Source organism: Euphorbia lathyris, chromosome 3, assembly GCF_963576675.1.
Source record: "Euphorbia lathyris chromosome 3, ddEupLath1.1, whole genome shotgun sequence".
In the NCBI taxonomy this organism is placed as follows: Eukaryota; Viridiplantae; Streptophyta; class Magnoliopsida; order Malpighiales; family Euphorbiaceae; genus Euphorbia; species Euphorbia lathyris.
The window spans coordinates 60394129-60466217 of record NC_088912.1 but is presented as its reverse complement, the minus strand read 5'-3'; the positions used below and the strand labels follow the sequence as shown (position 1 = coordinate 60466217).

Sequence of the window (72089 nt, the reverse complement as noted above, 5' to 3'; positions counted from 1 at the left end):
GGAATAATAAAATTTTATCTATTTTATCTATTTCCCTTTTCCAAGATCTGTTAATTGTTATTTCATATAAAGAGGGATAGATAGTAATACCTTTACTGATGAACTATCTACCGCTGCAAACGAAATGCCCACAACTTGTTATTATCAACTCGTGAACCACGAACGTTTGATTCAACACAAAACAAAAGATAATCAGTGATCAACCTTCAATGAATAGCAATCGCAATGATTGCCTCTAACAGAAATCGATACGAGATCAAAGAGGGAGTAATAAATAAAAGTAAATTAGCCGAGACGAAAGACGGAACGATTCCTCCTCTCCCTTTTTGTGTTTGTTGAATTTTAGGGGTTAGGGAGTCTATTTATAGACTTTTCTTAACCCTAATCTCAGTTGTGTTAGGTAATTAAATAATTGGAATCTTATTCGGAATAGGATTCCTAATTAGATAATTAAATAAACACTTTACTATTATCTAAATAATAACTAATTATATCTAGATAATTATTATTAATCAAATTAATAATTAATTAATGTTAGGGATAATTAGTTAGAGTTTCAATCACATAAAACTTCTAATTAATATTATCAGATAATCTTTTAATTTAATTGATAACCATAATCAAATTATAATTATTAATCAAATTAATTTATCCCTAAATTAATATAAATTTCGGCCCATATGTGTATGTCCCACTAATTACATTTTCGTCCTCCGATTTCAAGTCCCATATGCGACCCATTAGGTTCTTTATTGCCACTAGCCGTATATATCATTTGAAATTATTCATTACGATTAATTCCAACATATATATAACGGAATACCGTCGAGAGCTGTTACTAGCAGAACCTATGATATTCCCCCAGAGCAATTAAGAAGTCAGGTTGATAACTGACATTAACCTTTCTGTATTAGGTACAGTATAATACGATCCTTCATCAACTATATCATGTCGGTCAATTCCTTATAACCATGGAATGTGTCAAGGTTACATATAACAAATAGTCTAGTTTTACTTGTACAGGTTGAATTCACTCTGAAAGATAAGTTAAGTGAAATGTTTATTTCTACTCTTAACTGTATCACCTTGCAAGGATTTCAGTCAATTCACCACAAGCGGCCCTTTGGATATATCTCCCATTTATCGGGAGTGACGAATGCTCAATCTGACATTAACCATTCTGTAATTACTTCGCATTATACCCAACCCTGCTCTCACACACCCTAGGCTCTCACCTATTGGATCGTGCTCGCACAGAATCAAAGTATCAGACTCCGCAATCCAAAATTACTAATTAATAAATGTTTGAGTCTGAGGATTAGTTATACCTACTAATACCGATGAGATGAACAGTTGACACATTAGATAAATCACTCCATTCTGTTATCTCAAGTCGGGTCCCAATCCTAATGAACTCCTTCATCAGATCCATGTAACTGTCTAGATACCAGAATATCTAAAGCTTGTGAGATCAGCTTTCTGTCTCGACAGAAAACACTGTTACATGCAAGTCTCAATAGCAATATGCCAATCCCTATAACATATTACTTGACTTGGGTTTACTTTAAGTCTATCAGTCTATTATAAAGTATAGTCTCACATCATGCTTGTATGAACACTTTATAACTACTTGAATAAACTTAGGATTACTTCTTTTGCGAAAGATTTGTGCCTTTATATATAGTTACATATTAATGCTATATATATGATTAAACAAATGACCAAATAAACAATTTATTCATTAATATTAATATCCAAAACAATTGTATTTAGGACACTAAATTCCAACAGTAACCGTTTTAGTCTCTTTGTAGATCTTGTAAGAATTGATTTCTTACTGTTGTTTTCTTGTTGTACTGGTTGTGTTTTAATCTAATGAAGTTATAAGCATTTTTATAAAAAAAAACATCACTATGGGGGTAAAACCCTTGTTCAATCCTGTAATGTAAACATTGATATAAAAACGGAAAAGGTTAAGCTATGATTTTAAGGATTCTTTGTGCATCAGAAGTCTGAGAAAAAGTAATCACCTATGTGAGAGTAAAGTAGGGCCACTTCGAAAGAGAGCAATAAGGCTTAGTTCTCTAAAACTCTTGTAATACCGTGAGATGTTCACAACCAGAATGAACATAACCATTAGAACCAAAATCGTATTATATTTGTATTTGTGTCTAGTATACGATCATTTACACAAACAACATGGTAGTTCAAGGATATCATGTCTATTATTCATCTTGTAAAGTAAATATAGTTTCACAAGGGAAGGCTCAAAGGTTGATGCCTACCTATCTTATGCAAATGTCAACATAGAGTGTTGTCACCACATCAAAAATTTTTTCCTTTTAATCTCATTTACATGTGGAACTATTGGAAGAAATTGACTTTTATATTGTGATTATTTGTCAAATTGAGACTTCAAAGTATAATAGATAAATGAAGTTTTGAATAACAAGTAACATGTCTTTGTATCCTAATCCACAATATTTGTACAACTGTATATTTTCAACTCAAAACAGATAATAATGAATGAAAATTGAAGTTCAAAGTAAGTCACTTTAAATGGTATTACATCCCTTTCTTATAAGAGGAGCAAATGTTTTATAAGTGAATTCACTTTATAAGGCATTAACTAATAACAAACAAGAAGGGTCTCTATCACACAAATGGTGCAAATCAATCCCAATGAGTTAGGGGGTGCACCCACACGTCTTGGGTGACACAAGTTCGAGACTGAATTAGGCCCCTCAGGCCAGTCTCCTTTTGGTCTAGTCTGCTTTATTTATTTATTTCTCAACAATTAGAATTCTTGTGGAACTCTGAAATGGGTGGTTACATTGGGAGTTTAAATTGTCATTAACAAGATTTAATTCTGTGATTAATTAAATTACATCAAAGGTACCTAGATTATATTTTGTCTCAAAAATATACCTTAAGTATGGATGACCGGACATTTAAATGTGTTTATCCGGTAAGTGACTGGTCAACGACTGTTTGACCATTTCTACACAGATTATTGGGACCCATTATGCATTTACTAATCTAAAAAGACTATAGTACCCTCTATTTGTCTCCTTTGAATCTATCCCTCTCTCTCCCTTTTGTTTATCTCTTTCTGTCTCTCTCCTTAATTTGTTTTTCGCTCTCCTTAATTTGTTTCTCTCTCTTCCTCATCTATGGCTATTGTAGGAAAGTTTTGAAACTGTAGATGTGAAAATATAATAATAACACAAAAGTTCCAAAATTGCCAAACAATTTGCTCTCAATCTACTCTCAAGTATCCAAAGCCCAGCAGAAAAAATGTTAGTCTGAAACCGATTCAACCTCATATCACCTCCATTTCTTCCACTTTCTTCCACTAAATCGATCCAATCTACTCTCTCTTTCAACTATACCCAAAGTTCTCGTAATCTCAATCCAAATCGCCATGTATCTGCTTCAAAAATCGCTAAACCATCAACCTTATATGCCGCCCTCTCTTCACGGACCGTACTCTTCGTGCCTCCGGGTGTGAACTGAGGTATAGTTCAGGTACCTTTGATGTAATTTACTCGAAGAATTAATTGTTAAACATTTTTCATAGCCACATAGATTATCTTTCTTCCTCTTTACAAATGACATAAAAATTTATACCTCCTAGATTTTTTTTTTGCGGAATTTTTCCTTTTTGCTCGCTCAACTTTTTGTTATTCTATTCTTATAAATTCTAGTGATAACTTCTCTACACATGGTGGAGTTCCAAATGTTGTTGTTGTATCCTAAAAGATGATTACCAACTACATGCAAATTCTATCTTAAGGAGATTGTTTCATAATAGGCCTCAATAGTCTCTTCTATTGTTCTTCTTTGTTAATCCGAAAGTTGAAAGTATTCTGGAATTTTGGAATTTCAAATTATAAATAATATTGGTATTGTTGTTGATTTTTGTTTCGTTCTTTTTTTGGATTGATTATTATTAAACAACCTATACAACTATTATATATATATATATATATATATATATAGCTGAAATATGAGTAAATTACATCAATGGTATCTGAACTTTATCATAATTTCTACTTTGCTAAATAGATTTCATTTTGTCCCAAAAATATACCTCAAGTAACAGTGACTAGACAATTTAATAAATTTAACCGGCCAGTGACCGGTCAACGTGAATTTGACTATTTTGAATTAAAAGTTGGTTGGGATCTATCGATAAGTTAATCCGCACAATGCGCGGATGTACAACTAACCTAGTGGTTGAGAGCTTACATATGCCTTGGAAGGTCATGGGTTCGAATCACATCCGGATCTGGTGGGGATTTTTCTTTCTTCTTTAATGTAAGCGCATTGCGCAAATTTTTTTTTTTAAAAAAGGGTATTGCTAAATACCGCCCCTAATTTCCGGTTCACCGCACTGTTTTGACCATTATACCCTTGCCACTTTTTTTCCCCTAAAACCTTCAAAACTCTCTCTAGTTTTCTCTCCCGAGCACAAATCCCGGATTTGAAAAAAATGGATCAAAACATTCCCGAAGACAATGAGTTCGAACACGAGGTAATATTACGAGAATTAAAAACGTTATTTAGCATTTTTTTATTTTTTTATTTGGTTTTTGCCTGGGCGGGTGGCGATTACCACCCGTTCCTTAGGCCGAACGGATGAACTACCCGTTCGGCCTAAGGAACGGATGGTAATCGCCACCCGCTCCACCCATGGAACGGGTGGTACGCGCCACCCGCTCCACCCATGGAACGGGTGGTACGCGCCACCCGTTCCACCTTTGGAACGGGCAGTACGCGCTGCCCGTTTCCACCTATGGTGAAACGGGTAGCCTGCCCGTTCAGGCCAATATGGGCAGAAATTGCCCCGAATTAATTTTGAACGGGAGAAATAGCCCCGAAGTATTTTTTTTTGTAATTTTAATGTTAATTTTTCGTATATTCAGGTACCGATAGAAGATTGGAACCCCGATAACATTGATTATAGTTCGCGTTTCATAACGGATACCGTTTTCCCCTCCAGTTAGGATGTTATTGATTGGGCAAAAAAAATAGCTATTCAGAATGGGTTTGAGCTTGTAATATCTTTGCACAAAAATGGGGGAAAACAAAAGTTGTTGCGCTGTTCACGGGGTGAACGATATAGAGGTGTTGTGAAAAATGATGAAGATCCTGCAATTAGGAAAAGTAAAACTAAAGCGTGCCGCTGTAAATTTCAGATTAAAGCCTATCAACATGCAGACCTTTCGGGATGGGGGATAAAGGCTAAGGCTGGGTTAACTGGAATGCATAACCATACAATGCGTATGTATCCAGAGGGAAGTCGGCAAATGAGCGGACTCAGTATCGCATCTAAACAAATTGTGTGTGATATGTCTTCAGCTCAAGCAAAGCCTTGTGCTATTTTAGCAGCAGTTAAAGAAAAATACCCAGAGGACAACTCAGTAATTAAACACATATATAATTACAGGGACAAAATGAGGAGGGACGCGTTTGAAGGTAGAGACCTGGCTAGTCAATTCTACCATATTGCTGTGGAGAACAAATATGTCCATTACACACAGACTGATTCAGGTGTGATAACGCATGTGTTCATGGCACATCCAGAGTCAGTTGATATGTTTAGGACTTACCACTGGTACATCGGCATTGATTCAACGTACAAAACAAACAAGTACAAAATGCCGTTTGTTGAGATTGTTGGGATGACGCCATGCAATAATAATTTCAAGATAGCGTATGCTATTGTTAAAGACGAGACCGAAAGGAGCTATCGTTGGATTTTGCAAAGGCTGAAGATTTTGCTTGGGGATGATCTGAACCCGACCGTTGTTGTTAGTGACAGAGAGCTTGGGTTATTAAAGCCGATACAAGAAGTTTTTCCACAAGCAGCGCACTTGCTATGCACTTGGCATATAAATAAGGATGTGGAAGATCGTGTGTATAGAATCATTGGAGATAAAGGCCTTGCCTCTAAATTCAAGAATGGCAAATGGAGAACAATATTAGAATCATTAACCATTGAGGAGTACGAGACCAATCTTATGATGATGAAGGAAAAGATGAGCAGGTTCAAAGGAGTTATCTCGTATGTTGAGGAGACATGGTTGGTGCATAAGGAGAAGTTTGTTGTTGCTTGGACAAAGGAGTTTCTACATTTTGGTAACACAACTACTTGTCGAGTGGAGAGCGAACATGCTAGTCTAAAGCAATGGCTCAATACGGCAACTGGGTCCCTTGACACGGTATGGCAGAAGGTTCACAAGTAGATTGAATCACAAGCAACCAATATAAGTTATTTGCAATTTTTTCTACTGCGATTTTGGAATTTGCATTTAGGGTTGTATCATTTCACTAACTAATAATAATTTTGTCTTCGTATCAGGTACATGCTTGAACAGTCCCGGCTTCGTCAAGCAGTCACTTTCACCGGACGCCCATTAAGCCAACTTGTATTCAAAGTCTCTCATTATTGTCTGCAGTTGTTGAATCAAGAGTTAGAGCGTATGAGAGGGTTGAGCCATGAAGTGTACGTGCATTGCGGTTGTGTATTGAGAACATCGCATCAGATACCATGTGCATGTGAGCTGAAACGAGCTTGTGATCTGGAACAAATGATCAGTTCTGAGAGTGTTCACGTGTTTTGGAGAACACTTTTAATCAATCATGGTCACACTGATGAAAATGACGGGCGTAATGATCTGAACGAGGAGCAGCGATATTTTAAGTCCTTAGTGGACCAAGTCTCTAAAGCCGACCCATCCGTAATGCGTAATATTTCAATGTTTATCCATGATCAACTACACCCTGATCAAGCTCAATACACCGAACCCGATGTCAAAATTAACGTGCGGGGGCGACCTAAGGTGAGCAAATCCACAAAACGTATGCCGAGTTCTTGGGAATATAATGAAACTCATCGTGGACGGGCTCGTTCTACTAGTTCATCTAGGAGTCGTGGTAGAAGTGGCAGAATTAGCTCGTCATCCTCGGTACATAATGCTGCCTCATCAGGTAAATTATATCTGATAAACCTAACTTTTTTTATAACTGTTTTGCAATATAGAGTTGTTTTACACTAATATACATGAATGCAGATGGAAAAACGTATCATGGTTCTGAATTCGTACATTCCGATAAAATAGTTGGCATAATTAAACCATACGTCGAATCATACTACGACGTTGTAGGTGATGGAAATTATGGTTTTCGTATGGTAGCAACTTACATTTTTGGTGACGAAGAAGCGTGGCAGACATTTAGGCATCACATTCGAAATGAAGTAATTGCTAACCGTTGTTTGTATCAAAGAGTGTTTGTTGATACTGTTGATGCAGCTCTTCGTAGAGTAAGTTGGGACGGTGCAGGTTGTACGCCGGATTATTGGATGATCGTTTGGGATGACTTGTGGCCGGTTGCTACCATGTACAATTCTACTATCATGTTATTTGGCTTCTCAGGTGGGGACACATTAGCGTTGTGTGGTACTATCTTACCATTGTATGCCGCATCGACTGCTACAAGACCATCACGTGAGATTTGTATAGCTCATTTAGGGAATCACTGCCAGCACTACATACGTTTAAATTTATCGCCTAACTTTCCGGTGCCCCCTATAGTACACTGGTGGTTTGTGCACCGAGGCCAAAGCGTTGTAGGATGGGAGCGCTTCTATCAGGATAGGGTGACACAGTGGACCAGATTGGCCCAACTTAGGGGATATTAGTGGTTGATATTCTGTAATGTTACAGGTGAATTCTGATGAATTATGTGTGGTTCTGTAATGTTACAGGTGAATTCTGATCAATTATGTGTGGTTCTGTAATGTTACAGGTGAATTCTGATCAATTATGTGTGGTTCTGTAATGTTACAGGTGAATTCTGATCAATTATGTGTGGTTCTGTAATGTTACATGTGAATTCTGATCAATTATGTGTGGTTCTGTAATGTTACAGGTGAATTCTGATCAATTATGTGTGGTTCTGTAATGTTACAGGTGAATTCTGATCAATTATGTGTGGTTCTGTAATGTTACAGGTGAATTCTGATCAATTATGTGTGGTTCTGTAATGTTATATGTATCAGCGTCTATATTCCAACGTCTATATTCCAACATGTGGTATTCCAACGGCTATATTCCAACGTCTATATTCCAACGTCTATATTCCAACGGCTATATTCTCCATCTATAAAATTAAACATTCTTGCTACTTCAGTTATCCACATTTACTCTTTAAATTCCAATCAACGAAAACTCTCAAACATAAATGGCTTCATCTGATTTTACCAACGAGTTCCCTAATTTTCCTCCCGAGAAAAGCATAGTATCAACTTTGAATAAGTCTGATTGCACGACGAAGATGCTTGATTACCAATACTACGCAATCCGTGTATATGGAGAGACATTTGTGAGTCCAACAATGTTCCATCCTGAAACTCCATTTATGTTTTGCTTCAAGCTTCCGTCTGCTGGTGAGTTTCCAATATACTCACTACACATGCTGTGGTTCTTATGTTATATGTATTACATGCCTTTTGAATTTGCTCTAGAGGAATGGTTGAACAATTTGAATGAAGGAAATATTCCTAGTTATATCCATCCAGAATATAGAGTCCTCGGGGTCTCAGTAATGGCATCAGGGCCATACGGCATCCACATGACCTACAGATGTATAAAATTACATTAACACATACAAGTAATACAAATTTGTTTTAATTGAACAGTATTTATAATTATATAGCAAGTATACCTCATCTGCTGTCAACACATCAAACCGGGCACGAAATGCTCTCAGCCACTCATCGCTCTTCTCCATCGATATAGATGGCCACAACGAAGCCCTAGGAAGATCCGGGTCAACTGTAACTGCCTCTCGATGTGGCCTGAAGCAAGAAAAATACTCGTAAATCCAGGACTGGAGCAATGTCATACAACCCGTCATCTGCCTGCAATCTCCTCTGGTAGCAATACCAAGATGACGGTATAGATATGCTAGTGCAGCTGATCCCCAAGAAAGTCCAACGGCTCCAGCCGCCGAGTCCTGCACCTCTAACAGACAAGAAGATCGGATGCGGTCACCACTCTTGTCTACGAACAAGGTGGAACCGAGCATTAGCCACGTCCAAGCTATAGCCTAGGTCTCAGGAATCCGATCACCTCCACAGTGCTCCATGACGGAAGCAGCTCGTATACCACTAGAAGCATAATGACGGGCATCTAACTGAACCCGAGTCATCCCAAACAAATCCATCACGCACTCCTTAAGCTCATCAACAGTCGCATCAGCAGTCACCATGGCACCATCTACGGGGATGCGCAATATCTCCCACACATCATGCATCAAAATGGTCATCTCGCCAAATGGCATGTGAAATGATGACGTGTCTGGCTGCCACCGCTCTATAAATGCCGTGATCAGAGCAGCATCTATGTGACTGTGCATAATACCAGGTAAATGGAACAAGCCAGATGACTCGATACGCGACTGAATCGTCCTGGAAGAACCACTGTACCATAATCTCAGCTTCGTGCAATACCCTGATCTGGTATGACACCTAAGGACGCCCCTATCCTGAACGGCCCATATAGCACATGCAATATGTCCCAAAAAGCTCGGGATCACAGCACCATCAAATGGACCCCCGGGGACGGGGTCTTCACAACCCAGTCATCCTCTACACTCCTTGATCGCTTGCTGCTACCTGAAATTACAGCAAACGGTTTACATTAAATTTTTGGTATATTTTTCAATAATCACGATTAACACAAATACAAATAAACACATTTTTTAATTTCTCTTACCAGAAGAAGATGCTGCGGTAGAAGAAAATCGTCCGTCTCGACCCCTCGTCACGACGCCACGATCTATGGGGATAGTATCAGCACTAGGACGATGCATAGAAGCATCCCCGTCCATGTCTATATCAGCCGCCTCATCCTGTCTCTCAGCACGCTCCGTCTGTGCAGCATGTGCCCTCCGGGCGTCCGCCATGAACCGCTGCTGCTCCGCCCGGTCCCTCCAAGCAGATGCAGTAACAGGACGTGAAGACGTGCGTCTAGGGTCAGCTCCCTCCTGATCCTGTAATATTATTTATTTAGTATATTCAATTTAAAATAATTTTTTTTTATATATGTTCGGGTCTGCCTACGCCCGGTCCGTACAATTTTTAAAAAAAATTCAAAATTTGCCCCTTTTTGGCCTGGGCGGGTGGTTTACACCACCTGCCCTAAGGGCCAAACGGGTGCGGCGCACCAGTCGGCCTTAGGGCCGACCAGTGCGCCGCAAACGTTTGGCCCTTAGGCCAAACGGGTGGCGCATGCGCTCCACCATAAGGTGGAGCGCATGCGTTGTACGCGTTCCACTTTAGGTGGAACGCGTACGACGAGCGATCCACCGCATGGTGGATCGCATGCGCCGCGCGTTCCACCTTACGGTGGAGCGCGTGCGCCGTGCGATCCACCATACGGTGGATCACTCGACCCGCACCATCTCCACCTACGGTGGAACGCATAGTTCATGCGTTCCACCGTAGGTGGAGATTGTGCGGGTCGCCCGCCTACGTCAAATTTTGGGATTTTAATCCCGAATTTCAGCCCGATTACTCACGATTTTGAAATTTTTTTTTATGGAAATACTTACTGTAATACCCATGTATCCTTTGCCGATGCCTCCTCTTTGTGCCATCTCGTTTTTGGTCGGTTTTTTTTAGAATGGAAAATAAGTTGAGAGGATTTGGAATATTCAAAACTTATGTTTGAAATAATGAGAAGGGCAAAAGGGTCAATACAGGGCGGTGAACCGGAATTTTAGTGCGGTATATAGTCGCCCACAAAAAAAAAAATTACTGAAACATATCTCCATAATTAAAACTTGACTAGGGCCTATCAGTCACTCACAGAAAAGTAAGCTAATAAATTCATCAAAGGGTATTTTTTGGCCATTATATTTTCTTTAAAAAAAATAATGAGCATATTATTTCAATTTGGACTTAAATAGCCTTATATTTCAAAAAAAAAAAACATTAATAATTTAGCCCCTAACTAGTTAATCTATTAATTATATCTTCCACTCTTATTCATCTCAACTAGATTCGCACGAAAAAAGCAGACAACCCAAGCCATCGAACCAAATTTATTAAAAAGAAAGACGTAAAATAAATAAAAGAAGAGAAACAAAAAGTAAGAAAAAAAAGATAGCACAACCAAAACTAAGAAGTGATGACATACTCAGTACTCTTAGCATCCTTGAAAACAAATGAATTACGGAGATTCAGATAGGAGTTCTATCACCAATGATGACTGAGAGAGCGTGCATACTTCGATAAGCATTTTGTAGTTGTATTACCCTCTAACCAATCCTTCCTAAGCTCCCTCCAAAACCAACCGGAACCATCCTTACTATGTAGGGTTTCGGTGGTCGTTGGAACTAGCCTTTCTATAGATGGTTTCGGTCTCGTGTTTCCAACAAATTAAGGTTCGAAGAGATTAATTAACTTATCGAAGTGCACCGAGAAGTTGTTTGCGGAGAGAAGTGCTCCGTTTACAAGGTGATGATGGGAAAGTACATCATATATATCAAAAAAAAATTGAAAGTTTTAAATTAATAGTTAAGGGGAAGATTGTTGAGAAAATTAACTATTAATTTAAAACAATTAAACGAAAAAGGAATTGTTGTGATATTCCAATTAATGAGGGATTATTTTTGTAATTTGTATTATTGAGGGATGGTTTTTGTAATTTGTAATTAAAAAAAAAGATGGTCAAACAAGTTGTGCCATGATTTATGGGCACAAATCATGGCACATATGAAACCTTGACTTTCTCAACTAATTAGTTGAAAAAGTCTTCAAGAATATGGCTATATAAGGCCATAGATTTAGGGTGCCAATGATATAGAATTGTGGGAAAAAATAAAAGAGAGATTGGAGAGTTGAGGAAGATGTAGTGAGAGGAGGCACAATTGTGCCTTATGAATTTTGAGGGTTTATTTTAGAGGGTAGTCTAATTATTTTGGGGAGAGATAAAAATAGTAAAGATAATTATTTTGGGTATTTTTGGGAAACACTCGATTGCTACTATTTTTGTTTTATCTCATTGTAACTCTAGAAAGTTTCTAGAGAACACCCTCTTCTAAACCTCAAAAATTCAATAAAATTGTATTATCGCTTCCGCTAAATTGTCGCAATCTAGAAAAATTCCCAACAGTGGTATCAGAGCTATGGTTCAATGTAGCGTCACCCACCAAATCAATTGGGCGTGAGAAAATGGAGAAAATGAGCAAGCAGTTGAGGGAAGGACTGCTGACATGGGGAAGCTCAAATGTTTCATGTAAGAAGTTTGGGCGCGTGCAATGGAATTGCAGAAACAAGAGAAAAGAAAGTGTTAATGTGACAGACCATGTTGACGAAGAAGAATTTGCTTAATTTGGAGAGAAGTGCTCCAATAGTTGAAGGTTGATGAGAAGTGCATCAACAAATCGATTCGGTGAGAAGTGCACCGAGAAGTTGTTTGCGAAGAGAAGTGCTCCGGTGATGATGGGAAAGTACATCATTGATTCGGTGAGAAGTGCACCGAGAAGTTGTTTGCGGAGAGAAGTGCTCCGTTTACAAGGTGATGATGGGAAAGTACATCATATATATCAAAAAAAAAATTGAAAGTTTTAAATTAATAGTTAAGGGGAAGATTGTTGAGAAAATTAACTATTAATTTAAAACAATTAAACGAAAAAGGAATTGTTGTGATATTCCAATTAATGAGGGATTATTTTTGTAATTTGTATTATTGAGGGATGGTTTTTGTAATTTGTAATTAAAAAATAAAGATGGTCAAACAAGTTGTGCCATGATTTATGGGCACAAATCATGGCACATATGAAACCTTGACTTTCTCAACTAATTAGTTGAAAAAGTCTTCAAGAATATGGCTATATAAGGCCATAGATTTAGGGTGCCAATGATATAGAATTGTGGGAAAAAATAAAAGAGAGATTGGAGAGTTGAGGAAGATGTAGTGAGAGGAGGCACAATTGTGCCTTATGAATTTTGAGGGTTTATTTTAGAGGGTAGTCTAATTATTTTGGGGAGAGATAAAAATAGTAAAGATAATTATTTTGGGTATTTTTGGGAAACACCCGATTGCTACTATTTTTGTTTTATCTCATTGTAACTCTAGAAAGTTTCTAGAGAACACCCTCTTCTAAACCTCAAAAATTCAATAAAATTGTATTATCGCTTCCGCTAAATTGTCGCAATCTAGAAAAATTCCCAACAGTGGTATCAGAGCTATGGTTCAATGTAGCGTCACCCACCAAATCAATTGGGCGTGAGAAAATGGAGAAAATGAGCAAGCAGTTGAGGGAAGGACTGCTGACATGGGGAAGCTCAAATGTTTCATGTAAGAAGTTTGGGCGCGTGCAATGGAATTGCAGAAACAAGAGAAAAGAAAGTGTTAATGTGACAGACCATGTTGACGAAGAAGAATTTGCTTAATTTGGAGAGAAGTGCTCCAATAGTTGAAGGTTGATGAGAAGTGCATCAACAAATCGATTCGGTGAGAAGTGCACCGAGAAGTTGTTTGCGGAGAGAAGTGCTCCGGTGATGATGGGAAAGTACATCATTGATTCGGTGAGAAGTGCACCGAGAAGTTGTTTGCGGAGAGAAGTGCTCCGTTTACAAGGTGATGATGGGAAAGTACATCATATATATCAAAAAAAAAAATTGAAAGTTTTAAATTAATAGTTAAGGGGAAGATTGTTGAGAAAATTAACTATTAATTTAAAATAATTAAACGAAAAAGGAATTGTTGTGATATTCCAATTAATGAGGGATTATTTTTGTAATTTGTATTATTGAGGGATGGTTTTTGTAATTTGTAATTAAAAAAAAAAGATGGTCAAACAAGTTGTGCCATGATTTATGGGCACAAATCATGGCACATATGAAACCTTGACTTTCTTAACTAATTAGTTGAAAAAGTCTTCAAGAATATGGCTATATAAGGCCATAGATTTAGGGTGCCAATGATATAGAATTGTGGGAAAAAATAAAAGAGAGATTGGAGAGTTGAGGAAGATGTAGTGAGAGGAGGCACAATTGTGCCTTATGAATTTTGAGGGTTTATTTTAGAGGGTAGTCTAATTATTTTGGGGAGAGATAAAAATAGTAAAGATAATTATTTTGGGTATTTTTGGGAAACACCCGATTGCTACTATTTTTGTTTTATCTCATTGTAACTTTAGAAAGTTTCTAGAGAACACCCTCTTCTAAACCTCAAAAATTCAATAAAATTGTATTATGGCTTCCGTTAAATTGTCGCAATCTAGAAAAATTCCCAACAGTGGTATCAGAGCTATGGTTCAATGTAGCGTCACCCACCAAATCAATTGGGCGTGAGAAAATGGAGAAAATGAGCAAGCAGTTGAGGGAAGGACTGCTGACATGGGGAAGCCCAAATGTTTCATGTAAGAAGTTTGGGCGCGTGCAATGGAATTGCAGAAACAAGAGAAAAGAAAGTGTCAATGTGACAGACCATGTTGACGAAGAAGAATTTGCTTAATTTGGAGAGAAGTGCTCCAATAGTTGAAGGTTGATGAGAAGTGCATCAACAAATCGATTCGGTGAGAAGTGCACCGAGAAGTTGTTTGCGGAGAGAAGTGCTCCGGTGATGATGGGAAAGTACATCATTGATTCGGTGAGAAGTGCACCGAGAAGTTGTTTGCGGAGAGAAGTGCTCCGTTTACAAGGTGATGATGGGAAAGTACATCATATATATCAAAAAAAAAAAATTGAAAGTTTTAAATTAATAGTTAAGTGGAAGATTGTTGTGAAAATTAACTATTAATTTAAAACAATTAAACGAAAAAGGAATTGTTGTGATATTCCAATTAATGAGGGATTATTTTTGTAATTTGTATTATTGAGGGATGGTTTTTGTAATTTGTAATTAAAAATAAAGATGGTCAAACAAGTTGTGCCATGATTTATGGGCACAAATCATGGCACATATGAAACCTTGACTTTCTCAACTAATTAGTTGAAAAAGTCTTCAAGAATATGGCTATATAAGGCCATAGATTTAGGGTGCCAATATAGAATTGTGGGAAAAAATAAAAGAGAGATTGGAGAGTTGAGAGGAAGATGTAGTGAGAGGAGGCACAATTGTGCCTTATGAATTTTGAGGGTTTATTTTAGAGGGTAGTCTAATTATTTTGGGGAGAGATAAAAATAGTAAAGATAATTATTTTGGGTATTTTTGGGAAACACCCGATTGCTACTATTTTTGTTTTATCTCATTGCAACTCTAGAAAGTTTATAGAGAACACCCTCTCAATCATATATCTTATATGAATGAGGTTGTCAGGACTCGAACACTCGACCGTTTGATCACGGTGGCTCTGATACCATGTCATGGAACCGATTGAACTAAAAGCTCGAACTTATAGTTATAGTTAAGGCCCAATCATATATCTTATATTAATCTTTGACAAAAACACGTAAAATTGGTTTGCCCTCTGACGAATACTGCATTCGCCGCTACTCCCAACGAACTGTGAAAGAAGAAGATTTACCACATATAAAGAATGGCATTCCAACCAAAGGGAACCAATTAAGCTCGGTAGCCTTTTTCATTGCATAAATGACACCTTTAAGCTCTGGTTCAAAAGCCCCCTTATTGGCTAACGAAATTGCAAAAGCAGGCTCTTGGGAAGCCTCGGCTAGACCTGGAAATACCACAAGCACCAGCAATATTCTGATTACCCCATCAGTGTTAAGTTTAGTCCAATTGCGAGGGGAGGGCGAATTCTTATTGAACGAGTTAATAGAGAACGGGAATATCGCCTAAACGGACATGGATATAAATCATAAACTTTCTCCATTCTTGTATTTATTTAGAGTTGTATATGGTTTGGCATTGTCTGGAAAAATTATTTGGAAATCAGAGCTGTTTGCTAATGTACATGATGAACTGCTTTTTGGTTCAAATTCAATAGCTCAAAAGTTATAAACCAATCGAAAAAATGTACAACAAAATGGGAAGGACTACCTAGGCTGCGTGTATTAACAGAAGAAAAACATGAACATTTTTCAAACCGTACAATCATTTGAACCAAACAGCATAGCCTTAATTCTCCTCCTCCAGAAGAGTCTTAACCTCCTTGAGACAAGTCCAAACATTTAGGAGATCTTCTTCCAATTTTTCAGATAAGCAGCAGCATGAATTCCTACTTCTTTCTTCCATTACTTTTGCTATCTTCTCATATGCTGCTACCCTCTCCATCCGCAGCACTTCCAGCCTCCTCAACTCTAGCTCTAATTCTTCCTCCCCTGTCTTCGTTTCCATCTCCTTCAAATCTACATCAAACACATTTTGCTGATATTCAATAATCATGCTCCCTACTTGTGACTTTCCATTCTCTTCCATCTCCAACAGACTTTCCTTTTCTTCAATCACACTCTCAAGTGCAACTTTCATCTCTTCCATACACCTCGACCCTTTTTCTATCTCCTTTTTAATGGATCCTATCTTGTTCTCCATCTTTCCGGACTTTTTACTGTAATCCTCAATCTCCACCCTTATCTGACCAAGCTTCTCTAGAGTTCCTTTTATTTCCGTTTGCAGCTTGGTCTTTTCTTCTTCAGACTTCAGCAAATCAGTTGCTTTAATGCCTCTATGCCAATTCCTCTCACCAGTATCTACCTTTTCAATGTTCTCAATGGCAAACAGTACCTTTTCATTCTCCTGTCGCCGCTTCTCTTCCTCAAGTTTAGACTTCAACCTTGTATGCTTCTTTCTCAACACAAGTTCAGCCTCTTCAAGTCTTCCCATCGCACCCTCAGTTTCACCCTTGCAGACTTCAAGGCATACCAGTTCCTCTTTCTTTTGGTCTACGTAAGTAGATGAAGCTTGCAGCCTGGTCCTTGCTCGAGCTTCTCGTTGTTCAAAGTAACTAAGGGACTGACAGAAGCATGATAGAGAATACTTGAGTGCTGACAACCTCTTTTCTGTGAGAGCTTTTCTTTCCTGCATTTCTGAAGAAAGGGCTTCCAAAGATCTAATTTCTTGCTGCTTGACCTTAACCCTCTCTTTGATTGATTCAAATTCCCTCCAAAACTCATGAAACTCCATGAAAGCTCCCTCTAGTGAGCCTAGAAGAACAATGTTTTTAGCAGAATCTGAAACCTTCTGCTCTGCTTTCTCTAGTTTCAGCTTAGCCAAATTTAGATCTCCCGAAACCTTCACTGGAATAAGATTTAATGACCCTATTTCTGTATCATAAAAGGTAACATTCTCCTCTTCTTCTTCTTCCGCTGTATCCTTGTGCCCCTCGAGCTCATTATTAGGTTCTTCAGTACATTTGCCTCCAACTTCAACAAGCTTCTCAGCGCAATCAAGTTCTCTAGATTCAGAGGAAAACAATCTTTTGAATTCATCTCTCTCATGCATGGCCTTTTCATACAAGCCCATCAATTTATCATTTTCTTCATGCATTTCTGAAAGTTGCTGCTCTAGTTTCTTTACAATTGTCCCCATCACATTGTCTTTTTGTTTGGTAAACTCCAGCAAAACACCATTACCTTCAACTTCCATATCATTTTGTCCTACACCATCAGCATTTTTCAGACCTTTGTACTGACTTTCAGAAGCTGCCCGTTCATATATTTCAATGAGACTATTCTTCTCCTCAATTAAGGCTTTAAGCTTTGTCTGAAGCTCATTGTTTGCTTCATTACAAGCTTCTAACTTCAAATGCAGCTCATCATTCTCTTTGGATAGAATGATTGCTTTATTATGAGCTTCTGCCTCTCTTTGACTTGCAGCGCCAATGGCATCAACCATTGTTTTGAGCTCCATTTGGCAATGAAAATTGATACTGGATGCATCAGTTGACAAAGAAGGAAGCTCAAGTTTCTCTTTTTCTTCTTTTGCGTCTCTGAGAGATCTCTCCTTTTCCAATTTTGTTAATAGATCATTAGCGCTCCTACAAAATAATTTAGTAAAGTCAAACCCAGAATCTTGTTTTTTTAATGAACCAACATCTAGAGAATAGCATAGAATGTATATTTCTTATCTGTTGGCATTGTAATTTTTCTTATCTGTAACATATAACATACCTTTCCAATTTTTCGTTCTCTTGAAGGCAGAAGTTCAATTGCTTTTGAAGTGTGTCTATCTCTGACTGATTTTGAATAGCCTGTATAATAAGATAATTGATCCACATCAGCTCTATAAAATGAAAATAAATTTTAGGGTGAATCATGTAAAATTTCATTCACAAAGAAGTACAATATACCTGCATGCGCAGGAATTCATTCTCCTCATTAATTAATGATTGCCAAGGCATTGCTGCATCCTGAATTGAAAAACATTTGTCTTTAGAAACTCAATCCAGTCTTCCTTAGTACTACGCAAAATGAAAAAACAGTCTAATACTTTGCAAAATTACGATTTAAAATAAGACATGGTAGAAGCATGGATAAGCAGGCCCACACTGGCACTGATTGGGCTCCAGTTGCAGGAGTACCAGAGTTAGGTACGGTATGAGAAGCAGAGATCAAGAAAGCATAATCAAACATGCAAGGTTGGGAATGACAAATGACCAAATACCCTTCTTCACAATGACTAACAAATATGATTGCGGAAACTGAACTAAAATAATGTTAAGTCATATTTCACTTTACACGTGGAATGAAATAACACTTGTAAAAAAAATATCGTACTTAACAGTCACAATGCAACAGGTTCCTAATTATTTTCTGGGTGACAAACTTAAAAGAGGTTAACGTATATTGAGGTTACAAAGTACTGAGTGTTTGTTAGAAGGGATATAGGATGTGGGATAGGGATAAAAAACATGAGATAAATTATCCCGTGTTTGTTTGGGAGATAGAAGAGTGAGACGGATGAGGGATAAGCTTCTTATCCCTCAAATCCTATACCCAGGAGGGGGTGGTATAAGGAGGTGGGATAAGCTCCTGCGATTTTAATAGGATGGAAAAGTCCATCTTATCCCTCAAATTAATGTTATGTAGTTTAAATAAGGTTAAATAGTAAAATATATTATTTTATCCCAATCTCTATCCCACATACCAAACATTGAATATTAATTCTCAACTAGCATATTTTTATCCTTATCCCAACCATTTATACCTATCCCTATCCCAACATTTATTCCTATCCCTATCCCAATAGAATACCAAACGTCCTGTTAAGACATAGCCACTTCAGAAAATAATAATTCTGAAGTAATTATAGTACGAGCAATGCCAATATAGACTAAAGAAGCGGATCCAAACAATGAAGTTTATTGTTCACATACTTAACACCAGGAGCTCCTCACTCATTTTTTGTCCCAGCTAGTAATTTCAGTTGCTGAGTTTGCCGATAGAAAATTAACATGCTAATCAATCATCAAGAAAGATTGCGCATAGAAAATTGTACAAATTAACCAAAAATGTTACCTTATTAGAGTCCAAAGCATCACCATGGACTTCTGTCTTCACATCTGGTTCGTGCATAAGTTTCCAATCAAGAGCTTCTAGCAACTACATGTATAGTAGGATAAAGACTTAGATTCAATGAATAAATTAGTAGTAAAAATATGTTAGATGAAATACACTAACATAGATTCGCTTTACTACCTTATTTTGTAACACCGTGATTTGTTCATTCATCATCTCCCGTTCACCTTCTTCAAAAAAGGACTTTAATCTGTGGATTTACAGCACAACGGCAAGTTAGTTTAACAGCACCATGCAGTAACTTTGACAGAATATTTTTACACAAGTCTAAATCAACAAATGAAAGAAATTACATGACATATTTGGTTTGCAAAAGTGAACTCGACATAAACGACTAGGCTGATCTTAAATTCTAAGATAAGCTATCAAAATAAGCCTAAGGTTTTTGGGGAAGTACCGATTTAGGCTCAACGTTCAAAATAGCACCAATATAGGCTTAACGTTTACAATATAACATCAATTTAGGCATCACGTACAACATAGTACCAATATAGGCTTAACGTTTACAAAATAATACGAATTTAAGCTTAACGTTTTACAAAATATATACAATTTAAGCTAAACGTCACAATTAAATTAACCATATTATATTCTTTTCCTATTAACTTTATATGTTATCTTTTTATTTAGTTATATTTTCTTATTTATTATAATACAATTAATTAGTTTTCTTACCCATTAAAACTTTATATTTGCTTTTCATCAACAATTCCATGACTCCTAAATTTCATGGCTCATGTAATATATACAAACTAAAAGTAGTTGAATGTTTTAATGGACAAGAAAACTAATTAATTGTATTATAATAAATAAGAAAATATAACTAAATAAAAAGATAACATATAAAGTTAATAGGAAAAGAATAAAATATGGTTAATTTAATTGTGACGTTTAGCTTAAATTGTATATATATTATAAATGTTAAGCCTATATTGGTGCTATTTTGTACGTGATGCCTAAATTGATGCTATATTGTAAACGTTAAGCCTAAATTGATATTATATTGTAAACGTAAGCCTATATTGGTGCTATTTTGAACGTTGAGCCTAAATTGGTACTTCCCAAAAACCTTAGGCCTATTTTGATACCTTATCCCTAAATTCTATCCTTGTATCAGATGAATCCACATGTCTAATATGGAAAATAGTGTGGGCAAGGACATCAAAATTACATTATGTACTGAATTTTTATGTTTTGCATCCATCTCAGTTTTTAATTAATGGAAAATGGAAAATAATTCATCAATTGTGCCACTGAATATGACAATTTATATAGGGTAAATAATTTTTTAGTCCCACCTTTCTACGTAACAGACTGTTTAGTCTTCCTAATTTTGAAAAACATATTATAAGATCCCTATCTTTTGTCAATATTAACCCGTTGGTCATTCTATTTTTTTTAGATTTTTAACCGTTATATTTTGTATGAACAGACAAAAAATAAGAGAGTAACATGTTCATTTTGTATCGTACTATGGCTGTCTTGAAAGTTAAGATATGTTCTGTTAAAAATCTAAAAAAAAAATAGGCAAAAGGACCAAAAGGTTAATATTGACAAAATAGTCACCCTATAATGTGTTTTTCAAAATAGGGATTAAACAGTGTGTTAGGTAAAAAGGTGAGGACTAATAAATTATTCACCCATTTATATATAATGAACAAACAACATTGTATTGGTTTCTCCATACAGCAAATGAAACTATAAAAAAGATGATAAAGGTTCGCATGCAGACAAAAAGAAATGTTAGAGGAAAGAAGAGCATGCCTTCTAATTTCGTCATGTAGCCGTAAATTTTCCATAGCAAATCTTGTTACTTCTTGGTTCCGATCCACCTGAGTTTGCAAAACTTCAATTTCTTTCAGATGTTCCTCCTTTTCTCTCAACAAGTGTGACTCTGCTGAAATCTTTCCAGAAGCAACCGCTTCTAGTCTTTTGATTCCGGCTTCTCGAAAACGCAATCTCATTTTCAGGCCTTGAATCTCGTCAGCTCTTTGCTTGGCCTAGTACAAAATGACAAACATTATTCTTTTTTTCAGAAAAACATGTTTCCAATTAATTATGTAATAGTATTGGATGAACAGTTATGTAAAAAAAACCTGATGAACCTAGAACTTAAAAAAGTATAATAAAAAAATGAAATGCAAGTTTTGGCATCAACCAACTTTCACCAACATAAAGAGTTGAAAAGTCAAAGAGAGCATGCAGCAATAAAATCTTGCTTTGCAAATACCAGTAGCTTAGCTGCCTCATTTTCATCTGCCAGTGCCTTCAATGTGATATCCATGTCTTTTTGCCTCTTGAAAGCCCCAACAAGGGCAGCTTCATAGTCTTTCTTCTGATCAATAAAAGAAAAGAATAGCTAAGTGTTAGATCATAGTACTCACAAGATGTGCCAAGCTTACAAATGACAAGCGGATACCTGAGACGTTCTTTTTTCAGTAACCAGAGGACTAAATGATCCTAGGAAAGGTCCTGGAGATCCCAGAATGCTTAAGACTGATGTATTATTATCCAGATCTTCAGGTCCTCCATTGACTAAACCCCGCAGACGAGACACTTCTTTCTGAAAATAATATGAATTCCAATAAACAGCTAGAGGTGATCAAGGTGCAATTGAACCAAAAAAAAAAAAAAACTGATTCTAGGAGAAAAAAATTGGCATATGGTAAAAGCAACGGAAAGGTACAAATCCACTGGCTTAAAAGATTTAGCAACAGCATTTGAAGGTCCATTACATCCTAAGTGACTCAAAATGAGCAAAATACCTTGAGCTGTTGAATTTGCATTCTCATCGCGATAACATCCCCTGAAGCATCTTCATTAACAATTGCCTAAAAATATCAGAACAGCAGAATCCTATAATCAATGAAAACAGAATCTAAAGCATCCAATACCAAAAATGTTATGCATCCCCATCAAAAAAAATCACAAACTATTTGCTAAAGCAGCAAGAAGAAATTAGAATGGCAAAGAATAGATAATGTACATTGTTCTTAATGAATTTCGCACGTTGTGCAAACTTTAATGTGCTTAATGTCTCCAACGAAGAGCTGCAATAAAATGGTTTTCATCCAAGTTAGTAGTAATGTTATAAAAGTATATCACTATTCGAACACTATGATAAAAGAAAAAGTAAACATTTATTTTTTTTTAGTTACCAATACCTAAGAATTGTTAGTTCACATTCTATATAAATATTGAAGCTTAAAATATTCTAGAGTATGGGAAAAATATTTTCACTAAATTTAGGGTTTAACTTAAAATTAAACCTTACTCATATTCTAGCATTTTATATCCAAGGGCATTTTACAATAACATATTATATATATGCAGGGGCGGAGCTAGGGGGGTAGGGGAGGGTCTCCCGACCCTCCGGAACACCCTACACCCTTTACGAACAGTGGTTCAGTCCCGAGCAGCCCCCAAAATAGTTAAAATTAGTACTTATAATGTAGAATGTGATTATATGACATAAAACTAAGTTTGCACAGTTGGTTGTAGTGATAATTAAAGGAATCTCTAATTTGATGAATAATTTCTCCAATTGACCAAACTTGTCAACGGTAGGGATAAAATTGCTCTTGGCTGCCAACGTTAAGGCTACAATTGAACCATTTTATACGTTAGGGGTAAAATTGTTCTTAGATGTAAACATTAGAGTATTTTTCACCTTATCCTTATTTTATATTGAATCTCAGTTGTTTTGTACCTTAATGTTTCAAATTATGATCAAATTTACTCTTATATTATCAAAAATTTGAAAATTTTGATTTGATTACTATGAATCAAAGCCTTAAGTTGTTATTAAGAAAAAAAAAATTCATACAATGGAGCCCCTCCGGACTTTGAGCTCTGGCTCCGCCACTATATATATATATATATACACACACTAAGGTGTACAACTATAACCATTAATTAGTTTAGGTAGTAGTTAGCATTTATTCCTAGTTAGTGTCTCTATGTATAAATACATATTACTTCCTCATAATCGGATAGAGTTTTCTTTCAATCTGGTGTATCTGATTACACATCCATTCATGTTTTCTTTGTCATCCATTTGCATTTTACAATAACATATTAAGCTCATATTTTTCATTTATTCCATGTTTTCTTTTCATAGCTATTCGGTAAACCTTATAGGATGGAGGTAAGTAGGACATTTACAGCCGGTCCCAAGCCCGGATGAAGGAGGAGTGTTGCGGTAGGTTTGTGGCAGCCAGCTTAAAACTTGGCCATATCTTATGGACATGAACCAAAATACGGATATCGTGGGAGCGTTCCCTACTCAGGGACACGCTGCACTTCATAGGCTCGGGTGTAGTGAAAAATGTGCAAGGGTCCCCACATGATGGACGGGTAAAGAAACTAGTCCACAGTAACGGTAATGGTAGCGGTAGTAGGTTACGCTTTGGGACATAGAACATAGGCTCTTTGAAAGGAAGATTAGTTGAAATTGTAGATGTTATGAAGAGGAGGAGAATAAATATAATGTGCCAAAACCCAAGTGGGTTGGAGCCAAGGCCAGAGAGATAACTCCTTGGGGTTATAAGCTTTGGTACTCACGAAGGGATAAGGGTAGAAATGGAGTAGGTATTCTCATTGATCGGGAATATATTGATGATGTAGTAGCGGTGTCTAGAAAGAGTATTAAGCTCACCATGCCTCTATAAGACATGCTTTTTAGGAGGACTTGGAGGAAGTGGTGTAACAGGTTTCTAGGGATGATAAGATGATACTGGGTGGTGACCTCAATGGGCATTGTGGGTTCTAGGCGAGATGGGTTTGAGAGTGTCCATGGAGGTTTTGGAATGAAGCAGGAAATGATATTCTGGAATTCGCATTAGCATATGACTTTAGTATCATGAACACTTGGTTTGTGAAAAGAACCTCCCACTTAGTGACTTATCAGAATGGGGGTAATGCGAGCCAAATTGACTTGGAGAAAGAGTTATATTGTTGTAAGGTGATCCCTAGTGAGAGTACTGCAACTCAACATAGAGTAGTGGTGTTTGATTTTCGAAGTAGGAGATGTACAAGAAACGAATACCACAAGTGGAGACGAAGATTAAGTGGTGGAAACTGCAAGGGTCAACCAACAAAAATTTGTGGATAAGATTGCCACAAAAGATATTTGGTCTTGTAACATGGATTTAGATATAGACTAAAGGAAGTAGTGAAGGAAGTTCTAGGGGAATCTAAAGGTAACATGCCACCGGGTAAGGACACATCTTGGTGGACTGAAGAAGTGCGACAAGCAATAAAATATTGGAGAAATGTAGGAGTGATGAGAATTACGAAAAGTATAAAGATGCTAAAAGGAAAGCAAAGAAGGTCATACGAGATGCCAGAGCAAAGGTGAATCGGGATCTGTATTCGAGATTGGATACGAAGGAAGAGGAAAGAAAAATATATAGAATTGCCCGTATGAGAGGTAGGAAGACTAGAGACCTTGAAAAAGTTAAATGCGGGAAGGATGTGAACCAAAGAGTATCAAGAAACGATACAGGTCCTATTTTGATAACTTATTTAATGGAGATTGCAGACAAGATGTTGGAGATACAAGTATCCCCCACCATATGGTAAATCATGACTCTATGCGGAGAATTCAAAAGGACATTAGAAAAGATGGGATTGAAGAAAGCAGGATGGCATCCCTATTGAGATTTGGAGATATTTGGGAGAGAGAAGAATTGACTGGTTGACGACTTTCTTCAATAAGATTTGGAGAAGCAATAAGATGCCATCGGAATGGAGGAAAAGTACCCTAATCCCTTTGTATAAAAACAAAGGCGATGTCCAAGATTGTGTCAACTATCGAGGAATCAAACTAATGAGTCACACTATGAAACTTTGGGAGCGAGTGATCCAACAAAGGCTAAGGAGAAGTGTGAAGATCTCGGAAAACCAATTTCGTTTTATACCGGGAAGATCAACTATAGAGGCCATTCATCTAATGAGACGATTAATGGAGCAATATCGGAATAAGAAGAAAGATTTGCATATGGTTTTCATTGACTTGGAGAAGGCATATGATAAGGTACCAAGAGAAGTACTTTGGTGGGCTTTAACAAGGAAAGACATTTCGCAGAAATATATTGACAACATAAAGGACATGTATAAGGGAGCGTGCACGAGCGTACGTACCAATGTTGGGAAGACTGAGGAGTTCCCTATTACGATTGGAGTGCATCAAGCTTCCGCACTTAGCCAATTCCTTTTTGTCATTATTATGGACGAATTAACGAGTTCACTTCAAGACGGTATACCATGGTGTATGTTGTTTGCACATGATATTGTGTTGGTTGATGAAACGGAAGAATGCTTGAGAGTAAGTTGGAATTATGGAGACAAACTTTGGAATCTAGAGGCTTTAAGTTGAGCAGAAGTAAGACGAAATATTTGGAGTGCAAGTTTAGCGGCGACAGAAGTAGGGAGGTAGGGACAATCACCCTAGACGGGAGGGTTGTCTAAGGCTCGGATTGCTTCCATTATTTAGGTTTATTATTCAAACAGATGGAGAATTGGATGGAGATGTTGCTCATAGGATTAAATCTGGTTTGTTGAAGTGGAAGAGTGCTACGGGTTTCTTTTGCGATCCCGGCATGCCTAATAGATTAAAAGGAAAATTCTATCGCATGTCAATTAGACGTGCATTGTTATATAGTACAGAATGTTGTGCAGTGAAACAATGTCACATTCATAAGATGTCGGTGGCGGAGATGGGTATGTTGTTTAACCCTTTTTTTAATTCCTGTCCGAGCGTGCCAGAAGTTTTGTAGAAAAACCCCAAAATGTTGTAAAAATCTAACTTTTATCAAAGACGATCGCGTGAAAGCTTAAAGTACATGAAAAAGCTTAAAGTTCGCAGCTAAATCTAGAAGACTGATATTTGCTGTATTGAAATTACACCAAGAATTTGTAAATCGAATTGACTAATCTTAAATTGAACAATTGAAATGACAGAAGAAATCAAGAACTTACAATAAAAGATGAAAAAAATAATAAAAATAACTAAGTTGTAGCCATTGAAGAATTCTGGATTCTGTTTGGTTTTTGTGTGATTGTTTGTGTCCCTTTCTTCCAAAAAATCTCCTTTTAAATCTACTCCCAAAGGCATATATAACCGCTCTATTCCCCTTTACTCCTGAGATTAAGCCGTTTCCGACTGTTGAATACTTCATGATTGCGCGTGTTTTTCTATATTTAGTAAGAAAGTTCAAACTTTTCATAAGAAAGATCTATGATTCGCTAAGGTTGCTCCATAACTGATGAATAAGAAAGTTCTCAACTACTCCCTTTCTCCATAACCGCCCAGCAAGGAAGTTCCCCAACTGTTTTCTCTCCCAATAACCCACATTCCACTCCACTAACTTATGCCCATGTCTTCCACGAAAAATGTTGTTGTAACTTGTATATTAGCTTGGCTCCCAATTCAGCTAGAATAAAAAAAAAAGGGCGGCCCGGTCGCATTACGCGTCCCCGCTGAGCGAGGGTCCAGGGAGGGATCCCACCACAAGGGTGTATTGGGGGCAAGCCTTCCCTTGCCAATTGGCAAGAGGCCGCTCCTAAGACTCGAACCCGTGACCTCTGGTCACACGGCAACAACGTTTTACCGTTGCGCCAAGGCTCGCCCTCTCCAATTCAGCTAGAATAATTGGTAAATTACCAAATCGGCCCAAAACTTTTAATGTTTCGCATATTTTGACGAGAAATATACAATTGGTGAGATAATATCAAATTCCAACCAAATTAAATAGTAAAATTAGCCCAAATTAAATTAAGGGTTACGGATGTGTGGCTATACGAGAAAGGATCGAGTGAGGAATGAAATAATTAGGACGAAAGTAGGGGTTATATTTCTCGAGAATAAAATGAGGTAAAATCGACTAAGGTGGTTTGGCTATGTAAGACGAAGAGCGTTTGATCCGCCAGTTAGAAGAATTGAAGAGTGGTAAAGGGATGCAATGGTGAGGGGCAGAGGAAGGCCTAAGCAAACTTAGAAGATGGTGATTGAGAGTGATATGAGTTTATTGGGGATTGAGGAAAATATGACAGTGGATAGAACGGAGTGGAGGGAGAGAATTTATGTCGCTGAAACGACTTGATTTCACGGTTTTGTATGACGACTCATGTTAGCCGACCCCGAATCGTTTTGGAACTAAGACTTTGTTGTTTGAGTTGAATTTACATACCTAAAAATCTTAGAATTAATAAAAATAAAAATTAGAGCGACAACTAACCAGAGAGATGGGCTAATATTAGCAATAATAATAGTTTTTGAGTTCCCTCCAAGTGAATCCTGAAAAGGAAAGAATCAAAATTTTGTTAGTGTAATAGTCCACAATGTAATCTTGTGCTTCAAACACCTTTAGTATCATAATTCAATTAGAACACTATCTCATGCAATCTACCTAGTGAAGTTTCTGCAATTTTTTCAATACGACATCTTTACAATTTTCATTGTCATTTATCATAACTTTTTCTCTACGTCCCAATTTAAAAAAAAAAAAAAAAAAAAGAAGTTCCTTTCAACCATGGATTTACTTGACAAGCTAGAACCTAGCTAATATGTGTAGCAACAGAATCAAATGAACTTGGAATATTTGCCCAAACAAAAATCATTCTTCAAGCTTCACTCCAAAAGGAAAACAGAATCTCAAGAGTCCAGAAACAAAGTGCCCAAACATTCTCAAAGAAAAAAATATTTAACTACTTAAATAATTTAAAATATATACCTGAAGTAGAAATGTAAGCTTGGAATCTCTGTAAGGAACATGTTGAGACTTTCCATTGGATATACTCACAAGGTTCATGATCACAAGTCTGCAAAAATCAAAATTAGCTCAATGTTTTTAATTTTGTTATCCCAAAAATCACATGGAAATCTGCTACTACAAAAATCATTCAGAAACAATCCTCTCAAAAACAGTTTATGGAGCAAAAAAGAAAAGAAAAAAGATAAAATCAGACCCCAATGTTGAAAGAGACTTATTGATATTGGTAGCTTCCTTAAGACGTTCACCTTCAGCCCCAGAACTCTTCTGCCTGTGATCATGCTAAATTAGTTGTGATAACTATCAATTGTAATTTTCCTCCTTTAGAATTATCACTCATTTGTTCCACATCATCATACCTCTCGGATCCTGCTAAATCAACAAGATTAAGCCGAGCAAACCGGTGATGTGTTACTCCTTGGGATTCCCACTGAGAAAAGCACCAATGACAGAGCCATAAGAAATCAGCCATAGCACGATGTATTCTAAGAAATTCATTAGAAAAAGCTTGTTAGGTAAATTAGCCAATGGGAGGTAGATCTATTAATTACTAACCTTACTTTCAATGATGCATGTAAATACACTATGAGAGCGACTACTTGCCCGGTTCATGTTAGTAGATGCAACTTTTCTATTTGCAGCACCCTAAAACAAAAGAAATGATATAGGTGAAGTATTAATCTTATAAATGTAAGGAGATACATATCCATGCAAATACTTGTTGAAAATAAATACAATAAAAAATCTTTTTTTTCTTTTTTTTTCCAAAAAGAAGCCTTTTCATTTCTTTTTCAATCACTTCAAATAATAACTTTCATGCTGATAAATTCTTGTCCAATAGCATGCATAAACTACTATATAAACTAGGCAGTACCAACAGAACAAAAACTTTTAGTTAAAATCATAGATCATATCCAATACAAGATACATTTTCCTACCTGAATAAGTTGTTGAATCACATCTCTTGCACTTGCAACTTCTATCTCCTTGAGATTCTCTACATAGATACCTTTCTTTGCATCTTCCCTTATCTGTATATATCACCACATATTAAGTTGATAACAGTGAGTAAACCAAGGAAAAGGGGCCTTATTGGGCAATTTCCACATACACCTAAAGTATGAAGAGTATAGAGTAGGAAAAACAAAGGTCCACACAGGATCAATTGATAGGTTCTATTTTTGTTCGAGGAAAGGGTCTGTAGGTGTATTAAGTAATAATTGTAACTTAACTTGTAAGGCTGATGAAACAAGCAGATTATTTACACCTTTCACATTTTCGACACCAGCAATGTGCTTAGTAGGGTTGGGGGTTGCCCTAGGTTATGTATTGTCTACGTGTTGTGCACTTATTTTATTATAGAGTTGTCATCATCATCCCATCCTCTTTATCCCTATTGGATTGAATTGAAGTGAAATACCAAATCTCTGCTAGTTATCTATCATACTTGTGGGACATTGTTGCTGTTTTTTAATACTCTAAATTGCTTGTGAGGGCTCAGCTGATTATCACAAGTACATGTGACTGACAATACTTCTTCATAACAAATAAGTGCAAGAGTAAATTTTTTGAATATTTTCTAACAGCAAAAATATAGAACATGAATTTCTGTAATCTTCTGATCATAAGTGTTCAACTGAATATCATAAAAGCTGCAAGGGTACAATAATTTAGCTGCATAACTAAAAGCACAATTGATCCGTACCTGTAGGTTATTAGATGATGGGTCCAAAAGATCAAGAATCTGCTCATTATATATCTCCAAAAATGAGCATTTACAAGCAAATTTTAACTTTTCATCCTTGCGAGCTTCTTTTTCCTGTCATACAATTAAAATGACAAACCAATTTGCAGTTAGACTGCACACGACACGACTACTAAATTATTTTCAGTATAGCTATAATTTGATATTGTAGCACTTAAAAGTTAAAACGAGAAAGGAAGCCATTAAAACAACTTCAGTCATCACTAAACTCTTAGTACAGATGTAAATTCAAGTTAAAGTCAATTATTTTTCATACAGTTAAACCTAACTAACTAAAGAGAATCTACTAGTTACCATATTGTGAAACAGCTTCAGTCAAAACTACCTCATAACAGCCACAAAAGCAAGAAAGTACCCATGAGCAATTTGCACCCAATATTACATTAACCTTCAGCATGCAAGATTCATAGCAAGCATCGTCTTCAAATTTAAGTTTGTAAAATAAAATTGATCCTTAAATTATTTAAATTTGAACAAAGTTAGTGCTGAAAAAAAAAACCCTTCACATGCGTAATGAAACAAAAAGATATTCAACAGCATGTAAAGCAGAGACACAAACCTTCTGGATTCTTGAGAACAAACACTCAAATACTCTAGGTGTCATTCCGCAGTTAACACTGTGCCTCCGAGTGCCTCCTTCAATGTCTCCAAGCATGGTATGAGTCTTCCCACTTCCAGTCTGGTTATGTTATTATAGATGGTGAGGAAAGAAAAAAAGCTCAACTTTTCCATTTATCCATTGTAGTTCAACGATTAAAATATCACATCTTTGAATATGGTTTCACATAATACTATCACTTCAAATACTAGTTTATTCTGCTCATTATAATTACACAATATATTCTTATATAATACAACAATGAAGTAAAGAAGGTAAATTTGAAAAGTTGGTCGAAAGCTCACTTGGCCATATGCGAACATGCAGCTATTGTAGCCTCCCATGCAATTATCCACCATCGGCAACCCAGCTACTTTGAATAATTGTTCCTGATAACAACCAAAATTTACATAATAATAACTAAAACAAACGATGATAAAGAAGATAATATTGGCATCATAAATCCAAAGTTGAAATTTGTTTACCTGACTAACACTCTCATCCGCTACAAGGTCAAAGGTGAATCGTGACTCAGGGTGCCCTGTCCAAGTGATTGCCTGGCAGCTTTCTTGCTTAACGCACTTGCTATAGCCTTGAAGGGAGATTTCCGAACTACTAAGTGGGCGCAATCTAATGATAACCTACCAAAAATTGCGAATATATATTAAACAGCATTCACAGCACTTGATTGAAATCCCTAAATCTAAGACAAATATACACTTTCTGCCGATAAGTAGGCAAGTCATTTGTGTGCTTGTGATTTCAATTAGTAAGAAACAAGTTTTCTTTCAGCAGTTAAGAGTTAAATTTATCCAGAATATGTTCAAAGATGTATTGAATTACAATCATATCTTACTGAATTTTCCACTTCCAAACAAGAAACAAAGTTAATTTCCACAAGGAGCAACGTCATTACCTGCACGTTATGATCATTCCAAAACGAGGGATCTTCACAAAACTCAAAGCTCTGAGTACGCGGCGGCGGTGCAATAGATCCAGTGTTGCCATCAGCAGTATCCTCCCACTCATCAGTAGTCTGAACAGCCGAAGCAGCAAGAGAATGGACAGAAGGAAACTTCTCCCGAGTCGCCGATTTTAACAGATCTGGAGTACTGGGAACGGAGTCCGATGTGGAGCGGTCATGGAAACCAAACCTGCTCTTGATAGCGCTGGCGGCCTCGGATATGAATGGCATTTGGTTCCGGAATAGGAATAAAAATTGCAGCAGCTACAAGGGTTTAAAGCGATTGTTAGATACGTATAAATGAAAGATTGGGAGAGAATTGAAGGGGGAAAGAGAGATGTTTTTAGGTAGAAAAGAGTGATGAAGGGAAGAGGAAGAAGAAGAAGAGTTTTGAAATGAGAGAAGCGGAGGGATTAATAATGATGAAGTGAGATTTTCAATGGACGGTCAGGATGGAGTAATTTCAAATTTGAAGACCGTTTCGAATTTATAACTTTATTAAGTTTGAAAAGTTTGTACAGTGTATATGTGATGCGATGGGGCCTCAGCCTGACCCAGTTTAGTTTGTGAGAACCCAACTTCAATTTCTTTATTCCAATCATTAGAGCTCTAGTGCAATTAAATTGGTTGTTACTTTCTACCAATTGATCGTAACCAAGCATTAAAGAGCTTATTAATAAATATAGGGTCCGTTTGTTTTACCTGCTGTTTGCTGTTTCCTGTTACGGTTTGCTGTTTGAAAAAGCTGATGTTCCAAAAAGAAAGAATTCTCTGCTTTTATAAAAAACTATTTTTCGGTTACAAAAGGCAAACAGGAGGTGTCTAACCAAACACCTTAAACTCTCCTTTTCAAAGTGAAAAGGCAAACAGGAGGTCAAAAAGCAGCTACCAAACACCCTCATAGCTTGTTACTAATTTTGGTTACAAACTTTTAGAGCCCACCTATAAAGCATAAAAAAGATCTTTTAGTGTGTAAATTACAAATCCAACTTTATTCTTTTATTTTTATATTTTTTTTACCTTCAAAATGTTTGAAGTAACAAATGCTCTCTAATGGATTGTAACTTTTGGGTGTAAATTATCTCATGTGGCACCCCAAGTTACAACCTCCCATTAGAGATGCTCTTAGAACAAAAAACATTTGAGGCCAAAACCTAGACAATATCTTCAACAACAACACTATCAGTATCCGCAATGGGATGCCTCACTTTGATAAAGTGATTCAAAAAAAATTGAATCTTTAAATTGAAGGGGACTGTATTAAGTGAGGAGCGAGAGTTTGTGTATCAAAAAAGTGATTCGGGGAAGTTAAAAAGTGAGAGTGAAGTGAGATGAGGGAGGTGAGGTGGACATGCGGCTGAGATCGCACCTCAGCGCGCGCGTGTGATACACGCGCGCGGGAGGCGCGTCACAACCGCAAGGTTTGACTGATCCATTATTTTTTTTTTTTTCTTAAAATCAAAGTGAGGTAACCTGTGTATTTTAAATTATAAAAATAAAATGTTTGAATTCAAATAGTGAGCAACGGATATAATTTGAAAAAAAATAAATAAATATATTTATATATATAATAGTAACTTTTGTATAACAGCTATATTTTAAAAAAAATATATAAATACCCAACTCATTTACACATAAAAAACACACCTAAATACTACATTTTGCATATTTAGAGGTGTGGATAAACGTCCACGTAGCAAAAAATCCTCGCAGAAAAATCTGTATTCCAATTCGCAACACCCTAATCATTTCCAAATGTCAAACCGAAATACGTCGAATATGCAAATATCTCCCATGAGGGGTTCTCCATAACCCGTATTTCCTCATAATTACGGTCATTTTATGTCAAACCCTCACAACTTCTATCATCCTGATATCCATTACGCCAATATGATCCAATTTAACGAAAGTCAACCAATAAACCTTCACCTCTAAAGTTCAGGTTATAATGATCTGTATCTTTCATTCAATAATTCAAGAAGTTCATTTTCTGGATCACAGTCGTCAAATCTTGACTCGCCAAGGGGTGCTGTCGATCTTGAAGATGAAGACACCGACGAAGAAGAAGCATGAGAAGATATTGACGAATCACTTATTGATGAACCTATTGCCGAGCCAAAACAGAAGCAGAAACAATACAAATGGACGCATGAATTAGAAGACTTTTTATGTAAATGTTTTTTCATCAATTTCTACAGATAATATTGTTGGTTCAGCTCAGAAGGAAAGCCAATTCTGGAATCGAGTAAGCAATGTGTTCAACGAAGGGGGGCCCAAAAATTTCGAACCAATCACGGGCGGTAAGGGTAAGAATAAATTTTTATGAATAAGTAGAGAAACCAATAGATTTGTTGGGTCATTTATGAAAGTGCATAATTTGCAATTGTATTTTTTATAATTAACATGAATACTTCTCTTTTAGCATATGATATAAATAAACACATAAAAAACACACTAACTCTAAAAAACACATTATTTCAAAGCAACACTTAAACTAAAAAACACATTATTTCAAAACAACACATAATTAAAAATTCATTAATCTCTCATATCGATCCCAACAGACTGCTCGGTCTCAAAAATCTCTACGGCTTTATGGATTGTGTCTATATAATTAGATGGAAGACTTGCCCATGGTCTTTCAGTACATCCACATCCTTCAATGCAGTTGTTTTTCTGCGCACTTGCTCGTTGGAGAGAAATAGATGCATCGCGAAGAGAATGCCAATTTGCACATAAAGAAGTTGGATAAGCATTATGAAGCTCGTGAAATGCAGTAGACGGTATCACTTTTAGAAAAAATATTACAGAAATCCACTATCCCATATGTTAGCGGCAGAATCATTACAGAATCCACTATCCCATGTGCTAGCGACAGAATCATTACAGAATCCACTATCCCATGTGCTAGCGATAGAATCATTACAAAATCCACTATCCCATGTGCTAGCGACAGAATCATTACAGAATCCACTATCCCATGTGCTAGCGACAGAATCATTACAGAATCCACTATCTCATGTGCTAGCCACAAAATCATTACAGAATCCACTATCCCATATGCTAGTGTCAGATTCATTACATCTATAAATTGCAACAAGTCATATGAATTTTCTCCATACAAAATACTCATATATTTCTTAACAAACACCTTATAAAATGTCCAATTTCAATTACGATGACTTCTTTCAGAGTCAACAATCACTTGTTGCAAATTTGTGGGACGAAACAGATGAACATATTGAGCAAGCTCTCGTACAAGAAATTGTCGAACCATTGACACCAATTCATCGTAGAAGACATATCAACCGTAATTGTGAAGAAGGAGTTGAACGCTTATATAGAGATTACTTTGCTGATGCACCAGTATACAACGACCAAATGTTTCAAAGAAGGTTTCAGATGAGTAGATCGTTGTTCATGCGTAAAGTCTAATCATTGGGGAACCATACAGTATATTTTGCATAGAGGGTTGATGTATTAGGGAGGATAAGATTCACACCCATTCAAAAATGCACAACAGCTTTATGTATGCTTGCTTATGGAAAGGCCGCTAATTGTGAGGATGAGTACATCAGGATTGCTGAAACCACATCATTAGAATGTCTATCAAAATTTTATCGGGCCATCGTTGAGGTTTTCAAAGCAGTTTATATTCGGAGGCCAAATGCTGATGACGTTAAACGCTTATTCTCTACGCACGAGGATATCCATGGGTTTCCAGGTATGTTTGGGAGTCTTGATTGCATGCACTGGCCTTGGAAGAATTGTCCTATTGGATGGCAAGGACAATACACCCGAGGGGATCAAGACGTGCCTACAATTATGCTTGAAGTTGTTGCTTCACAAGATCTTTGGATATGGCATGCATTCTTTGGTGTTGCTGGGTCGAACAATGACCTTACCATCCTTAACAGATCACCTTTGTTTCAGGATAAGATAGAAGGAAAATCTCCACCAGAAGATTACATGGTTAATGGTAAGATGTACAATATGGGGTACTACCTCGTTGATGGTATATATCCAGAATGGGCTACATTTGTGAAAAACTTTCCACATGCTATTAATCCGAAACAAATTCTGTTCACGACAATGCATAATTCTGCTAGGAAGGATGTGGAACGGGCTTTCGATGTACTTCAGGCCCATTTTAACATTGTTCATGGACCTTCCTGTTGGGATTTAGTGTCCTATAGACAATTGTTCTAGGATATAAACTTAATGTAAATGAAGTGTTTCTTACATCATTTGTTTTAAATAGATATGGTTTCATAAACTATATAAAGGCAACCTCTTTTAAGAACTAAATAAGTCTAATAAAAGGAAATCCCTAAGTTTGTTTAAAGTGATTATAAAGTGTTCATACAAGTATGAAGTGAGACGAAACTTTATAATAAACTAATAAACTTAAAACCACCCCAAGTCAAGTAATATGTTTAGAAATAGGAATGACATATCACTGTTGAGACTTGCATGTAACAATGTCTTCTGTCGAGACAAAGAGCTTATCTCACAAGCTTCAGATATGCAGATATCTGGACAGTTACATGGATCCAATGAAAGGGAGTTCATTAGGATTGGGGACCTGACTTGAGATAACAAGATGGGTAGATTTATCTTTGTCACCTGTTCATCTCATTGGTATTAATAGGTGTAAGTAATCCTCAGACTCAAAGGAATGTTAATTAGTGATTCTGGATTATGGAATGTGATGCTTTGATCCTGTTGTAACACGATCCATAACAGAGATGACTCTGGGGTGTGAACGGCAGACGTTGGGTATCATAGGAAGTAATTGCAGGATAGTTATACATTGGATTGAGCATTTGTCACTCCCGATAAATGGGAGATACGTCCAAGGATCGCTTGTGGAAGACTTGACTCTAAATCCTTGCAAGATGATAGCTTAAGACTTGAAATGCAGATTTCACTTAACCTATCTAATTGGAGTTAACTCGGCCTGTACAAGTAAAATGAACGTCTCGCTATATGTGACTTGACATTATCCATAGTCATAAGATTCAGTTCAAGGATGTAGTTGATAAAGGATTGAATTATACTGTAACGAATACGAAAAGGTCAACGACAAAATCAACATGTCTTCTTATAGCTCTGGGGGAATGTTTCGGATTTGCTAATCACATTTCGCGTACTCATTCCGTTATGCAAAGATTAAATATAATTCTGAAAAAATTAATTTAATAGTTGCATACGGCTAGAAGCAATAATAACCTAATGAGTCACACATAAGACTTGGAGCCCAAAAGAGAAACAGATGTTAATTGATTGACGGAAGCCCAACTGAGTCCACTAAGGCCCAGTACTTAAGGGGGGCGATTTTATGTATGTAAAATGCATAAAGAAATTAATTTGATTTTAAAGCAATCCTAATTAGATTATGGTTGTGAATTAAATTAATTAAAGGATAAATAAGTTAGGAGGTTTAATGAGATTAAATTGCTCCTATTATTATCCTAAAAAGTTATTATTATTATCTTTATATTAAGATATAATTATAGATAATAAATAAGAATTATAATCCGAATTAAATTCTTATTCAGTAACATAATTCTATCTAACTAGGGTTTAGATACAAGAGAGTATATATACCCCCTTATATGTAAATTTCGGCCAAGCCCTAGTCTACCGATGAGAAGAATTTTCGACTCCCTTGTTGAGGACGAGATTATTCACCGCTTCCTTCCGTTTCAATTGATTATTAATCTCTTTCTCTATTCCTTGATCTTGTGTTGATTAATTAGAGGCAATCTATTCTTGATTGCTTTCATACGGTTGAATTCTAACTTGGTTTTGGATTGTGTTTTTGTCTTGTGCTCGGGAACTCGAAGTAAGAGTTGTGGGCACTTCGATTGCAACGGTAGATAGAACATCAAAAGGTATTTCCTTCTATCCCTCTTTATATGAAATAACGATTAACGGATCTTGGGTTAATGGAAAAAGGTTAAAAATTTTATATTTCCGCTGCCAAACGTTTGCCTATTTTCCTTCACTTCCAGGCTCACTACAAAAAAAAATGGTCTATTGCGACGCTTGCTTAACGACGCTTTTTGACATGTGTCTTTTTATTTTAAAATTCAGCCACGCTTTTATATTTGTGTTGGTCTATATTGTTATTTAATGACACTTTTTATTATAAGTTGTCATTTTAAAAAAAAGTAACTACGCTTTTAAAAAAAGCATCGGCATTTTTTTGAAATTAAAGACGGTTGAAAATTTGCATCGTAAAAAAGTGTCTTAATATTTTTTATTTGAATATAATTTTATTTTTTATCCCCATATTTAATATTCAACCACGCTTTTTTATGTCCCCTTGTAATGACGTTTTTAATTCTTATTATGTAATTTTTAATAATTTAACTATACATTTGAATTTTTTTTGGTATTTTTCAGTTGAAGACATTTTTTAATATGTCCTCATTTTTTTTTTGGTAAGAAGGGAAGAAAAAAAAACAAACAAACAAAAACCTAACCCGGGATCAGTCTAGGAAGACTGACCCCAATCCTATCCTCAAGAAGAGAAGGTAACAGAAAAGAAGGAGGAACGGAAAGGGTAGAAACACCTAACATCCCTCCATGCCCAGCAGCTGCCAAGTGATCCGCCACGCGGTTTTGCTCCCTATAAATATGTCATCATATTTAAAAATTTAATCACCCTTTTCAATTAAATTTATGTAGCTTTTTTATGAGTTAATGAGGCTTTTAATCTTTTGGTTGGAATTTATAAAAATTTAATTACGCTCAATATTTTTTTTGAGTTAAAAATGATTTAAATTAAAAAAAATATCAAATGAAGGAAAGAGATAGAAAAAAACCAAATATGTCGAGGCAATGAAATATATTTTCCCTATTGTTTTATATTTCTTTTCCTTTTTCTAATTTTCAGTTTTCCCCTAAAACCCTAGAATAACGAGGGTGTGATTTATCTTTGAGGATGGTAGTGGAAGAAATGGAGATTAAACAATCTTTCTTTCCCGGCTGATAGTCCTCCACTCTCCACTATTTCCGCCGCCAAGGTTGCAGCCATCAATTTGCCTACTTCAACTGCTGCTGACTCTTCTTCTCCGCCCACTCTCGTTTCTCCAATCGGTATTTTCCCCTGTCTTTTATGAAATTTCGGATCTTTAACCTATTACAGGTATTAGATCTGGTATGCTGATCGATCCCTTCTCAAATTTCTTATTCTATACTTCTTATTTTATGCAATTAATTCTACAACTGTTCTCGATTGTTATTGTTTTTGGCTTGGAGAAAAGAAAGCGAAAGGCCCCAGGTGAGTTAGTCTCAACATATCTGATTTATGGTGAATTTAATTTATGCTTCGTTTTCAGGGATGTTGATATATGAAGCTTTTGCCCAAATTGAACAGCAACCACACATTTTAGTCAATACTTTGATAAGGTTCTGCTTTAGGAACAGAATCTTCAATCGTATTTCAGCATAAATATGAAACCATTTGTATAACTTGGAAGGAGAAGTATGAGAAACTAGCTATTAATATTTTTGAGTCTCTTAAATTATGCTTTTAGTAACTTTTACATACAAAATCTGTCAGAATTTGGATTTTGAGCCAAATCCAAGTTGATGAATTCAAAGGAAGAAACGTGGATACTTTTGACTTAGAATCAAACATTTAAGTCCGAAACTGATAAAAGCAAAGCAATTGGAATAATTGTTCCCATTGATGGACCCAAAAGCAAAGCAAACAGCCAAGCCCAGGAGTCTTGTGAGTCTCTTGTGGAAGTAATTAAGTTAGAGTAATCATTTTACTGTAACTCGAATCTCACAACAAGTTCTTATAAAAAAAATTATAATAAGGTTCCTAATTTTACTTATACATATGACAATGTTCTATATTTCCATTCTTATAAGGCCTTTCCAGTCCTCTTGCCTGGGAGAGTGAACACTGGTTTCCCTGCCCTTCCAATTTGTCCTCTACTTTATCTCTTAGTTCTGATTTTTCTTATTGAAAATTTAGGGGGACGAGTGACAATTTCAAGTAATCTGCAGATTCTACAATGGCAAGTTGGCAAGAGAAAACATAACAAATTAAAGTCTTACAATTGATTGTTTCCATATGTGTTTTTTGTGCTATGTCCTGTGATGTTTGTCATAAGGAGATCATAAATTTTATGTTCCTTGAGATCATTTACAGTGATATGACTAATCTGGGTTAATTGTTTGATTATGGGGTTAATTGATAACGATTTTGTATTCACATTGTTACAATAGAGTGGATTCTTTACTAGTTAACTGATTTGTGGCTTATCTGAGTGGGCAAACTTTTTGGTTTTTGATAATTGCATCCATCTGAAAGGATAATTATTAATTCTCGTGGTTGTGTTTCATTGAAATGGCCATTTGAGTATGGTTTTTTTTTACGGCATTTATGGCATTTTTTTACCTCATTGTAAATCAGGTCTTTTATGGAGAATAATTCAGTGAATTTAAGAAGTTAATAGTCTCATGTTATGATTTGTTTTGTATTGTAGGTTGTCTACTATGGGGAATTAAGATGTGAGTATATTTATCTTGGCAGGTGAACTTGAAGTGATATTTATAGCATGATCGTAATCTATCTACTTAGAGTTTAATTTCTCTATTTTTATTAATAATTCATCTTGAATCCTTATTTTCCCTCTAAATGATGCAGCTTTTATGCCTAAAATTAAGACTAATTGATCCTTAAGGTTAAAAGCTCATTGTGATTTTAGTGAAACAGCAAAATAATCCCAGAAGGTGATGATAAGGTTCTCTTTCACATTTTATATTTTTCAGTCTATAATTTGACTAAGTAATTATATCCATGCTACTTCATTACAGGTCTCTGAATCATCAGATTTAACAGCTGCCAATATTCCACCTGCTAAAACTGTAGAAGAAAAAAATCGGCGACCTGCACTTGATGAGGAAGACAATGAAGAAGACAATATTCCATCAACTTCAACTGCTCAAATGGTAATCACCCAAGTTATTACTTGGTAGGATCTTCCAGAATGCATTGATCAGTTTGAAATAGTGTTTACTGCCACTTTCAGAGAGTTTTGAAAATTGGATTGTGTATTTGATTGAAGAAGGATATGCAATTGTGTAAAAGGTGAAGGACAAATGTAAAATTATTGTTATTTCAGTCTTAATACATTATTGAAGTGGTACATATAACATTTGGTCTTTTTTAGTAATGTAAACTATTATTATATAAACTTATATTTCAATTTAATTTATTTTAATTTATTGTTTCATTAATTGTAAAGTTTAGTGAATTGTTAAGAATCAGAACAAATTTAATTTTACTAAAATTAATAATTTTCATAATAATAATCCACGACAATTAAAAAATTTAAATTAAATATCTAACATATTACCGCTTGAATTAATCATCATTAATCTGTTAAATTAAAGTGTCGGGAACAATATATGAATATTTTCTAGAGTGAAATAACAACGTAATAAAAATTATCCATTGTTAACTTGGCGACGCTTCAATAAAATGTAGTTTAAATTTATAAAATTAAAAAAAATAATATGGAAAAACTTACGACGCTAATAATATAAGCGTTGGTAGTATGACAGCACTTGTATGAGATACGTCGTCCAATTGAATTTACTCACACAAGGTTTTATGTGTCGTTAAAATTAACGACACGCGATTTAACGACGTTTATGACGACGCTTTAAATAGCGTGGGTAAGAACTTAAGGACAGTGAAAAGCGTCGTTAAACCATAAATTTTAGCGTCGTAATAGACCATTTTTTTTGTAGTGGCCGTGGGAACAAAGAAAACTTCATGATATAATGGAAGCTTGCATTATACTACATAATATGATTGTTGAAGACGAGCGAATCATGTATTATAGGGACTATGTAACATCCGTGTCTAAAATTTCTAATTTTGATTTTCGAAATAGATAGTCTTAATTAATTTTGGGTCCAATTTAATGTTTTTAGATATAAATTAAAAGTTTTTGGTAAATATTATAAAAAATTATAAATGAAGAGAATCAAAATGAATGTTTTACAATTTCAAATCATATACTTACATAAATACATAAGTAGTAAATAAGAAAGAAGGGTTTGGAAAATTAAAACAAAATCATATAAATAGATAATGTGCCATGTGTCCAAAAATTAATAAAATGGAATATATGCATGTGACATGTGGTTGTTAAGTGTCAAAATTTGATAAAGTAAATATATTAATGCCATGTGTTATCTTGCATGAAAATTTTTGGTACTATAATATAACAAATCTAATTTTGAGTGAAAAAAAACATAAAAAGGAGAATACAAAAGTATAAGATGGTTTGGGGATTTGAATTATTAGTGGAGGTTTGAGCGGCGTCAACCAAACGCTAGCTTACACCGACGAATTCTCGGTGGTCGATGACGACGTTTCGGTAACGAAATTTTATACCTAAATTATTCTTAAAATATTATAAGTAGGATTTTAAGTAAGTTTGATTTCGATAATTTCATTAAATTTCAATAGATTTATTATTAATAAATTAGCATTTATGAATTACTAATAAAAATATAAACTTTAAACTAGTTATCCTTTAGATTTAATAACGTGAAATTCGGTATTAATAGACTCCTAGTAGTGTCACGAGTTTAAAGGTATAATCAGTCCAAATTAACTACGTCGTCTAACATAACTATACCGGTTTAAGTTACGTAATACTATTCCGGTGATGACCGAAAATAATCTAATAAGAATATTTTGATCAGTAAAATATTTTAAGCGACTTTAACAGTTAGAGTTAAAATAAGTTGAAAATGGAAGGACTAATACGGATATTTTCCAAATAGAGTCGGTATCGAGTCGAATATAAAATCTGTACAAAAATTTGAATATAAAATTAGTTCAAATAGATTTATAATAATATAATGACTCTAACTGAACTTTCGGTCAGAATTAACGTTGTCAGTTTAAATGGTCGAAATTCGAATATTTATATATTCAGACAATTACAATGAATCTGAGGATAAAAATTAGTACGAATAGACTTATGACAATATAATGTGCCTAATGGTATATTCAGTCTAAAATAACGATACTCAGTTAGCGATACGCGTTATAATTTCGGTAACAAACATAAACGGTTTGATAAAAGTGTTTAGTTTAAAATTATTTATATAATATTTGAGTTACTTTGAATACTTTGATTTAATTGTTTAACTATTTATATACTTTGGATTTCGATTATTTGAAATAAATGAATACTCTGGATTTTGCTTATTTGAAGAATAATTATTATTATCGTGGTACTTTGATAATTGGATTGATAAAATGAATTTGATGATTTCTTACGAATTGTTTTTGAATTGAGAAAACTGTTACGATTATTGTTGTTATTATTTTGGATCGAAGTCCAAATGTAATTTTTATGAGTTGTGATATTTTGATAGAAAAATGGTTTTGTCCATCTAGGATTGCCCGGGGTAGGGATAGTAGTTGTAAGACCATACCTAAGGGCGGTATGGCCAGAGTGCACGGCTGGTAGTCCTAACGTTAGGCAAGGCGAGATATGAATGAGATATCTCGATTATTGATACGATTGATATTATGATAAGCTACACGAGTGGAATTCGAGGATGGACACACAAATTTTATATTACGTTTGGAAATGCGTGATGATTTGAATTATAATGTTTTACGTTTGATTGATTACGAATTGGTTGTTAAAGCAATTTATTTGATTACGAGTTGGTTTGATAAACGTTTATTTGATTACGAGTTGTTTTGATAAAACGTTTATTTGATTACGGAATTGGTTTGATAAAACGTTTATTCGTTCATAGGTTAGTTTGATAAAACGGTTATTTAATTAGATTCGTTTTGATAAAATGATTTTCATAAATATAAATTATATAGTAACAAAGTGAAATATACAATTAAGTTATTAGCGTATCAATCAACGTGTCAATAAATTAAAACGAGTTAACAAGCTAAGAGAACTACCTATTAGAACTACTTATAATAGGTAGAACTACGTGGCTTTGATTCCTGGTTTAAAGATCAAAAGATATTCAGGATACGTAGGAAGCTTGATAGAATTATCAAGTCCAAGCCAAATAATTAAATAAATTTTAGGGAGTCCGAATAAATTTTTATATTTTAGAATATAGGTTCGGGTTTCAGGCTGTTCGAAGTTCGTTATCATATATTCCGTTCATACCCGATGCCGTTTAGGGTCGGGTGTGACAGACTATCCTCCTGAAATTTATGAAGCGGAAGTCGTTGAAGGCGCTGTACGAGGAAACCCTCCAATTGTTTTTGAAAACTTAGTTAGACAGGATTTGACAATTTGCAATAGAGCGACACATACCATGCTAACTGATGATCTAGTTAAGCATATATAGCGACATCATGGAACGAGAGATCTCAACCAAAGACCTAGCGGTTCAGTTGCATAATATGTTGCGTGTTCTCATGTCATTGTTTTTTGTACCGTCCGTTGTTTCATGCTTTTATGTATTGTTTCATTTTTAAATCTTGTATTTTTTCCGTTTTGTATTCTCGTGTTTTATTTCTATAAAAAATACCATTTGTGATTTATGTTATTTTTACAATTAATAATATTTTTTAATTAAATAATTCGGTGGAAAATAATTATAGATATTTATTTTTTTAACTACTTTATAGATGAATTGAATTATTTAAATTAAATGATGAAATAATTAGATTAATTGTTTGGTGAATAGAAATAATAGTTTATTTGAAGTGTGTGAGAGTTTTATGACAAGTGAGGCTTACATAGACTAGTGATACAAAATGAATGTAATGGAGATGTGGTTGAGTGTATTAGATTTTTTTTTGAAAAGATGGTGTTTTAGTGAAGTGAGACGAAAAAAGCGATGCGAGGATTGTGCATGCTCTAAGAGCAGCTCTACTATATAGATGCTAGTTTGTTAAAAAAAAATTGTTACTATCTCCGGGAGAGCTAACCTGTAGAGCTCCTTTTAGTTTCATTGGTGTATTACTAAAACTAATAATATTTTCGCTGAAAACCAAAACCTAAACCTGCGGCATTGGTGTTGTGTAGGGCCATCTCCAGCATTTTGCAAGTCCTAGACAATTTTTTATTTTTTATTTCTTTTACATCTAAATCTAATATTATTTTAGAACTAATAAATACCATGCCTTATCCGAACCGTTTGTTGGTCGTACCTCTTTTGTCATGATGTTTGCATCGTGGGGCACGTCCCGTACACTTTCGGCACGGTCAAGTCGAGACATGCCACGTATGTCGCCATATCATTGATAATACATCGGTAGTGCGAAAACGTGTTGGCATAGCATCAGTACCCCTAAATTCAAATTAGTTATTCGTCACATATCTCGTATATGGTCACCGCGTCCTATTTACGCCTCAAGACATATTGTGTATGTCACTATGTCTTAGCCAACACATCCATACTTCAAGATTGTGACATGTACCCTGAGCTCAAATAAAACCCTTATCTCGTATGTCATCATCACATCCCGCTCATGTCTCAGGGTATACCCATGTATGTCGCTAAGTCATAACAAGACGCCCGTATTTCCAAATTACGTCGTTATATCATCCATACACCGAGTTCAAATTAACCTCTCCTCTTACAAATCGTCGTTATGTCCTTCGCACCTCAAGACATATCGCCGCATTATACACATGTGTCCGAAAATTACATTGTTGTACGGTCGATGTTTTATGTTCCAGCCAAACTGTTCGACACATGTTGTACTTCTACTAAATTATATATGCTCTAAAATTTATTTCACATATCAACACTCTGAATATTCTTGAAACTGTGCATATGTTACATATCATTTGCTTTACTTTCTTCAAAACCTCTGATAAAAAGTCATCCTCTCAGAAGCTGAAGCAATCTCATTAGTAAACTGAATTGCTAAATAGGTCAGTAGACTGAAATTGCCTCTACCACTAAAATTACCCTCTGTGTTATATTGACTTGAGTAAAAAGTTATAAAGGCATAAAATTACTCAATAGTTCTATTCACTCTCCCTTTAGAACTATCCCGCCTTATTAGGGACCAACATATGCCTCACTGTTATTTTATCTATTTCAAATGGCCAATGGGTACACTATGTACTAAATGTATATCTTGATGTCATAATACTATGGCTTCCTATCAGATTCTTGTTCAATATTCCCAAAATAATCTTTGAGACACCCTCAATTTGATTTTTATTGTTAGTAGAATTTTTGCACTTTCTAGCTTAAATGTTGAAGCCAACATTGCTAATGCATCCATCATCTGATTTTCCCACCGAGTTACATGTTCAGACTGGATACTCTGAAAGTTCTCAGCAATCTCTAGTATATGTTATTTATATGGGATCAATTTTAAGTCCCAATTCTCCCATTCTCCTTTTAACTAGGTTGGCCAGTAAAGTATAATCTCCATACACCTTCAGGTTACGAATATTCATTTCCAAAGCCTCCTTAACTTCTAAGGCATGATTTTTATATTTAACAATATTGTTTGTGCACTGGAAGTACAATCTAGAAGTAATTTGGAAATGTTTTTCTTTTGTGAGACTGTTGTTACCATTATTCCATGAACAAAAGCATTAAAAGCTCTATCAAATCTTATAGCCCTAGAGGTACTGTGAGCACGAATATTTCTGACCTAAGTGATGTATGAATTGTTAACCTTGAGCTACAACTTGATTCGATAGAACTCTCATTCATTCATCCTTTAGGCATGTCAAATACATCGAACCTCCATATACCACCATATACTTACGCCATTCATTCATTCTTTAGATGTATCAAATACGTCGAACCTATATCTATATACCATCGTGTATGTACGTCATAAAGATGTATCAAATACGTTGAACCTCCATCCTTATACCAACGTATACGTACGTCATTCATTCATTCATTCTTTCGATGTATCAAATACATCGAACCTCCATCCATATACCGTCATGTATATATGTTATAAAGATGTATCAAATACGTCGATATTGATAAGACTAAGAAATATCTAACTTCATGTTTTAAAATGAGAGATTTAAATAAAGTTGATACTATCTTACGTATCAAGGATATTAAACATAGTGGGGCTTTTGTATTGAGTCAATCCCACTACATTGAAAAATACTTAATAAATTTCAGCTTTTGAAGTTTAAAGAGGCTAACTCCCCTTATTATTCATCTTGTATACTTAGTAAGATTGATGGAAGAGCGGTTGCTCAAATTGAGTTTGCAAGTGCAATAGGAAGTATGATGTATGCATCATATTGTATTAGACCGAATGTTGCATTTGCGGTTTGCAAACTTTCTAGATTTACGAGTCATCCCGATATTGAACATTGGAAAGATATTGGAAGGGTTTTAGGTTACTTAAAAAGAACCAAAAACATTGGCTTATATTATAATAAATTTTTAGCGGTTCTTGAGGGTTATTTAGAAGATAGTTGGATAACTAATATCAGTGATAGTAAATTCACCAGTTGTTGGATTTTTTTATTCTTGGTGGATAAGCTATTTCTTGGGCTTCAAAGAAATATATAATTGTATTACTCACTCCATAATGGAGGTTGAATTTTTTACCTTAGAAACATCGGGAAAAGAAGCTGAATAGTTGGGGAATATTCTATTAGACATATTTATCGGGAAAAGAAGCTGAATAGTTATGTCCATAACCGATGTCATCAATTTATTTGAACTGTGATAGTGAAACTACTTTATCTAGAGCTTATAACAAGATTTGTAATGATAGAAAAGTATAGACATATTAGCTTAAGACATTTATATGTATGATAGTTAATATGAGAAGGGATTATAAATGTTGTATATGTTAGATCTTTTAATAATTTGGCAGATCCTTTTACAAAATGACTACCAAGGGTCATAATATCTACAATGTCCAATGAGATCGGTGTAAGACCTATGTGATTAAATCAACAACAATAGAAATCTAACATTCCTATAGTATTATCACTATGTAAAGATTCAATGTGGTAAAAAGCAAGTCGTTGATACCTGATTAATATACTAACTATTATAATAATTTAGCTATTATATGATTATTAGGGTGAGTTATAAACTCTTAATGAAGTTTCAAGTTTTGTAATTGAACTTCACCTATATGGGCATAAGGAGTGATGTCGCTCCTGACAAAAGTGCGGTCTATTTTTATATGTGTCTATGAAGACTAGGATGAGCACATGACGAATAGTGCTATCATTTCTATGAATGCACATTTATATAGAAGTTATGTGTGTGATACTTCCGGTATAATAACATGAATGGTGGCTCAAAAGCTGCAAGGCGTCATTAATTTCGTTTATTCCTTGAAGAATTACACTAAGTGGAGGTCCAAATCGCAAAATACCTACATTTATACATTACTCTATTAAGATTTATTCAAACAATAATACATAAAGCCTAAGTGGGGGATTGTTGGATTTTGTCTTTAGTATTGGTGTTTTTTTCTTATTGATTTTCGGATAAGATTAAGTCATTTTTAACTATTTTGGTAACCAACTTTTGGGTATAAAGATCTTGCACTTTTTCTTAACTGTTTTATTAACCAAATTTTGGTTATAAATATCCATAGTTTTTTTTAACTGAAGGTTGGGACGAGTAGTAGGCCAGACATCCCAACTAGGTTGGCACCCCCGGCGCTGACTACTACCCTAGAATTATTATTAAAAAAGGAAGAAGAAAGGTTACATGAGGGGAGAAGAAAAAAAAGAAAAAGAACAAAGCAGGAAAAGGAAAGTACAGTTTAGATCACATAAAGCGCACATGAGGTACGTTGCAAAGATCTTCAAAGACGAAGCCCTGACAGAACGGGGGAGCAGCATCCCACCATAAATTATTTATTGCTGTTTGTCCGATTCCGGCTAACCGATCTGCAGCCTGATTACCTTCTCTATAGATGTGAGATGCTTTCCATGTCATGCCAGAGAGCTGTGATAGACAGGAATGCCATTCTTGTCTGATTCGCCACGGGACCTGACTGCGCGGCATATTGAGAAGATTAACAGCGTATGTGGAGTCTGATTCGATCCATATCGAATTCCAATTTCTTCTCAACGCTTCCCTTACCGCTATAATAATAGCACTCAATTCTGCCGTCTGTGCATCAGCGTTTTGCAGAGAAAACGCAAAACAACCAGTTACAAATCCCTTGTGGTTTCTGAAAATTCCTCCAGCACCAGCTCGACCATTGGAGCTCGATGCCCCATCCGTATTGATTTTGATCCAGTTTCTAGGGGGAGAGATCCAACGCACCAATTTGTAATCCGGCTCAGGCGGTGGACGTGGGTTTGCAGCTTTAGTAACGGCAGCTTCACGGATTAAATTTAGTAGCCTGTAATTAAGAATTTGGATTGAGGGGAGCTCATGATCAAATATGGCCTTATTCCTGATATTCCAGATATACCATACGCAGGTGATCGCCGAGAATAGCCATCTCATTCTGAACCTCTTACCTATACGAATGTTCCTGACCTGAGCGCAGAACTCATCGAGCGAAAAAATCGGGCATCTAACTGCGTTGGCACAACAGATCAATCTCCATAGGCCTGCTGAAATTTTGCAGGAGAAGAAAAGGTGTTCCAGCGTTTCCTCGCTTTCCTTGCACAGTTCACAACGTTGCGCCAAAGCGAAACCCCTGGATTGCAGCTTGTTTTGAACGGCTAGCCCACCATGAATTAACAACCAGCAGGTCAGGGCTCTTCTAGGAGGGATGCTCGAGTTCCAAATCATCTTACACCAGTCAACCGCAGCCCCCTGGTTCAAATTACAGTAAACCCCCTTTGCTAATAGCAAACCGGATTTTGCAGGCTGCCAGATGCAGCTGTCAACGGTACCAAAGCTGCTAACACTCCTGATGTTTTCCTGAATATGATTAGGGAGTTGATCAATGTTAATCCAGGCATTATTGTTGCGAAACTCGCTCAAAGGCCTGTAGAGCTTGGCTTGTGACTTTAGCGGTATGTCCAATTGATCCGCAACGACCGGTGTGATCCAGTGGGCAGTCCAAAAATTCAAGACCGATTCATTCCCAAACCACCAAACAGCATCCCTTGATACAATATCATACATCGCCTTAACAGAACACCATATAGATGAGTTACTGATGAAGCGCTTCATCAGACCTGAGGGTGACATGAGTCTATTTCTTAGCAAGGAAATAACAAAACCCTGTCCCTGCAGTAAATCCCAACACAGCTTAGCAATCCAAGATAAATTAAACAATTTCATATCCTTAACACCCAGGCCACCATGCTCCATATTCAAACAGCAGATGCTCCACGGGACCGTGATACATTTCCTCTTATCTCTATCCCCAGACCAAAGAAAATTGCGAATTGCCTTGTTGACCTTCTTAATTAAGTCACACGGCCATTTATAGATCATGAAAGAATGTACCAGGGCACCAGTCAAGGAAGATTTGATCAGGGTGAGCCTGCCTGCCATTGAGAGCGATTGGCCTCTCCACAGACTGAAGCGGTTGAGAAATTTGTCAACGATAGGCTGAAGATGCCTGGCTCTGGGAGCTCCTTGGAATAGAGGAACACCAAGGTAGTTAATTGGCAGCGCCACCGTTTTAATGCCCAGAATTTCAGCCATACGAGCTTTTCGAGTTGAGGATATGTGGTTCCCGAATATAGCTGCGATTTATCCCAGTTAACCGCCTGACCAGATATTGATTCATAGAAGTCAAATATCTCTTTAATGCATTTCATATTGCTCAAGGAAGCCCTGCAGAATAACAGCATGTCATCCGCATATAAAAGATGAGAGGGGAAGGCAACATTTCTGGTGTAAATCATCGGGGTGAATTGCTCCTCTTCAATCAATTTTGAAATCCATCTCCCCAGGAAATCCTCAGCCAGCCCGAAAAGAGTTGAGGAGAGCGGATCTCCCTGTCTGACACCACAGGAGCAGCTAAAGAACCCTTTAATACCACCCCCAATTGAGACTGACAGTCTAGCAGATCTAAGGATCTCCAAAATCCAGTTCCTGAATCTTAGAGAGAAGCCAAAAGACTCAAGCACAGCCAACAGGAAATTCCAGTCTAACGTGTCAAAGGCTTTCCTGATATCTATTTTTAGCACCATGTTGCCCCCAAAGCACTTCTTTTTGAGTAAATTGATCCCTTCAGAAGCAGCTGCAATGCAATGATGGATGCTTCTCCCAGATATGAAACCAAACTGATTGTCGGATGTGATTCTGGCTGCAATTGGAGCAATTCTATTTGATAAGATTCTAGAGATAATCTTGTAGTTGAAATTTCCCATAGCAACCGGTCTGAATTGGTGAATTTCATTGGCACCCTCAATCTTAGGAATAAGAGATATAATGCTCGTGTTCATCCCAGGAAGCATATATCCAGTGTCAAAAAAACTGATAACCATCCGGCAAACATCATGACCTACTATGTCCCAACAATGTTGGTAGAAGATTCCTCCAAAGCCATCAGGCCCAGGCGAGCTATCTTTATTCATGCTGAATACTGCATCTCTAATTTCAGCATCACTGGGCTTTCTAGTGAGATCCTCATTCTCAATATTAGACACCTCGCAGGAGATAACCGAATTAATCGCTTCATAATTTACCTGTCTAATGCTGCCCGTGAAGAGTGTTTCATAATAACTGACAACATGCTGCGTAATCTCATTTTCATCAGTCACAATTGCATTGTCAATCAGCAAGCTATCCAAGGCGGAGTGGACCTTTCTAATTTTTACAGATCTATGGAAGTAGGCCGAATTCCGATCTCCAAAATTTAGCCATTTTTCCCTGCTCTTGTCTCTGAGAAGCATTTCTTGTCTGAGTAACTGGAGCTCAAGGTCACTCTGAGCTTCGTTTTCTTGAGCAATGCGGACCTCATTAAGACCGTCCCTAGCTATCAGGACCTGCACCTCTTCGAGCTTCATCATAGCAGCTGTGATGTTACTCTCAACTCTCCCAAAAACTTCAAGGTTCCAAACACGGAGCTTAGGCCGAAGCGTTTTTAATTTGTGACAGAGCAACTGCGCAGGAGGCAGAGAGAGATTGCAGGAATTCCAGTGATCAGAAACAATCTTGTGCAGTGATTCATGAGTAGTCCATATGGAATAGAATCTGAATCTTCCCTTGTGAGCCACTCCGTTAGAGCAGGAGAGAAGGATCAGGCTGTGGTCCGAGTTCATTCTAGGGAAAACCGAACATCGTATTCTGTCCCAGCTGTCAAGAAAAGCTTCATTAACCAAGGCTCTGTCAAGCTTGCACTCAACGTGATCAGATCCCATTCTGCCATTTGACCATGTAAATTGCAGCCCCGTGCTTTCTACCTCTAGCAGCTCAGCATTCCCAATGAAATTCCTGAAATCCCTGCAGCTTCTAGGAGAAGGCGGTCTGCCAGTTTTCTCATCAGCCCCTTTAACTGCATTAAAATCACCCATCACAACTCTGTTATCACAGCTACCCATCCCAGAGATTGAGTCCCAAAGATGACGACGTCTATCAGCTCTGTTATTTCCATATACAAAAGATATTTGACAGTCCTGGGGTCGCAGCCTGTATCTCAGGGTAATATGTTGATCATGGTTGAGAATGATGTCACAATTGCTGCTGATTCCCATTCTACAAAGAACCCATATAGAGTTGCATTCATTCATGGAGATTAATTGAAGCCCCAGAGATTTCCAAAAGGTGTCAGAAATTCTATCAAAATTTACCATTGGTTCCGATAAACAAACAAAATCAGGATGATTGGTGTTACATAACTGCTTTAGCGCCCTTTGGGAACCCACATTCTGGATCCCCCTACAGTTCCAATACAAGCAGATCATGTATACGTGCTATTAAGCCGAGCCTGTCCCCTTAGCCGGGAGTCGACCGATTTCGCTTTTGGTTTTTTCCTGGCAGTGATCCATTGGCTTCCCTCAGCAGGATAAAAGGGACTGCTGCTTCTGCTATTGGTCCTGCGCCTAAATTCATTCCATTCTAGAGATTCCGAGAGGAAGTTTACCTCATTTTCCGCTCCTATCGGGTTTGAATCTAAATTCTGGGCTTCATCTCCGGATGTCAAGATTTCCACCTCGACCTTGGGGTCATCAGCCTCATCGACAACTTCTTTACCTTTGTGCAGTATCATCTGCAATGGGTTATCAGCCAGCTCATTCGTTGTATCCTCTGCATAACTTTTTCCATCCTCCAAGTTTCCCTCAGATGCTCTGTCATCAGTGATATTAGCATTAGCACCTCCTTGCTTTTTATTTTTAGGCATCTGTCGAGGTGCCGCATTTGGATTTCGTCGACATAGAGCCGCGGTGTGACCAATAGAGGAACAAGAGCTACAGATATCTGGGAGGTTCTCATAATCAACATAAACCCACAGCTTATGATTGTCAGTGTCAAGCCTAAGCTCTGACTGAATCTCTCGGGACAGATCAATATCCACTAACACCCTGGCGTAATGCCCAAACTCACCATTAACCGTATTTTGATCAAACCTAATAGGTATACCCACAGCCCTGGCAATATTTGCAATGATTCTAGTATCCCAAAATTCCCAAGGTAAGTTGTAAATTCGAACCCATACCTGAGCAGAGGTGTTTTTATGCAGTTCAGGTCTGAATCTCGGAGTCCATGGCGAGAATCTAATGATGCCAGGCTTCAGAGCAATGGCCCCAAGACCCCAAATGGCTTGCAAGGCGCTTTCATTCGGCATGACTATTTGATAGAATCCTTTCCCCAGGGATATGAGTTGCCAATCGAGATTCCGCTTCCAGACTCGATTCAATTTTTGCTTGAGCTCAGCATGCTTCCATGGTCTTTCTCCTTTGTTAAGAGAGATACGGCCAATGACCGAGTGCTGGACTTTCTTGATTCGTTCCTCATATATGTCTTGAGGTATACAGACGGCTTTGAAACCACCCTCCTCGGAGATCAAAGGTTGTGCAGGTGTCGGAATAGAAGTGCTCTTAACGTCGTTCTTGACAGCATCCGCAAAGGAGGGTTTCAGTTTTGGGGTCGACTGGTTAGCTGAGAACTGAGCGAAAGATTTCCGATCAAAAAGGTGGGCAATGTCACACGGCGACTTGCCGGTGGCCGGAGAAGACGAAGATGCCATGGATTTAGGTTAGAGAAGGCGCCGCCATCCTCTATTCTTATTCAGATAATCCCATAGTTTGTTATAATCTTTTGATCTCTTTTTCCCCGTTATTAAAATATGCTCATAGGGATGGAATTGCTATTAATTTCGTATTAGGAAAATCTTAGGGAAACTTAGACAATAACCCAATACCAATTAATAGATGGCTGATATTTCCTTAAGGACAATGATTAATCACGTCTCTGATTTCTTTTTACTATCCTCAATTTCTAACATATAGATCTCCTGAATGACTATTGAGCTCGAACCTGTCATAGTATTGATAACTAATTGTTTCCATCTTAACATAATGAACACTTTGTGGATGATTTGGACCAAGTTGAGTTGTCTCTCATCAGGTATAGATACAACAATAACATTTAGGGTTGGTATGTTTAGTTAGATATGTATATTGGGTAGGTATAAATGTAAGTGCAACATTATAAGTGAGTGTATGGATTTGATTAATAATAAGGATTAAATCATTGTGGTTGATACAATCAATGGAAAAACTCATTGATTTTGGGACTTTAATTATACAATGTCCTTGTTTACTTAAAAACAAAAATTCTTTTATTAGTAGACAGATGAACTCAATTCATTCTTTAAGTAGAGCAGCCAAGTTTTATGTTAGTCCTACTACTTGATATGAGACATCTCAGTTTGTTGGTATAAACATTGTTTTTATTTAATGCATTGATTATTAGAACTTCCATCACATAAACAATTTTTTTAACGAGATTTACCATTTTCCTTTAAAAAAAGAAAAAAACCACCACAGTCACACATATGTAAGTAATTAAAACATGAAGGAAAACTGAGATATAGAGATGGAAAGGAAACATTTAAGAAATGCAGTGATGAGAAATGAAGTTGTTGATGATTAGCATCAAGTGGTTTGATGGTTGAGAGTTAGGATGAAGGGTGAAGAAACCATGTTGTTGTCCTTCAAACTCAACATATTCAATATTGTTTCCCAAATCTTTCAATCTCTTCACGTAATCCTTGCTCCGATCTTTCAGTAGATCATTTTCCCCCATGATTACTAACATTGGATCTAACTCTACTTTTTCAAAACTCTCTCTCTCTGGGTTCACTATCGCTACATCTCTTGTATCACCCATCGGAATAGATAACCTCCAAAACCTACTCATACACATAATTCTATGTTAGAAATTGTAAACCAAGATCGAGAGTTCATTCTAGTTAAAAAAAAAAAAAAAAATAGACCTGTCAATGAGGTCCCAGTTAAGGAAGGCATCTTTTGGTCCGTGAGCTTCAGATTTAGACAAGACCGTCCCACCAAAAAAGGGTGCCAAAAGAACATAACCCCTGACCCTAACCGGAGCCAAATCCGGGGAAGAAGGTCGGAGGCGAAGAGCCAAGTGATGTGCAATGTTACCACCAGCAGAATCACCAGAAATGAAGACCTTGTCAAAATCAGCAGCATCATTTAGCCATGAATCAGGGTCGTCAGAAATGGCCTGATCCTGAAGCCATTTCATAGCCATAAACCCATCCTCAATCGCAGCAGGAAGCCTGTTTTCTGGAGCCAAACGGTAATCAGGGGCGATGATCACAGCTTCAAGTTCTAAGGCAAGCTTAAAGCAATAGTTTTGACAGTTAGGCCATGTCCGAGACCCGATACAAAACCCGCCTCCATGGATGTAGTACAAGATTGGAAGTTTGGAACAAGATGAAGATGGTTTATATAGACGAAGCTCAAGATTGTTTGCAGGATCAAACACAACATCTTTCCATAAAACTGAACCGTCGTCTTCAACAGGAACCTTGAAACTTGGTTCAGTTGAACGCCAGATTGATCCGTCGCTGAAAACACGGAGAACTCCTCTGCATTCATCAACCTCATAAGCCGGACTAGCCATCTTTTCTTTTCTTTTCTTTTCTTTTCTCAGGAAATAAATAAATAGGAAGCGAAACAAAACAAACAAACCTCAGAAGCCGGCTAAGCTTCTTTTCTCATGTATTCATTCAATAAGACAAACATCACCTAATGGATTAGGTGAGAAATGACGTGTACTACTATGGAACTTTGCCATTGGACTCCTCAATTAGCATAATTTAATTTTTTAATATTAATCCTGTGCTCTTTTCAAAATAAAATAAAATAAAAAATGGTTAACACGTATTTGTTCCCACAAAAATATTAATGAATTTTCCACAAACCTGCAATTACACCCTAATCTAATAAATCTGTGATGTGGTATAAACGGTGTGTCCTTTATTTGATATAACTAATTGGTAAACTAATAAAAACCATATAATAAATTAAATCAAAAACTAATTTAATCTAATCCTACAAATAATACCCACAACTCCATTGAATATTTCTATTTCAGACCAAAAAAATAAACCCATTAAATATCTCCATTTCATACCAAAATCAAACCCACACCTCCATTGCACAGACCCACGATTCAATTTCAGACCAAAAGCTTCTCATCTCAAATCAAACCCATTGCAGCAAAGCTTTTCGATTTCAAATAAAAAAATGGCAGCAAAGCTTTTCGATTGCATCAAAGCTCCTCCATTTCACCATTGAATATCTCCTTGTTTTCAATGAAAACGTAAACAACTTTTGATTTTTGAAGCTACAAGTATCAATATCCACTTACAGACCAAAATCTTTGAAGAATTTTGATTATTTGCAGTAAAGCTTAAGCAGAATTTTAGAGAGAGAAAGCGAAGTATATATAGAGAGAAACCGAAGAATGTGTAGAGAGAGAAAGAGCTTCCTTCACTATTAACGAGATTGATAAAGCTCCATTCAAGCTTCTGATTCTAATCTCACCATCTTCATTCAAGCTTTTGATTCTAATCTCACCATCTTTGTTTAAGCTTCTGCTGTTGATTTTTTTGGGTTTGATTGGGATGAGAACATGGGGTTCTAGGTATTATTTATAGGATTAGATTAAATTAGTTCTTAACTTAATTTATTATATGGTTTTTCTTAGTTTATCAATTAGGGGTATGCCCTTATATCAAATGAAATGGCACATCGTTTATGCCACATCATAGGTATGTTAGATTAGGATATAATTGCAAGTTTGTGGAAAATTCAGGGATAGTTTTGTGGATTTATTTGGTACAAGGGCATATCTGTTTTCCGTGATAATACAATGGCAAATATGTGTATTAACCCAATAAAAATAAAAAAAATTAATCTTGGGGTAAATTACATACATGGTGTACAACCTTTATCCATTTTCACACTTTGGTGTACAACCTTCAATTTTGCACATTAAAGTGTACAACCTTTTGGTGACCTCCCACTAAAATGAACAGCAGGTAAAACTGACCGGTCAATCCAGTCAACATGCCAAATCATCCATTTTTAACCCATTTTTTTTAATGAAAGTGGGACCACCCATCTTCTTCAACCTTATATCTTTGTTTTTATTTTCTCTCTACTCCATTTTTGTCAAATATCATTTCTTTTTCTAACTCCCATCTCTCTCGTTTTCACTTTCTCCCTCCAACTTTCTCTCTCTGCCCTTTTCTGAAATTTCACTTCTTATGTTGCACAGAAATGGAGACCTTTTATAATAACCCGTGCTTCTCATAATTTCTGGTCTTTTTTAGCTCATTAATCCATTCTTTCTTTAAAAAACACAAATTTAAGTTATCAAATTTAAAGATCAAAGCAGTCTTGCCGGACCTCTACCATTTAGCCGCATCTATGGTCTTTCTGCATTCAGAAGCTTATCGTCTTCGCTTGAGGCCACTCATAGTAATAAAATCGAAAGATGGTATTTGAGAGAGGTACTTTGGCACAAGTTGGACAAACAATGACTGACTGGCCATTCCTTTCTTTAACCGCAATGCGTTTGCATCCCTTCTGGAATCTGCAATCTCAACTTGCTCTTCCCTTTTTGGCCGAGTTGTTCATGCCCATATCATTAAAACCGTTCAACCCAATGACTTCATATTCCTGTGCGTGTTTAAAGCGTCTGCTTTACTTGGGTCATCGTTTGTAGGAATTCATGATAAGGATATGATGGGGCAGATTGCAATACAGTATTTTGAATCGGTTTTCTCTGACAGTAACAGTGAATGGAGTGAAGTGGTAGATTTGATGCAGCCACACATCACTGATCGGGATAATGAGCAATTACTACGACCACTTACAAAATAGGAATTCAAAAGAGCTTTATTTGATATGCATCCTGATAAGGCTCCAAGACATGATGGATTTAATCTAGGATTTTATCAAAAATTCTGGGACATAATTGGAGATGATATCTTCACTGCTGGGTCAATATGGTTTGATCAAGGTATGTTCCTCTCTGAGCTTAATAATACTATCATTACTCTCATTCCAAAGTGTGAGAATCCTGTTATTATGATTGAACTTCATCCAATAGCACTGTGTAATGTTATACTCAAAATTTTCTCCAAAGTCTTAGCAAATAGATTGAAAATGCTTTTGCCTGGGATTATCTCTGAAAATCAATCTGCTTTTATTAAAGGGAGGTCTATTCATGACAACGTTTTGATTGCATTTGAACTTATTCATAGCATTAATAATAACGTTGTTAAGAAAGTAGGTAATGTGGCACTGAAGGTTGATATGAGTAAAACATATGACAAAGTGGATTAGAATTATCTAAGAAAATTGATGCTAAAGTTGGGTTTTGCAGATAAATGGGTGAATTTGATAATGCATTGTGTATCTTCTGTGCAATATATGGTTAGAATAAATGATCAGTTGGTTGGTCCTGTTTGTCCAAAAAGAGGGCTCCGCTAAGGTGATCCACTATCACCGTACTTATTCTTGCTTTATGTTGAAGGGTTGACGTCAATATTGGTGGCAGCTGAGAATAGGGGGTTATTGCATGGGTGCCAAGTTAAGCGAGGGGTGCCGACGATTTCACATTTGCTTTTTGCTGATGATGCATTCTTATTTTTCCAGGCTACCATATCTGAAGCTAGAGTGTTAAAAAAATTACTCAGATCATATGAATTAGCTTCGGGGGCAAGCTATAAATTGTCAAAAATCTGGAATCATGTTTAGTAGAAATATGACAAATGACCTAACTATGGGAATTTCTAGCATTTTGGGTATTACTAGTCCGTTGAATACGGGAAGGTATATGGGTCTTCCATCATTGATGGGAATAACGAAACGAGTAATCTTTGCACACTTTAGAGACAGATTATGGCAGCAGCTACAACGCTAGAAAGGGAAGGGAATATCAAAAGCTGGTAAGGCTACACTTATTCAAGCAGCAGGGCAAGCCATCCTAATCTATTTCATGAGTGTATTCTTGCTCCCTATATCGACGACTGAGGAATTACAATAAATGTTGAATTCATTTTGGTGGGGTAATAAAAATTCAGGTGAGAGAGGACTGAATTGGATGGCATCGGACAGATTATGTGCTTCAAAATTGATGGGAGGACTGAGTTTCCGAAATTTCACAGCCTTTAATCTTGCTATATTGGGAAAACAAGGATGGCGGTTATTTACCAATCCATCTTCGCTTGTCAGTAAAGTTTTCAAAGCTAAATATTACCCAAGAGTGGATTTTATGGGGGCCTCATTGGGGCATTCACCAAGTTTTATATGGCGAAGTATCTGGAGTTCTCAACTAATCATTAGAGAAGAAATTAGATGGAAAATTGGAAATGGTCAATCAATAAATGTGTGGAGTGAGAGATGGTTGCGTAATGAGGATGATGGCTATATACGAACCCCTATGGTGGAAGGGTTGGAGTATTTGAAAGTTAATGATTTGTTTATCCATAACTCCAGGGATTGGGATGAAGAGCTGTTGGAGGAAATTTTCGAGTATAGAGATATTATAGAAATTCATAAACTGGTCGTTGGTACTTTGAGTAGTGAGGATCGGTTAATATGAAAATTCCATTCTTCGGGACATTACACAGTGAAAAGTGCTTATCGATTGGCTACAACGTTGGAAGCAGGTGAAAGATTTCATGTTCAGGGAGCCTGGAAAAAATTATGGCATGTTGAAATTCCATAAAAGGTCTGACATTTTGGTTGGCAATTAGCACGCAATTGTCTCCCAATGCGTGTGAATCTTCAATTTCATGGGTTACATGTATGTAGTACTTGTGTGATATGTAACGAACCTTGTGAGGATGGATGACATCTTTTTATTGAATGTGCAAGAGCTATAAGAGTGTGGCAGAAGGCGGGACTTCTGGAACGAATTAATGCGGAGGCGACGGTGACTGAGAACCTGACAACATGGTTTCATAATATGATTAGAGCAGCACCGGAACAAATTATAAAAACATTTTTTATGCACCTCTAGAGTTTATGGCAGGCTAGAAATACCCATCTTTGGCAGTATGAGATTCGCACAACAGATCAAATAATGGCTTAAGCTTGCACAGTACTTAATGATTGGTTAGAAGCAAATGCCTCGAGGAATCGGACTGGTACGAGAGAACAGCGAATCTGAAATATAGTAGCAGGAAATATTTCATCTGCTGGTTGCACGGCTTGGCACCCGCCATCGGAAGGATTTCTCTCGTGTTGTGTTGATGTCGCATGCTTTAACATTGATGGTCGTGCAGGGATGGGAGCAGCAGTACGAGATGCAAATGGGCAGTTTGTAATGGGCAGATGTCCGAGTTTGTTATGTTGTCCGACAACACGAGAATGTGAGGCCGAAGCTCTATTACATGCTATGCAATGGCTAGAAGATGATGGAATAAGGAATGTGGTTTTCGAATCTGATGCTAAACAAGTGATTGATGCAATAAATTCTAGTTATGTTGATGATTATGAATTTAGGGATAGAATTATTCAAATACGATCGATTCTAACATCAAATGACTCTTACTCACTCAAATGGATACGACGGCAAGCGAATGGGATGGCACATGTGTTAGCACAATCTTCTCGATTATCCACTTGCCTTTCTTTTTTTAAAATTTATTATCGAGTTATGTTTCTGATTCATTGTTACAATTTTTCCATGATTTGTCTCATTAATTTATTGGTTTTTTTTATTAAAAAAAAAAGATGATGTATTAAGTTTTTTAACTTTGAAAGGTGCTTACATTGGAAATGCTCAAGGATACTGTCAAGGATAGTGTTTTTCACAACAGCCAAGTGATGAATCTCTGATGCGACTCACTAAAACTCCAATATAATTCAAAATCAATTAGAAATACCCATTCAAATTTAGTTAGGATAGCGCCTCATGACCTTGAATGAGATGATAATGGTTAGAAAATCTCTCATTCAAATTCAGTCAGGAAAGCTCCTTTATGACCTTTAATGAGATGATAATGGTTAGAGCATCTCCAAGAAACTCTTAGTCTACTCTCTAAAAATAATATAAACAATTGACTTTTAGTCATTTAAGAATATCAAAATACATATTATCTCCAACAATATTCCTCATTCTCATTCCTTATTTATTTTGTATCATTACAATTATTACGTATTGTTATATTTACCAATAGTAAGAATAGAGATAATCCTTAATAATAAATTATTAATAAAAAAATAAAATAAAGAGAGGACTTTGAGTACAGAGAGACTCCTCAATAATAGAGAGTGAAATGAGACTTTTAAAGAGTGTTTGGTACGCGCAAAGGTAACAAAATGGAATCTAGAAAAGGAAAAATTGAGAAAGGAATTGAATGACCCTGAATCCCCTTCTCTATTTGTTTCGGTTCTGAAAAGAGAATGATATACCTCTGATTCTCTTTGTGGTTATTTGGTTCAGATGAGATAATAAATTAAAGTTGTGATGTTTTTAACACAAGTTTTATACATAAAAAAATAGGAATTAAAATTAATTGTTTAACTGTTAAAATCAAAAGATGGTAAACAGGGGAAACTGAAATCAAATTAATAAAAAAATGCATAAATATTATATTTTAAAATAATAATCATTTTATAATAATTAAAAATAATAGTAAAACTAAATAATATGATAAAAAAATAAAAAAAAAATTGGTTAAAATTACTTTTCAGTGCAAATAAAAAGTAAAAATATATAAGTATAAGGATCAAAAGTAAAATTAGTCTAAGAATAAATAAGTATAAATAAATAAGTATAAGATCGAAAAAAAATTATAAAGTAGATTTTGGTAAAAAGAATATTTTTGAGGAAAAAAAAAGTAAAAATATATAAGTATAAGGATCAAATGTGAAAGGGATAAGGTACCAAAATAAGCCTATAGTTTTTAGGAAAGTATCAATTTAGGCTTCACGTACAAAATAACACTAATATAGGCTTAACGTTTAAAAAATGGTACCAATTTGGGCAACGAAACACATCATTGATATTACTACATTAAGTTCTGTCAATTGTACGTGTAGGGAGAAATCAGAACTTAACAGAGTAATAAGAATGACGTGTCTAATTCGTTCTCGATGTCTAAATTGATACATTTTTTAAATATTAAGCATATATTGGTGCTATTTTGTACGTGGAGCCTAAATTAATACTTTTTCAAAAACCATATGTCTATTTTGCTATCTTATCCCAACGTGAAATTAAGCTAGGAATGTGAAAAGTAAACATAAATAAGTATATGGACCAAAACAAAAATTAAAAAGTAAAATAAAAATTTAAAATAGAATTTTACGAGAATGATAGAGGTAGAAGGTTCTAAAGTGTGGAAAATGAAATAAAAAACCTTAACGGGAGTTGAGTAATGAGATTAAAAGAGTTTGAGGTAACTCAAAACTAAAAAATCATAAAGAGATGGATGAAACCTCTTCTTTTTCTTACCTTTTTCTGAACCCCTACAACAAATGTCGTTTTAGTGATTTGAAAAATTGATATTCGGAGTTTGATTTTTAACTTAAGAATCCAATAATAACAAATAAGTATTTTAGAAATGCTATTACACCTTAGAGGAATGCAAAGTCAGGCATCCTATTAAATCCTAACTCTTATAATAAAAAAAAAATTAAATTGATGAATTGCACATTAATTAAACATCAATTGAATTTTTTTTCTATGCAGATTCTTGGATTGATTTCCTCTGTATTTTAAAGTAATCGGAAAAGGTGAGATGTTTTTTTTTTTTTTTACTATTATGTTAATGTGAATCTCACGTTGGAAATGAAAGAGTGATTCAGAGCTCATTTGGTTATTCATAGATAGCATTTATTAATTGATTTTTCTATTAAACACAATGGTTTAGAATTCGTAAAAAAAACAGTTCCGAAAAATAGAAACAAACACGGAGTTAATGAATAAAACTTGGATTAAAACAGAAAATACAATATGAGATTTGTAGCTATATACATGAAAAAGACGGAGTATATAAATTAAAAAATTGTTGGTTTTGTTTTTGAGCTAGTAAAACAATGATTTTGTATGGAAAAACCTGTAAATTATTCTGAAATTGAAGATGGGTTTGAGTAAAGTTAGAGAATAAGTTGGAGGCATAGTATAGTATAGAAGAAAAAGGAAATAATTTACAGGTCAAAAATATGTGAGAGTGAAGCTCATAGGCGTCTGGAATATCCAGATCCTCCACACTTTTTGCAGAATATCAATCCTGTAGAGAGAGACACAGTTAGAATGAAATGGAATGGAATCGAATATATATATATATATATATAAATCAGTTTCAGTCTCAATATATATATACCTGCACCCTTGCACACCTTGCAATCTACCAACCCTGTTTCTTGCTTCATCTTCCCGTCCTTGCAAAATACACATTTTGTGCCACCTATCATTCCATACAACCAGTTGTTCTTTTGCTCAATCTATATAATCATCACAGCACAGATGCCAATATCTAATCTAATTCATTTATGCAAAAATGGAATATTATCTTGAAAATGGACAAGGATTTCAAGCCACAATTTATGATCATCAAAGTGCATGAGCTTACCAATGCTACTATAATCTTTCTGCTGCACACCGACTCTATTTGTCACAAATAATAATATAACTTATTCTTCAACCTTATCACTAAATTTAAGTTTCTAGATCAAATTCTTGTCATCTCACCAAGCAACTCATTAAACTTTTAATGTTGAAATAATGAATGGTATTATCGAATCCCACAACATAATTTTGATCAAATTTATACTTCGGTTGTTTCAAGGGAACATCATCAATATAGGCTTAATAACAAAAAGAAACTACACACACCTGCAAACTTTTAAGGCCAATATATTCATATGCATATTTGTAACTTCTCTTCGTTCAAGTCAACATGAAATGTTCTAAGAAACTTGGGATTTTTGTTTTCTTTGCTTAATTCTTCTTCATCAGAATTTCCTAATCCTACATTGCCCACGTTATACTAATAATAATTTTGCAAATTTTCGGGACTTAGTCCCCCACCCAGTGTATAAAAAGAAAGTTAACTCAAATTGAGATAATCATATTCGAGGATTTAGTCGCCCTAGAGAATTGAATATAGATCTCTTCTCACAAACTCAGGTTTGATGTAATTAGGTCCTTAATGAACACAAACAAACCCACCCCACTGTTTTCATTCTTGAGCTTGAAATTAAAAAAAAAGGGGAGAAATTACCATTTCCAGCACAGCGATCACAAGGAACGGGATCCCCCTGAAAACCAAAAATCTAAAGTTAAGATCGATCCAGCAGTAAGAAGATGAATTCAATGAATTAAAGCAAATTGGAAACTACCTTGAGGCCCAAGAAGAGAGAGAGTGCAATGGCTGCGAAGACACTGACAGTGGCGAGGGCAGTTTGGGTATCCAAAGGCCTTTCGAAGCCACTGTACAATAATAGCGGATGGAGAAGAAGGTGGGTGGGTCGGTGAAGGAATTCTACATGGCTGGATAGAGAAGGGAACTGTGGTTTTAGAAACAGTAATTGTGGAACAAAATCAGAATTTGGAAACGGAGAAGAAGACGACGACCAAAAGAGAGACTGGAGCGAACAGCAGGAATAGAGTGCAGCCATGGATAGAGAGCGCTCCAATATGTGGAGCTCAGAGGGGGAGGGAATTCTGTTTTTAACTCACTTACTTATCAAATAATAACTAATTTAAATGTGGCTTAATACATAAAGACACACCAACTTCTTCCAAAAGTCTCTATTAGCTCTTTAAACTTACTTAAAATAATATGTTGACCACCTCCATTTATTTAAAGTGATCTATTGGCTCTCTGAACTTACTTGTAATGATCCATTTACCTCCATTAACTTGTTTAAATTGATATACGTTTCAATTTGTCTAAATCGGTAAAAGAAAACAAAACTTAAAAAATAAAGGTTTAATTCATGATTCTAATTTTTTTAAACAAATTAATTTTCTATTTTATACATCTTTATAACGTTTTTATAGATTTAAGGATTTAATTATAATATTTAAAGCAAATTTATAAACTAATAAGACACCATATAAGTTATATAGAGTCAATCAAGCTTTTTACATAAGTTTAGGGGCAACTCATGTATTAAGCCTTTAAATGTGCACACCTACAAATAAAATTAAATAAAATAAATTAATGAGGAAGATGGTCCGCAAACCTATACAGCTCAAAAAGACCACCTCCACGTCCATCCAAAAGGGTAGTCCAATACACGTCAGGCCACTAAGCTAGATGTACGAGGGCACGTTAGTCTTTGAGCCTATTACTCAATCCTTGTAAACACGTGGACTGCACCACTAGAAAAGTGATGCATACCCACAAGGAACAGTGCCTCAAAAACCCGACAACTAGATTTGATCGCAATGAAAACTAATAAACCATGATCGGACAGAAAAGAACCTTTACAAAACTAAGTTGTAAAGACCTGATTTTAGTCTCCAACAATTAAGGATTTAATCATGAACTGTTCATTTGTAGTGCCCAAAGAACACAACACAAGAAGAAACTCCTTACAAACTCTTAAGAATAATTGTTTTTTATTTCATAAAAACTGCATTTTACAAATGAAATGGCTCATCCTTAAATACATAAAACACAAACAATCCATGAGTATAATTGCCCTTTATGTACCTTAAAGAATACCAATATAATACAAGGGCAACCATAAAAACAAAATACCATATAAATGTTAAAGACAACAAAACATAATCAATAACTAAAACCCCAAATCAATTCATATAGAATTAATAAGGTCCACATGGGGGTTGAAATTGTTATTTTGACAATTCAAATATTAAAATCAATTCACATTGAGTTGATTTCTTGTAATTCTTTTAGATGTGAAAATTAAAAGAGTGCCCACCAAGAGACAATATTGTAGATCCATTTAAAGAAGGTCTTACCCCTAAAAGGTTCATGATCATCATGCGAACGCTTGTGGGAATGGTTATAGAAACAAATGGCTTTAATCCGAGTGGGAGACGTTGAGGTTTACTGTCCTATAGTTGATTGTTGTAGGATATAAATGATAGCTCCCTATTTTATAGTGTTTTTAGGATTAATTTAGTTTGTTTTAATTAGCTTTTAGTTAAGTTTCTATATTAATTTGATAGTTTTTAGTTAAAATTAGTATTTTCCATTATTTATGGCATTCTCGGTGTTTTCAGGGATTTTCAGGGACTATTCGAGCATTTCCGAACCAGATCCAAGCCCATTGGAAAATTTCCGAACTATTCAGGGACCATCAGAGCACTTTTGGGATTCATCAAGGACCATTAGAGCACTTTTCGAAAGCCTATGGACCTAAACAGATAAAAGCCGGAGCAAAATTGCCCCAATTAAGACCTGTCTCGTCGAGACATGCCCTCGTCTCATCGAGAAACTCCTTGTCTCGACGAGACGAGACGGGGAAAGGCGCACCAACGCCTTCCCCCTTGCTAAAATCCGCATATTCGGGCCCTGAAGCCCATTAAAAACACTATGTAAATGTCTTTTTCACCCTTGATGCATTAGGGTTTCCTCCCTAATCCATAAATAGGGAGCTAATCCTAATCTTTGGGGAATTCATTCCGCTTCTTCTTCTTTTCACAATGTAGACAATTAATTAGTTTTAGCTTTTAGTTTAGTTTTATTTTCCTACTTTCTACATTAGATTTATTTTTGCTTTTCATTTATTGAAAAACAATTGATGGGAGAAGCTGATCTTCTATTTTATAAATCGGAATACACAAACGGGTTCTAGATTTCTCTCTTTCCCTTTTAACTTTTACCTTTATATTCAATTGAAGATGTTTTCCATTATTCCTTTACTCCATATTGCTATGATTGGTTTGTCTATGAACTGATCCCCATCCAATTTGGGATGGGGATGAAATTGATTGTATGAATATGTATGATTAGGGATCTAGGGCCTTTGATTGATCAGTTTATGCATGCTTAATGCCTTGAAATTGTTAGGAATAGGATTATTGCTAGAATGAGACTCGATGATGATCAACTAACTTGCTTTGTATATATGAATGTGCCTAATGCCTATAAACCTGACAAAGATAGGATTATAGATAGATAAGAACCTGACCATGGAATTATCTATGCTGAACCTGTGTAAACCTGACCTCGCTAAAGACCACTAGGAGTGCGGCTTCGTGGCTGGGCTATGGCTTTAGCCTTAGTTGCCAAAGAACCTAATGCTTTGCATGACCTAGGGTACATGCCTAATCAAGCCGTCACCTGAATGCATGTGAATAGGTTAGATAAATCTTGTACACATTTGTCTTTCTTATTAGGGTAATTACCGTCAATCACTGGTAAAACATAAATCTGAACTCCCTAAACCCATACATAGGATTTAATCAAAGGATTCCTCAGCCTAGATTGTGCCTTCCATTAATCCACCTTCTACCCTGTTAATTGTTCACTTTATTTTGTTATGTTATTGCTTTAATTCATTTGATTAGTTATTCAAAACCCAAACTATCATTCAACCCTCTAAATAATTAGATCACTCTAGGTAGATTTACTAATCATAACAAATAGTCTTTGTGGTTTGATCCCGTGCTTAGCACAATATTACTTGTTGCGATAGGATACACTTATCCTATTAACTGCTATATATTTTATGAGCATCAATAAACCAGTTGTAAATGAATCGTTTATTATCGTTTGTTTTATAAGATATAGTATGTTTAAGTATATAAAGGCATTTAACTTTTATCAGAACTAATTAAGTTAAATAAAATCATTCTCAAAGTTTATTTAAGTGATCATAAAATATTTATACAAGCATGAAATTGGACTAAACTTTATAATAAACTAATAAACTTAAAACAACCCCAAGTCAAGTAATATGTTTATGGGATTAACATAATACTGTTGAGAGTTGATGTTGTCCTAAAAGTAGACTCTAGCAAGTGCACTAGATACAAGTAATATTTCAGTAAGTAAAGTACAGTAAAACCTCTATATAGGAATACGTTTGGGACCGGACAATTTGTATAACAATTGGGAGGTTATTCTTATATAGAGTTTGGTACCAAAAAAAAAATCAACACTTAAAGTTTATAAATTTAATGTTTAGCATATCAAGTCTACGAGTTTTATTTCCAATACCTAAAGAATTGGAAGAGTTTTGAGTTTAGTTTCCAATACATAAAGAAAAGAGTTTTATGGGAAAATGGTAAGAATTTATAGTTAAAGTTGGAATTTGTGTGCCAACTCATATTTAATCTCAATAATTTTTAAATTTTTTAATAAATTTTGTTTAAATCCTTAATACATATATACATTATTTACATAATTATTCCTATATGGAGGTATAGTTTCTAAAGGTGGAACTTGGATTATGTATAACAATTAACATTTGGGAGGTTATTCTTATTTATAACCGGCCCAAGTTGGGACCGAAATTTTTTATAACAAATTGGAGGTTATTCTTATATAGAGTATTCCTATATAGAGGTTTTACTGTATCATCTTCTCAGGGATTGATGAATAATTTTAACAGAAAAACCTTATAAAACAGGGTGTTCGTGGTAACGTAACTTCTTTCTTTGGTTGGAAAATGGTTTTGTGTGATTGATTAGAAATTACTAAAAGCGAACGACTTTCTACTAGTTTGATCAGAATATGATGGTTTGTCTCTATAAGAGGGTGGAACAGGCTACGCTACGGCAGGAACATGCTGCTTACAGTACAACTTTCGTCTATTTATTCATGAATGAAATATGGTGAGGTCAAGGTCTCTGCTTTAGATTCACTTAGGTCAACTTCCGTGTGTTCTTAAGATTCTAAGATTTACTACAGCTTCAAGCGTCCTCAAAGTTGGTCCTTTCTTGCATTAAGCATGAAACATCATTTCATCTTTTAGAAAACCCTTGATACAAACCCCTTGTATTCCTACTCCGGGTTTTGCATGTTTAATGAGAGATACACGAGAATGAAAGGAGTTCCCCATCATTTATAATCATTGAGATAAACATACTAAAGCATGCATTTAAAAGGATCATTAAACACCACATACAATAACATCATTCATTCATAAAAAGATTAAGTTAACTTACAGCGCCAGCCCTTAGCCGGCCTAGCCCATTCAATAGACTACTCACTCATGGCGAAGAGTGAACAGCCTGAAGTCGAGCAATGATTCTCCATTAATGGAGTTCTTGAGGTTCAGAGAGAGCTTTTGGCTCTCTCCACTTCAATGAGACTTCTTACAAAATTATCCAAAAAGAAGTATATGCCTTCCCTCCAACTACTGTTCTCTATTTAAAGGAAGGAGGCCCCAAAAAATAATTAAAACTAAAATATTACATAAAAAAGATTGTTCTTAAAAGTTTGAATTGTTCTTTCATCGAAATGGGTGGTTACTTGTTGACACTTGAACACTCAAGGTCAGAATTGCATGTCATCATGTTACTTTAAGCCGCCTACTTCTACTTCTGCTCACTGTCCTCGCTGTCCTCTCTGGTTCTCAGCTTTATCCGCTAGTCCGATGGGTACTTTCGCCTTTTTCCTGCAAAACAGGCTGCACGGCAGCTGTTTTGACTCTTCTATTCAAGATCTGTATAAAACCCTTTTTAGTCCTCAATTTATGCAATCATAAGCCTTAATTCACCCCATTTATCTCACATAAGGTATGTTTTATTAGGATCAAATATAAGCCTATCAAATACCCCTAAATTAATCCTTTGCTTGTCCTCCAGCAAACATAATGAAATACAGAAACAAGAGGGAATGACAACGAACTAAGACAATGGAAAGAAAATCATAAGAACAAAGATTGGAGTAGAATAGATACAAGGCACGACACGATAACACAATAGCAGCGGAATTCTTTTTAACTTTCAATTAACTCAACCGATGATTAGCACACATGAGCTTGATAAAAAAAATATGGTTAGACTAGATTTAAAACATGCAGTCTTGTTCAAGAGATTCGTTGGGTTGAACTTCAAAATTCAATCAAACAACCTGTTTACCCAAAGTGCCTAACTAACGAAGGAAATTTCACTCACAATGGCCTTTGTTGCCACAAGTAAGGGAATGGAACTTCACTCCTCAGCTCAATACACACATCAATATGTTATGATTTTGCTTATTGGTCCAGTCTCTATGGGTAAAAGATTTTCCAAACAAAGTCAAAAGGTCTTCAACATGGGTTGTAATGTTAGGTTTGGGCTATGGTATGGAAGTGAATGGCCATTTAAGTGTAAGAATTTTGTCTATACTCAAATATAATTCAATTATGCTTATTTCTCAACACTTAACGATTCTGCCGCACCCACTCACCCAGTACAACCTATTTCACAACATTGGCCAAACTATTATTCAAACATACAAAAGACAACCATCCAGCAACTTCATTTTAAGCTTAAGATGTGAACGTGTGTCCTTAAAATGAAAGGACCTTATTCAAAGATTTTTGTTTTTGTTATTTTCAACAATTCCTAATTGTGGTCCTCACTTAATCATTATCCCTCAAATGTCATCATTTCAACTATGGCACTCAGATTTTCTCAAAAATGTATTTTTCTTTAGCTAGAATGGCTTGTTCTGAGTCCAGACAAATTCAAGGTGTTTAGGGATTAAAGTGAAGAGATTGGTTCCTTTAAGTAATGTTTGAGAAAGAATAGACTGAGGCTCAAGTTGGTTATCCTAAAAATGTGAGTGCAATGCACTGGTAAGTTTTTTGTGGAGTGAATTGGGAATCTAAATGCCTTTTTCATCCTAAGTTCTTCCAAAATTTTACCATTTTGACTAGGCAACCAAAGCAAAACCTACTTCAAGACAACATGTATCAGCCCTCTCACAAAGAATTAATGCATTTACATGCTAATGTAGGCTCAAGTTCTCACTATTTAGGGCTTTTATGTGCATTTCGGGCTTAAGGTCCTTGAATTGAATTTTAGAATTTTTACTAGGTTCACCACACTCTAAATTTTAGATACAAGCATGCAATCATTGATTGGCAATTGAAAGAATATTATTCCACTACTATATCCACAAAAATAGAGGGCAACAAGAACTGGAAATCAACAAGGAACAGCTCGTTTAACAATACACAATGAATATACGTGTGAAAAATTACGAGCACGCACTACTATTCACAAGACAGCATAAAGAAAGAACCGGTTGTTCTCGAAGTAGAACAGTCAGCAGATATCAACAACATGCTAAGGACAAGCAGAGAATTTCATTTGCAAGCAAAAATTCAGGGGGGTATAAAATGTAGCTCCAACAAACATATTATATGTAGATTGCAATTTGGCACAAAAATAGTCTATCTTATCATGTTCTAGCCAACCGATATTTCAATATGTTTCATATTTCCCACCCCCAAATTAAAATTCAACATTGTCCCCAATGTTGGTGCAATCGATAAGGGAATCTGCAAAATAGCCATACAACATGTACACAGCAGGAAATAAAAGACAAGGGTGTAGAAGTGTAGGAAAATAGACAAGCCAAAGCGTAGCGGAATAATAAATTTTTATCTATTTTATCTATTTCCCTTTTCCAAGATCTGTTAATTGTTATTTCATATAAAGAGGGATAGAAAATAATATCTTCAGTGAAGAACTATCTACGGTTGCAAACGAAGTGCCCACAACTTCTTATTATCAATCCGTGTGCAACGAACGTTTTTGTTCAACACAGAAAAACAAAACTAATCAGCAATCAAACTGTAAAGTATAGCAATCGCAATGATTGCCTCTAACGGAAATCGATACGAGATCAAAGAGGGAGTAAGAAATAAAGTAAATTAGCCGAGACGATGACGGAACGATTCCTTCTCTTCTTTCTCTATGTTTGTGTTGAAATTATGGGGTTAGGGAGTCTATTTATAGACTTCTCAAAACCCTAATCCCAGTTGTGTTAGGTAATTAAATAATTGGAATCTTATTCGGAATAGGATTCCTAATTAGATAATTAAATAAACATTTTACTATTATCTAAATAATAGCTAATTATATCTAGATAATTATTATTAATCAAATTAATAATTAATGTTAGTGATAATTAATTAGAGTTT

The 72089-nt window shown here is 35.8% G+C and overlaps 3 protein-coding genes and 1 long non-coding RNA gene across 8 annotated transcripts; 1 reads left to right on the top strand and 3 right to left on the bottom strand.

Annotated features, from left to right (window-relative positions):
• Positions 1-15837: 15837 nt before the first annotated feature.
• Positions 15838-32053, bottom strand: LOC136223491 (kinesin-like protein KIN-12E). Of its 2 annotated transcripts, none has more exons than XM_066011517.1 (21): positions 31555-32053; positions 31124-31279; positions 30944-31027; positions 30600-30719; positions 29981-30094; positions 29214-29306; positions 28831-28920; positions 28635-28705; positions 28472-28546; positions 28237-28324; positions 27742-27800; positions 22488-22551; positions 22267-22332; positions 21921-22064; positions 21732-21836; positions 21266-21501; positions 19622-19691; positions 19442-19525; positions 18274-18333; positions 18095-18174; positions 15838-17961 (listed from the first exon to the last, which is right to left on the bottom strand). In XM_066011517.1, the coding sequence occupies exons 1-21, from the start codon at positions 31831-31833 to the stop codon at positions 16104-16106; spliced, it is 3996 nt and encodes a 1331-aa protein (XP_065867589.1). In that variant the 5' UTR covers positions 31834-32053; the 3' UTR covers positions 15838-16103. The 2 variants fall into 2 exon arrangements, with proteins under 2 accessions (XP_065867589.1, XP_065867590.1); XM_066011518.1 differs by having other exon boundaries at positions 21732-21833.
• A 6373-nt stretch (positions 32054-38426) lies between these two features.
• Positions 38427-40840, top strand: LOC136223195 (uncharacterized). 3 transcript variants are annotated; one of them, XR_010685858.1, is made up of 3 exons: positions 38433-40159; positions 40274-40359; positions 40444-40840. It is a non-coding gene; the product is annotated as an uncharacterized lncRNA (long non-coding RNA). The 3 variants fall into 3 exon arrangements; XR_010685857.1 differs by having other exon boundaries at positions 38436-40137; XR_010685856.1 differs by having other exon boundaries at positions 38427-40359.
• A 13556-nt stretch (positions 40841-54396) lies between these two features.
• LOC136223199 (carboxylesterase 15) lies at positions 54397-55679 on the bottom strand. Its single transcript, XM_066011080.1, has 2 exons — positions 54965-55679; positions 54397-54880 (listed from the first exon to the last, which is right to left on the bottom strand). Exons 1-2 carry the CDS (start codon positions 55618-55620, stop codon positions 54580-54582), a joined length of 957 nt encoding a protein of 318 aa, XP_065867152.1. The 5' UTR covers positions 55621-55679; the 3' UTR covers positions 54397-54579.
• Positions 55680-63001: 7322 nt separating this feature from the next.
• On the bottom strand, positions 63002-64697 carry LOC136223398 (protein BUNDLE SHEATH DEFECTIVE 2, chloroplastic). 2 transcript variants are annotated; one of them, XM_066011359.1, is made up of 4 exons: positions 64368-64697; positions 64250-64286; positions 63350-63433; positions 63002-63256 (listed from the first exon to the last, which is right to left on the bottom strand). In XM_066011359.1, the coding sequence occupies exons 1-4, from the start codon at positions 64644-64646 to the stop codon at positions 63204-63206; spliced, it is 453 nt and encodes a 150-aa protein (XP_065867431.1). In that variant the 5' UTR covers positions 64647-64697; the 3' UTR covers positions 63002-63203. The 2 variants fall into 2 exon arrangements, with proteins under 2 accessions (XP_065867431.1, XP_065867432.1); XM_066011360.1 differs by having other exon boundaries at positions 63350-63407.
• Between the last annotated feature and the right edge of the window lie 7392 nt (positions 64698-72089).

What these genes read in the sequence shown, in the direction of transcription:
- LOC136223491 (XM_066011517.1), bottom strand. Translation starts at nt 31,833, where the DNA reads ATGCCATTCATATCCGAGGCCGCCAGCGCTATCAAGAGCAGGTTTGGT. An exon ending in TGTTCTCAAGAATCCAGAAG is followed by an intron (nt 30,095 to 30,599) that starts GTTTGTGTCTCT and finishes ATTGTATGACAG; the next exon opens with GAAAAAGAAGCTCGCAAGGA. An exon ending in ATGAGGCAGCTAAGCTACTG is followed by an intron (nt 21,502 to 21,731) that starts GTATTTGCAAAG and finishes ATTTTGTACTAG; the next exon opens with GCCAAGCAAAGAGCTGACGA.
- LOC136223398 (XM_066011359.1), bottom strand. Translation starts at nt 64,646, where the DNA reads ATGGCTGCACTCTATTCCTGCTGTTCGCTCCAGTCTCTCTTTTGGTCG. An exon ending in CTCTCTTCTTGGGCCTCAAG is followed by an intron (nt 64,287 to 64,367) that starts GTAGTTTCCAAT and finishes TTTGGTTTTCAG; the next exon opens with GGGGATCCCGTTCCTTGTGA. An exon ending in TGATCGCTGTGCTGGAAATG is followed by an intron (nt 63,434 to 64,249) that starts GTAATTTCTCCC and finishes ATGGAATGATAG; the next exon opens with GTGGCACAAAATGTGTATTT.
- LOC136223199 (XM_066011080.1), bottom strand. Translation starts at nt 55,620, where the DNA reads ATGGCTAGTCCGGCTTATGAGGTTGATGAATGCAGAGGAGTTCTCCGT. An exon ending in AACTGGGACCTCATTGACAG is followed by an intron (nt 54,881 to 54,964) that starts GTCTATTTTTTT and finishes GTGTATGAGTAG; the next exon opens with GTTTTGGAGGTTATCTATTC.